The sequence below is a fragment of the Pleurodeles waltl genome, chromosome 5 (assembly GCF_031143425.1).
Source record: "Pleurodeles waltl isolate 20211129_DDA chromosome 5, aPleWal1.hap1.20221129, whole genome shotgun sequence".
Taxonomy (NCBI): Eukaryota; Metazoa; Chordata; class Amphibia; order Caudata; family Salamandridae; genus Pleurodeles; species Pleurodeles waltl.
In genome coordinates this window covers 377275323-377347411 of record NC_090444.1, presented here as the reverse complement: position 1 = coordinate 377347411, position 72089 = coordinate 377275323, and the positions used below count along the sequence as shown (strand labels likewise).

The following is a 72089-nucleotide window of genomic DNA, read 5'->3' as shown; positions in this document are numbered from 1 at the left end:
CACCATACTGCAAGGGTGTCTGTGTTGGCGGTCGGTAGCCCATTGTGTGCCAGCGCAGGAGGAAAGGTCAGGAATGCGCCATATTCCTTAAATACTGTGCATTCCTGCCATTTCCAAGTGACCCCGCAGGGCAAAGTGACTTGCTGTACTGCAGTGCGCCACTTTCTTGCAATTCTGGGCCTCTGGGCCTCTGTGCCAGGATGGAAACGCAGATTATACTTATCTGCAATCATGTAACATTAAGGGGCATATTTATACTCTGTTTGCACCGAATTAGCGTCATTTTTTTTACTCTAATTCGGTGCAAAACTAACTCCATATTTATACTTTGGTGCTAGACCTGTCTAGCGCCAAATTTATGGAGTTAAAGTCATTTTCTGGAAGTGGAGCCCTACCTTGCCTTAATGAGATGCAAGTTAGGCGTTCCCGTGCAAAAAATGACTCTATGGCCTTAACGCCGTATTTAGGGCATATTTATACTCTGCGGCATATTTATACTCTGTTTGCACCGAATTAGTGTCATTTTTTTAACTCTAATTCGGTGCAAAACTAACTCCATATTTATACTTTTTTTGCACCTCATGAGCGTCATTTTTTTATGCAAATTTGGCGCAAACTTACAAAATATTGGCCCTTTTTATTTTATACTAACTCAGTTTTGCACCAAAAAGTTTTGCACCAGCTTGCACCATTTCTGTGCACCAGCCGGGCACTATATTTATGTAATGGTGCAAGCCGGTGCAAAGGGTAGGCTAGAGTAAAAAAAAAATGACTCTAACCAGATTAGCGTCATTTTATTGTGCTAAACCTACCATGCCACATGACTCCTGCTTTAGAAAAGGCAGGAGTCACACCCACCAACCCAATGGCCAGCACAGAGGACAAGCGTCCCCTGGGCACGGCCATTGCACCCTGTGCCATGTATGGGGCCCATTTCAGGGCCCCAAATGGCACTTTCAAAAATAAAATGCAATCGTACCTGTACTTACCTGGGATGGGGTCCCCCATCCTCCGCAGTCCCTCTGGTGTGGATGGGGGTGCCCCTGGGGACTGGGGAGAGCACCTGTGGGCTTATTCCATGGTGTTCCACCATGGAAATAGGCCCACAGGTCCCCTAACTCCTGCCCTGACCCAGGCTTTAAAAAATGGGGCAAAGCAAGTTTTGCCCCATTTTTTTATCCCTCCTCCCTCCCTTGCACCATTTTTGCATGGGAGTATAAATATGGAGTTGAGGCCACACAGTCATTTTTTGCACGGGAATGCCTACCTTGCATCTCATTAAGGCAAGGTAGGTTTCCACTTCCAAAAAATGACTTTAACTCCATAAATTTGGCGCTAAGCGGGTCTAGCACCAAAGTATAAATATGGAGTTAGTTTTGCACTGAATTAGAGTAAAAAAAAGTGACGCTAATTCAGTGCAAACAGAGTATAAATATGCCCCTTAGCATCAAAAAATGACGCTAATCTGGTTAGAGTCATTTATTTTGACTCTAACCTGCCTAACGTCCTTTTTTTTTTACGCTAGCCTACCCTTCGCACCGGCTTGCACCATTCCATAAAAATGGTGCCCAGCTGGTGGTAAAAAATGGTGCAAGCCGGTGCAAAACTTTTTGGTGCAAAACTGCCTTAGTGCAGTTTTGCACCAAAAAGTATAAATAAGGCCCTAAATCCATAACACTGTCCTGACCACTATCCCCTCCCTCTTTTTTGGCTGCTCTAACAGCAAGTTAAGTGTTTATACTGCTTCGAACTCTATAGTAATTTGTTTATTGCCTGAAATCTTTGGAGCGCTTTTGCCTTGTTTACTTAGAGAGTAGCCAGTTGTAGGAAGCATGCATACTTATTTTCGTAGTTGCCGACTTGAACTAGTCAACCAAGGGTGCTGCAGGGCAGCATTTCAAGACTAGAGTTTCATTCTCTGCGCGTCTCAGAGTTAAGGGAAATTCTACATGACTGGGGCTCGGAGACCAACTATGCCTTTCCCCCATTCTTAGTGACCACCTGGGTGTTAGCACAGGCAAAAAGGCAGAGGGCGAATGCCGTTCTCACCACTCTGGGCTGGAGGGCACAAGTCTGGTTTCCATCTCTCGTGGTAGTTTCTTCTGATTCACCCATCTGACTGCCCCTCAGTCAAAGCATACTACCGGATCCCCGAGGTCAACGCCATCACCTGGTAGAGGATAGTTCTCTTAATTTGATGTTGTGGCGGATCACAGGGAACAATGATGCCTCCCAGCCCTTTAGAGACAGGCTGAAGTCCTTATCACACAAGCCTGATCAGAAAGTACAGTTCGGTAACAGAAGTGTGGATGGCATAATCGGACATCTTGGTGTGTTGAACGGGGTTAAAATCCCATAGGACTGGCATTGTCCATATGCTAAACTTTCTATTGGGAGCAGCATCCAACGGAAGAGCTTACAGGTCAGTGAAATGTATTAGATCAGCCATTCCAGCATGTCTTGTGTTGGTGGATGGCATAGCTATTAGAGAACACCCATTAGTATGTAGATTCTTTAGAAGAGCCAGACTTTCTATTTCCCTGGCACCAAAATATTCCAGTTTGTGAGACAGAAGCTGTATGCTGAACTTATTATTGGCAGCAGAATCATTTCCTATCCATGAAGAAACTGCCAAGCTTGTGATGTTTCTTTGCCTGGTGTCTTGCAAACGGGTGTCAGATATCCAAGTTTTGGTTTTCCCAGGTAAGATGTTTACTCCTCATGGAGTAACTTTTTCCATTTCGTGATGTACAAAGGGCACAACGTGATTGTCTTGTACCTGGAATTAAAGGGTACCCCCAAGCTATGTGTTGTACAATGCATAAGGCATATGAACTTTTGACTGAGGATATCAACAATGTTTGGCCCATATTTATACTTTTTGACGCAAATCAGCTAGGGCAGATTTGCGTCAAAATGTTTACTGACGGCTAATGCCATTCCAACGTGCCAGCCATATGCCTTATTTATGGAATGACGTTAGCCGGCGCTGTGGCCTGGTTAGCGTCAAAATAAATGACGGTAACCGGGCAGCGGAGGCGAAGGCGAAGGGAAGACTGGGGGTTGTGCGCCAAAGAATGGTGCAAGTCAGGTTAGAGTAAAAAATATTGGCTCTAACCTGACTTTCGCCATTTTTTGGCACACAACCCCCATGGAAATGACTCCTGTCTTAGCAAAGACAGGAGTCATGCCCCCACCGCCCAATGGCCATGCCCAGGGGATCTTTGTCCCCTGGGCATGGACATTGGGCATAGTGACATGTAAGTGGGCCCAAGTCAGGCCCCCCTATGCCACTTAAAAAAAAAAAAGTATACTTACATGCACTTATCTGCACTCATCATGGATAGGTCCCCCCATCCATGGGTGTCATCCAGTGGTGGGCAAGGGTGGCAGGGGATGTCCCCGGATACAGGGAAGGGCACCTGTGGACTGCTTTCATGGTCTCCCACCATGGAAATGAGCCCACAGGTCCCTTAACGCCTGCCCTGACCCAGGCGTTAAAAAACAGCACAAATCCAGCCAGGCGCCATGTTTTAAGGCCCGCCTTCTCCTGTGCGTCATTTTGACGCCGGAGGATGAATAAGGCGCACATGCCTTAGAGTCATTTTTTGCACGGGAAATCCTACCTTGCATGTCATTAGCGCAAGGTAGGTTTTCACGTAGAAAAAATGACTCAAACTCCATAACTTTTACGCTAGACGGGTCTAGCGCCAAAGTATAAATATGGAGTTAAGTTTGCGCCGAATTTCCGTAGAAAACAAATTACACAAATCCGGTGCTCTGGGAGCCCCTTTGGAGGACAAAATTAAGATGCAGACTGGTTGTCTGAATCAACCTTCAAATAATTCTAAGTTAAGCCAGTGGAAAATTTGGCTTTTTGTTACCGCAAGAAAGGATTTTTGCTGTTCCTAACAAGTTTGGAATAGTCTGGATAAACGGCAATCGTACTATTTTGGATCCGCTGGATCTCCTGATCTTGTGACACTCTTAACATGCAGTTTCTAGCACAATAGTTTAAAATCCTTGCTAGTATAGCGTTAGGGGGGCTCCTGGGTGCAATGGGGGTACCAAGGCCCTTTGTGCTCTCTCCACAATGAACAAATCTGAGAACCTGCGTGGTTTTAGCTCATCGCGTACCCAACCTTCCATGAAGCACTCCACAGAGTTTCCTTCCGATCTTTCCGGCATGCCGAGGAAACGGACATTGTTACAGCATGAGCGGCCTTCAGCATCCTCGGCCGGCCTGTTTAACTCAGAGAGTGTGTTTGTCATTTCTGCCATTTGACTTTTTAAGGTGGTAACTTCCCCCAGTAGTTGTGATGTTTGTTTCCGCAGTGAGCACTTTATCTGCCACTTTGCGCAGATCATTCCTTAATAGGTTTACATCAATAGACACTGAGCTGATCTGAAGTTCTAGGGCAGTCTGAGTCCCTTGAATAGCTGCCACTAGTTCCACCCTGGATGGTTCTGAGTGAGCCTCTGGTGTATTTAACTGCTTGGGTACCTCCGTCTGTCTCATCAGTCTCTGTGTGGGTTGGCAAAGCGTGGTGTATTTAGTGATAGTGTTCGAGTTGTGGGAGCGTGAAACCCTGTCCTTACCCATGGTAATCTGTGAGGCTATAGTTGGGAATTGCCCTGATCAGAATTGCCAAGGGGAATTCCAAGGGTTTGTATGACCTGTTGGTTAGTCTCCACACCACCTCAGTCCGTGGATGGAATGCAGCATGTGACCCCCAGACTCCACCGGGGGCCAGATATCCCTTAGACCCTCTATTCACAGCAACATGCAGGGGCTCAGGGAAGTGGAGGGTGCTGCAGCGTGTACAATATGTCCAGGAGCACAATAGGTCCAGTCTACAGTAAGGTGTGTGCCATCAGACGCATCCGACAGTGGCAAGGCGTGCCAGTACAAGGATTAGCAGAGTCCAGGGGCAGCCAACTGGAGATTGTGTGCAGTCACAGCATACAGGTTCTGAGGCAAAGAAGCTCCCCGGAATTCCCTCTGGGCCTGCTGCTTTACCGAGAACATTGCTTTTGATAGCGCACAGTGGCCCATAGTGGCCCATTTTTATACTTTTTGATGCAAAATTGCGCCAATGCAGTTTTGCGTCAAACATTTTACCGCCAGCTAACGGCATTTCTTTGAGCCATTCGGGCATCAAATTTATACTTTGACGTACAGCGGCGCAAACCACAGGTGTGAGTCATTTTTTTTTCATTCAAACAAATGCATCACGTCATAAAGAAAAACAACGTTAACGCGGCAAAAATGACAGTGAGCCGGTTTACGACATCGCAAACCGGATACGAGCCGTTTTTTGACGCAATAGTGTCAAAAAGCATCGCAAACACTGCAAAATGTGCTAAGGAGAGCCAAAATGGATCCTAGATGCTTGGACAGACCCCAGGAAGATGACATCAGACCAGGAACCAGCCAGGAGGACCCACACAAGACCCAGGAGAGGGAGAACAAGAAAAGAAAGTGTTGCTTCAGTGCAGAGGAGCAGGAAATTCTGGTGAAAGAGGTGATGGAACACCAGCACCAACTTTTTGTCACCTCAAAGTTGCCAATCAGTAGGAGAGAGACAATATGGCAACAAATTGTTGACAAGACAAACAGTGTGGCAGAAGTACGGAGAACAGTCATCGAGTGCAAGAAACGCTGGCATGACTGCAAGCGCAGGACAAAGGAAATGATGACCAGGCACAGGAAGGCAGCACTGCAGACTGGAAGTGGGAGTCCTGCACTGCAGGAGGCCCTGGACTACATGGAGGAGATGGTGGCAGCCGTCATCCCTGAGGAGATCGTCACAGGGATTCAAGGACAGGACAGCGCAGACTACCAGGAGACAACACAGATGCAGGGTAAGTAGCATGGGGAAATAAAAAGTACAAATGCTAACTGTAAGCAGGGGGGAACATACCTACTACACAATGCATGTAAGTCATGATATTCAGGGAGTGGAATGGTAAAGGGGCATGGCACGGGGGCATGGCCCGTTCAGAGGAAACCTGAGGCACAGTACTAAACTACACCAACAACCTTTGCATGGGGGTATGCTGCCATGCCAAGGATGTTGGAAAGGTATAGGCAGTCCAGGAGGGTAGGGTACAACGTACAACTGACCTGCTGTCACACAACAGCTGGTATTCTCCCTACATGAACTAGGGCTCAATTAACAGTCTCAGGCCATATCTGCAAGTGGAATTTAACATTGACAACAGTTGCCACTACCACCTCTGCTGTGTGTGCAGGTCAAGTAGCTAATGGCAGTAACGTCCCCATGGATCAAACACACCCAAATTAGAGGGTTCAGGATGACAACGTTATCAATCCCCTGTAATCAATAAAAATGTTCTAATCCTGTCAAATGTGATTGTCCATAGTTGCTACAAACATCAGCCATTGTCATAAACATTATGAGGTACACAGCACTAATGTCATACCCATGCAGCATATGTCAGGGTCCACCCTGTGCCTGGGTCACAGTAGCTCCAATTACACCATGCAACATCCCAAATGTCATACTGCTCAGACAACAGCATTGAGGAGGAGGACATATGTCACCGGCTAGTGAAATTCACCCTCACAGTCAGAAGAGGAAATGGAACACTGCTAGGACCATCAGTGGAATCCAATGTAGTACACATTCCCCAACATCAACATTACACACTACCAATGCATACATCTGTAGTGTACCATGCCAATGCTATACATAGTATATGATAGGTCTCAGCAACATGTAGCTGGATGTGAAATATTTGAGACTGGCTCAGTTCCAGATTGTTAAGTATGGTGCAAGTGCCATCAGAACAACCACAGCCAGTGCAAGGCCTCACCATGAGAATGGAAGTAGATGGAGGGTTGAGTAGGACAAGAAGGTGGCAATATACAATTTGGCCAGAACCAACACCTAGAGGATGTGATGCTGACAAGTCCCCAAACTGACCACAATACATGTGACATGCAGGTGGGGCATAGGCCTGGGAGAATGCTAATATTAAAGACAGGAGTAATGAACAGGAACCAAGATCACAATGTGCAACAAATAGGAAGGCAGGCACGCCACATTACAAATCCCACAACACAGACACTAATTGTACAATATCTCATTGCAGAAGACGATGGCTCTCCTGGGGATATGCCTGTCCTGGACTACCTTGATGACATGGATGACGAGCTGACAAACATCAGCCAGCAGACCCTCCAAGATGTCCTTGGGACCTTCCAGGCCCCACCTTCAGTTGCAAGGAGGAGCACAGATACAGCAGCCATCACAGAGGACCCACCCACCACCCCAATTGTACGACCTGCCAGCTACAACCCACTGAGGACTCTGACAACACTGGCACCAGCTTTGAGAGAACTGTAGTTCAGCGGGAGCTGGCCAAGGAGGTGAGGGTGGGGATGCAAAATATGGCATCCAGCCTGAAGGGGGTACGTTCGTGCATAATGTCAACTGCATAACAGGCAGCAGCCATGCAAGGGCGAACATCAATCTTGCATGAACTTGAAAAAAGTGTGAAGGAAATCAGCACAGCTGTAAGAGAGTTGACACAACACCTCCAACTACAATTAAGTAACAAAAGCAACTCTCCTACATTCATATAAATAACAATAAATATTGTTGCCAATCAGTACCAAGGCTGTCAGAGTGAGCAGTATCAAAACTGCGCTGGGACTTGGCAACTAGTATCAAGTTTGACTGAGCAGTATCAAAGTATCAAGGCTGTCCAAGCGAATAGCATCAAAACTTTGCTGGGACTTGGGCAAGCAAAAGTTGAAACTCTGCCAGGAGTTGGGCAAGCAAAAGTTGAGGACGCACTTGCTGCCGACTGAAAATACATTTTTTCATTGTGGTTCTATCCTGACCTATTGAACACTAAAAGCGTACAAAGACTCTGATGAGTATTATTTTGTTATATCATCTCAAAATTATGTGTAAAGCAGTAAACAATCACATTTTGAAAGACTAATAGAAGTAATTAATTACAACAAAATATGCATGACCTACAATTCATATAGGCTGAAAAACTATATGTTAAAGTAAATCTTCATAACGACAATTCATTTGATCGAAGATTATTTGTTTAGTGTGTTATCATTTATATGTTTTCTGAATTATATTTGTTTTATGTGTCGTCTGGTGTGTGGCTGTCCTGACGTTTTGTTGTATTTTCACTAGCAAGAATTTGTCTAATGGTAGATGTCTTTGTCATAGTACATTTATATTTTATCTTTGTCTTAATATTATAATAAAGTTGAAGTTTTTTCTATTCATTAGTATTATTTATATTTATTGTTATTTATATGAATGTAGGAGAGTTGCTTTTGTTACTTAATTGTATTTGATTCACTGGTTCTCTCTCCTCATCAATTCAGGGACCCCTTATTTGACAACACCTCCAACAACAAACTTTTCAACGCGTGCACAAATGTAATATTGACCCCCTCAGGGCCGACCTGGCTGCCTACCACAGTGATGTGGCTGCTTTTCTTAAGAACCAGCAGCTCCTCCTTGCTGCAGTACTGCCCGTAATAGCCCCACAGTTGGCAGCTACCGGGATGTCTGACTCCACGTCTTCAAACACTGAGGTGTGTGTTGCCCCTTCACAACCACCACCACCTAGGGCAGAGGAGACAACACACACATCAGAAGATGAAGATGTGGAACAGATCACCTTCACCCGTAAGAGTACCCGGTAGCACTAGTCCCTGCCACCTGGCCACTTATAAGCAAGGTCCTGTGCTTTGTAACATGCCAGTTTGCAACAGCTGCTGTCAAGCACTCTTCTCCAGCTCACTGTTTATCTTGTCACTCTGCCCTGTGATTGTCTATCACTACCTCATTGGCAAATCCTGTCCCTCTGCACTGTCTGGCACTTCACCCCAGCATGTCCAATGACATGTCCTTTTACACTTGTGTAGGATCACAATGGAAGGTGTCACACTAATGGACTCACAATCATGGACAATTTAAATATAGCACTACAGCACTTTAAAATAAATAGCACTTACACAGCCACTTTGTCTCTGTGTAATGTGACACATCAACCGTGAGGGAGATCAGTGATGTTTGCCTCATGTCAATGATTATAGAATGTCAATATAACTGCCTTGAAAGAATGTGGGCTGATAACTATGCACTGTGGCCTGGATTGTACCATCATCTGCCCTTCCTGAGGTTTAATTCTGAGAGAAATAGAAACTAAACAGTATAATGATGTGTTGGACAGAATAAGTCTTCCTCAAGGGATGTCTAAGCCAAAAATTATTGCCTTCAAATATTTCTTCAAGCCAATATTTACGTATGTGACATTTGACCGAAACTTTTCCTAACACACACCATACAGCAGGAATGGATGTGTATTAGTGTACGTACAAATAAGTAACCTGGCTGAACAATGTAACAAATTACAGGTGTGAGTTATGTATACCATACTACATGAGGTCATACCACCACTCACCTTATAAGGCTTCACTTGAACATCAGGCTGCAGGCAGACGTAACACAGTGTCCTCAATACCAAATCTGGTCCCAAAGTATGAGACATTGAAAACGTACATCAAATATTAACCACACTTTGGGATCCATAGTAACCTTGAGTGGTGGGTGCAATGGATAGCAGAATCTTAGCAAAGTAGCGCTGGTGTAGCTCCCAATGTAACAGCTCAATTGGGAATTGGTTACAGGATGGGACACAAATGCAAATACTAAAGACACACTGTTCAGCCATGGCAAGGCCCTGATCCCCAAGCATATGACACATACTGTAAAGGAGTACCTACATATTTATTTAACAGTAAAAAAGGAAGATAAAACCTGGGGAAACACCTTACCTAACCTAACCTATCCTAACTACCCATTACCCACAACAGGCCCTAACTAACCTAAGCTAAACTTACTTATCACATTTAACTAAACACTCTAAACATCAACTCCCCCCACCCCCTTATAAGACAGGACACATGGAGGACAACATATACTAACCTAAACACATACTAAACAAATATATGTATATTTGTATTTTTATATTTTATATATTTTTTTTAATTAAAACACCAAAACCCCAAAATCATCCCCCACCCACTCACATAATAAAAAAAGACATTAAAATTAACATACTCCCACCCCAACCCACTACTACTAACTAAACTAACAGCCTATTCTAACCTAACAGTAAGCCTCCTAAACCCACTAATTTAAAGAACCAGGAAAGAGGAGGGAGGGGAGGGAATCATGGCTGAGGGTATATTGTTCACAAGTTTGCCCTCCGCAGGGTCTTCTTGATGGCACGCACCCTCTTATTAACTTGTGCCACCTCCTGCTGCAGCCTGTTCATTTTCCTCAACATACGTTCAATGTCATGTTGCATCCGTTGGAAATCTGCAGGGTCAATGACTGCAGCAGAGGTGGTCTGGGTGCCAGTTGAAGATGTTTGTCCGGTTGTCGGTGCCATACTTGTAGGAGGAGGTGCAGGTGGTGCTGTCATAGGTCCGGGAGCAGTGGAGGTTGATGGTCCTGCAGTGGTGCCTGCTATGGTGGGTGCCACATGGGTGGTAGTGGTAGTGCTGGTGGTGGCAGCTGTGGTGGACACCGAAGGGCCCCCTTTGGCAAATGCCCTCCACACTCCGGAGGCTCTTTCATGCTGGCTGCTGTTAAAAAAAGATAAAAACAAACATTAGGTACTTCATTGTGTGATATAGCTACTGACGTAAATCAGACAATACATCTAATGTAGCAGAAACAGGTCATATCATCATACAGATCACAGATTGTCCCCGAGGAAGTACATGCGAACGCAGCCTACACATGTCCTATCTAACAGCACAGCAATGCTCTAAAAGATATGTAACAACTTAAATGACCTACGCATCATAGTTCAGCCATTTGTCAACTAAAAAATGCTGCAAGTCCTCTACCTGTGACAGGCCAACTAATGACTATCTTCTGGATGACAATCAAGGGCCACAAGATCTGTGATTTGTAAATGGATTTGCCAGGATGGAATGCAGTTGCTAATCATGAGTGGGTGTCCTAGTTTTGGACTATTGATTTACAGATTTACATGTCTGTGTACTAAACGTGGATCATCACTCCTAGGTGCACATTTCATAACCCTAAGCCTGTGCTTGAGGTGGGGGGATGGACAAGCAACAAATACTTTCCAACATCTAGGACACCCAGGAAGCTTTGGACAGCTGTACATGGGTTTAGGCAGTCCACCACAGGTAAGGAGGATGTTCAACTAGGATACACCCAAACCTTGGACAATCCCATCCACATTTATGTTTGGAAATGCAGACAATTGTCAACATCATTTAATACCACTAATACATGCTTTACAACAAGCAGATAGATGCAAACACACATCTGAGCATGAGCTGCATGCACACCTATGACATTGTACTCAAGTGCCACATACACGTAGCACAACATGTGTAGCTACATGCTGCTAGGAAGTCAAACATACAGTCGAACATGTTCATTAGTGAACAGGGAGGCTTGAGTTTGTGGATAAGACTTTGGCATCCCTATTCTGTGAGATTCAGGGACTGACTTGCTGACTAAATCATAAATATGGCCCTGTGCTAAATTTTCTTAATAAAAGTTTTATCAACAAATGGCCATGCCTACAGGGCTGCACTACAATGGCAAAATATGACTATACGCTAATGATTAATGAAATAAAGATTGATTAAACCCAGATCTGTGACTGGGGGTGAGTGTTTGAAAAGTTTCAACACTCCGTCCATCATTTTATTTTGTGATGTTGCCTTGTGTGCCCTAAGTAACTAGGGTATGCCCAGACGTGGGTCCCTTGCTTGCGCCGCCACTGGATTCAAGCTAGCCTGGCTGATGAAGGGTGATACCCTGAAACCGGGCCCAGGATGCTTGAATCCTGTCCAGGGAGGACCTGGCTTGGCAGTTCGGGCTGGACTGCTCCCATAGGGAGCAGGGTCAAAACTGATTTGGATATGGTTGGGTCTGAACTGGGGTGACGTGGCAAGCAAAATAACGATGGATTAAACCCAGATCTGCGACTGGGGGTGAGTGTTTGAAAAGTTTCAACACTCCGTCCATCATTTTATTTTGTGATGTTGCCTTATACGCTAATGATTGTCCAACTCAAAGATGGGAAAAAAGTGATACTCCACTCAAGTAACATATCCGATCATTTCCCAGCACATCATACCTTGCTATGTGTCCAACACACAGGAGTCAATCACACAACAGCTGCAAACACAACACAGAACAGAAATATCAACACTTACTGGAGATGTCTGGGTCCCCAAATCGAGCCACCACTCCGATTGCGTAGGGGGCAGGTCCACCTGTAAAGCATGGAAGGGAGAAATGTGCTCAATGTCTGTGCACTGTACAACACTTCCAAAAACAATTACTGTGTGAACATTAAATCTGAAAGTCCAGCTTCTCAGGCATGAGGATACTGCAACCACTGCAAACATGTACAGACCCGGTCACTCCAGTGAGTGATACACACATATCTGCACACTTGCAGTGGCCCTAACTATCATTTGGTGGAAAACATGCTTCATCAATTGTTTGCAGACTCATTTATGGACTGAACTCCTCTCATCATTTGTAGTAAAGAGAGACATGCAAAGCCACTTTCCTGGAGCACTGCAATACCAGACACTCAGGTATTGTGGCTTGGGCATCAAAGGACAATCATTTACTGTGTGACGCACCTGTGGGTTGATTTAAGGTCATGATTTGTCATGCTTTCTATTGTCCCTTACATGTAGGGCCTGTGTTGTGTCTAGGTTGCATGTGCTACATTAATAGGGTACCCTGAGCCACATATGCTCCCTATGACACAAGATGGCAGGGATCCTGTGCATTATTTGGTGACAGTTTGAGGCTAGCCATGGATTGACCAGTTTTAATATTTGGATACAACAAGGAGATATATGTTGACAGTGTATATTGTAGTCATCCATGACAGACTGCATGGGCACAGGTGTAGTCATTGCACCTGAAATGTGTCACTCATTGCCATGTTTACCCATTATGGGCTTAGGAAATCACAGATGAGCCACATTCATCATCTTACATTTACCAAGTTGGTTGATCAGCGGATATACAGCAAACTGACACTGTGATATTATTAACACATGGTTTAGCAAATTTACCACTGTGTCAATCATGATGGTGTAGGTTTCAATTTGTATGTACCTTCGGAATGACAGCAGTCACAGGAATGCTGGTCTTCTGATCTTAGTATACACCCATGTCAGTGATAGCCTCCATACTGGGAGGTTAGTTATTAAACATATGCTGCACTAGATCAGTATGGGTGTGCCAAACTAAACTAGCAAAGTATTAGTGAACTTTATATGTATGATGGAATTGGTCAGGGGTCCCTTGCACGACATCATGCACTTAATACATTGTGATCATGCATTCCCCAACGTCAGGTATCCCATGCTGATCCCATAACTTATGAGAAGTTCATGGCAATAGAGTAACACAGATGGCAAATACATTGGCTCTGTTCCAGCTATTGTGACTAAGACCAATGTAAAAAACACAGGTACAATGAACAGAGGGCCATGGACAGTTGTTACCCCTCAGTTTGTATCATTTGCTTCATTTTATGCGCCACAGCTATGGAAAGTAGCACCAAACATTTAGATATGAACCCGTGTGCATTACTTTTGGCATCCATCCATAATTTAATTGCGGCACAACCAAGTCAAACTATCAGTCTAAGATGTTACCTGAGGTCAGAAAAAACTTGTTACGTATGTGTTAGAATCCAGTTCAGACATGTACCAGAAATAATTGGGGGTCACATTAATTCTTGAAAATATCTGGATTAAAAACAGGTCTTTCCTGGTACACTCACAGACTATGCCTAAAACATATGTTAGAGTCACATTTGCATCATCTATTGACGTGAAGGCAGCACTAATTTACAGGCTCCAGTTGTGTTTTGTAACTCGGTGCAGCTGTTGCGTCAACAAATGACAGTAATGTGTAGGAATTATTGTATAACTCACGGCCACTGTATGTTTAACTTGCATTCCACATGTCCAAAAACAGTGCCTGCAGCATATGAACAAATCTGCTACTGTCACTACAGAGCATTTAAATATGCACATTACTCTGAATTGTACTCACCAAACACGGCCACCAATCACAATCCCCCGGCGGTCCAGCAGGTCTTGCTCCCTGGCAACCATGTCAGCCTAACGGTGTTTTAGCTAGTGGTCGTTGCGTTGTGTGTTGTATATTCTTTGAAGATGGTACAGGATCTTTGCCCACCAGAGCCTCCTTGCCTCTGTGTGATACCCCTGTGTCACCCCGCCACCTGCTTCCATCATCAATGGGAGGAAGGGCCATAGTTATACTTTTTTAGCGCCGCATTTGCGCCGCTTTTTGACGCAAAAACGGCGCATACTTACAAAATACAATTGTATTTTGCAAGTTTGCACCGCTTTTGCGTCAAAAAATGATGCAAATGCAGCGCTAAAAAAGTATAAATATGGGCCTAAGTGTTTTTTCACACTGCCCCAGTTTGGTCCCTTTATGCCAGAATTTTGTGGAGTCTTTAGTTGTAGTTGCTTCGTGTAAATCTGTTCATAGCTGGGTATCCCAGTTCCTGTGTGCTTTGATCTGTATCAGTTTGTATTGTTTCGTCTTTATTTTATTAGTATTGATGTCAGTGCTTTTCAGAGCCTGGTATAAATCACTTTTGCACTCCTAGTCTTTATTAAACCAGGTCCTCTACCATTTCCTAAATAGTGGCCCTCCAGAGTAATACTGATGAAAACAATCTCCGACTGCAGTAGAGTTTCTCATGAATGGTCAAGACAGGGTGAGTATTACGCCCAGTGGACAGGTTGCTATCCAGCTCCATTAGGGTAGCAGAGAGAAACTCTGTTATAACAATCCTAGTTTCTGGGTGGGATGATACTGTGACCATTTTAACGTTTGCCTTCTACTGGCCGTCCTAAGGTCCCTAGATAGTGACAATGGGACTTTATCAAAGTGGTTTAATATATCCAGAAGGGTACTGTGAATGGCACAATGATCACTGTAATTCCTTGGCATTACCTTCATGTCTGATACAAATTTGGATAAAGGCAGGGCGCTTAATACATAGTCTATTATGCTAGAGTGCCCACGACGATTTTAAGTATTTTGTGCTTGTAGATTGGACCGAGTTCGACTGTTGCATGCTGTCAGGCCATAGGTTACTGTTAAAGCTAGCAAATTGTATTATCGTATTAGTAGTCCTTCTCTCGTCTTTTTTCATTGTTTTTGGGTCCCACCATTTGGTGCCTAATCCAGTCCCTCCTGACTTCATAAGCCCTCCCTGGAAGCGCCCATGCATGTTTGCCGTCTACAGATTCTTTTTGTTTTTTTTCATATTTGCTCCTTCATCTTATGGGGAGGTGGGTGGGTTGCATGTGAATCCAGAAAATTCTTCAAGCTGCAAACCTACTTATACAGGTAAGGAGCCATTTTGTTTTGCAGCATGAATCTTCTTTAGATTCACATACTGTGCATTGATTTTATAGCATTTTGTTTTTTATCATTGCGATCTTTGGTTGAAGATGAGTTCAGACTTGTCCCACTTGAGCTTCCTTGTTCATTTGTATGGCTATGCAATAGTACTTTGCAAACCTATGCCCTCATAACCAAGTAGCTGCCATGCAAAAATCCTGAAATGGTATATTTGCCAGAAAGGCTATCGTTGCTCCTTTCTTGCGAGTAGAGTGCGCTTTAGCTTTGGTTTGCAGTTGTATTCTCGCTGTTGTGGGACACATTTGGATTGTTTGTGTGATCCATCTCGAGATGGTATTTTTTGTAACTGGTCTCTCCTTGTTACTGTCTCTGAAAGACACAGAGTTGTTTTCTCCTAATTGGTGTCATCTTCGCCATGTAGTACATTGCCACTTTTCTGCCATCTAGCATGCGTAGCGCTCTTCCCGCTTGAGTTTTCTAATTCCTAAAACGAACTTGGCCCACATTTATACTTTTTTAGCACCGCATGTGTCATTTTTTGACGCAAAATCAGCGCAAACATACAAAATGCTATTTTATTTTTTATTTTTGCACCGATTTTGCATCAAAAAAATTACACGAATGCGGCGCTAAAAAAGTATAAATATGGGCCTTGGTATTTGAATTGATTGGTTTATGGGGAAATTTGAGATGACGTTAGGTAGGGAGTGTGGGTCTGTCCTCATAACTATCCTGTCTTTGTGTATTTGCATGTACAGTTCTTGGATTGTGAGAGCTTGCAATTTACTTACTCTTCGAAGAGATGTCATTGCAATAAGGAAAGCAGTCTTCAGTGTGACCAGTATTAAAATGGCCTTGTGAAGGGGTTCAATGGGCTTCCTCATTAGTTGTGTTAACACTAAGTTAAGGTTCCTGTGTGGTTCTGGCACCCTTCTTGGTGGAGCTATCCGTTTTGCTCACTCCAGGAATCTCTTGATTACAGTGGTTTTGAAGAAACTCTTTCCTGTATGGCCTCTTGTTTAGGCCACTATCGCTGCCAAATGTACTTTCATGCTTCAATGAAGCATAAGTTATTTTGCTGTCTACTAGGTGTGTTGTGTATCATAGGAGTGTAGTGTCCTTTGTATTGTCTTGTAATAATCCAAATCTGTGGCACCACATGGAGTATAGTTCCCATTTGGCTGTGTGGCATTTTCTTTTTGTTGGCCTTCTTGCTTCTCTGAGAATTGCCATTGTGTTCTCTGGCAGACCTAGATGTCCAAACTCTATGTTCTCAGGATCCAAGCTGCTAAACTCTGGTTTTTCAGCTCTGGGTGGAGGACTCTTCCCCCTTGCATGGAGAGTAGATATTGTATCCCCAGTAACTTCTGCTTATTGTTTTGGGCTATCTCTATTAGGTTTGAGATCAAAGTTTGTCTCGCCCATTGTAGGGTGATAAGTATCAGTATCATTTGAGACTGTTTGCATTTGCTGATTACTTTGAGTAACAGTGGGATCAGGGGAAAAGCGGAAGCAAATCTCCCGGACCAGCCTATCGACAGAGCTTTCCCTCAGGAGTAGCAGTGTCTTGATCACTAGGGAGTGGTGTTGTGGGTGTCTGAACGCAAAGGATTGGCATTTTGCATTCTCTGGTGTTACAAGCCAGTCTGTTTCAGGTGTTCCCCATTGCCTGAATATCTGAGTTTTGTTCGATTGAGTTCTCACTTGTGTGAGGAGGATGCATGTCTGCTCAGCTTGTCCACTTCTACGATGTCTTTCCAGGGAAGATGCATTGTTCTTATGTTTGTCTCTGGATGGCACACCTCCAGATCTCTTGTACTAGTTTTGACAGTACAAAGGGTTTTGTATCTTGCTGTTTGTTGAGATACAACAAAGATGTTCTATTGTCCATTTGAATTAGTAATTACTTTTCCCCCAGCTGTTTCTGAAAGGCTTTTAAGGCTAGGAGCACTCTTTGTAGTTCCAGTACATTGATATGTTGTAAAGCTTCCTGATCTTTCCAAATTCCTCAGATTTTGAGTTTTTCCATATGTGACAAGTCTGGGGTAGTGGTTACAGTCAGAGTTGGAGATACGAACGGTCTCCCAGTTGCTATATTTGCCCTGTTTCACATCACCATCTCATTTTGCACTCTGTGTGACAACCACTAGATACTCCCAACTCCATGGGCTTGTGACCATTGGTTTTGTACTCATTCCTGAATTGGTCTCATATGTAGCCTTCCATATGCTAGGAGCGGTATGAAGGGGGCCATTTTTCTCTAGCATTTTCACCACAGTCCTCACTGTCAAAGGCTGACCCTTCTGGTACTGGTGAGTTTCGTTAATGAATGCTAATACTCTCTTCTCGCAAAGGTAAGCCTCTGTTGAGCTGATTTTTGTTCCCAGTAACATATTCTCTTGTTCTGGGTTGGGAGATGATTTTTCTCTGTTTGAGAACCCCAGGTTGTGTAGTGTTGATATCACTATTTTTATGTGGTCTCAGCACTTTTGTAGGGAGTTTGCTTTCACCAGCAAGTCATCTAGGTAGTGATATACATGTATTCCTTGCCTTATTAGATGTATTGCCACTGCTCATAGGCACTTTGTAAACAATTGTGCTGTTGATTTTATTGCGAAAGCCAGCACTCTGAATTGATAGTGTACTCCGTCGACCACAAATCACAAGTATGTTTTGTGTCTGTGTTTAATTGGGATGTTCAGGTATACATCCTTAGATCCATAGTTGCCATATAGTCTCCTTGCAGTAGCTGTGGTATGACATCTTGCACTGTTGACATTTTGATTTTTTTTTTTTTTTGTGTTTTTAGCTTATTTAGGATACAGAGGTGTAGTATAGGATGCAGAGATCAGTCATTCTTTGGTATTAGGAAGTATGTTGAGTAGTTTCACAGGCTGATCTCATTCTTGGGCACTCTTTCTATTGCATTCTTTTGTAGCAATTCTCTTACTTCTTGCGATAGCTGGGATTTTTCCTCTAGTGTGGACAACTTTCTTTGGTCGTCCTGCTGGTGGTTGCTTTATCAGTTCTATGCAATATCAAAATCATACGATGTCTAATATCCATTTGTCTGAAGTCACCTTCCTCCACTCCTGGTCCTTTATCCTCCCCCACCCCACAGGGGATGTGTGTGGGAGGGGGTGATGTGAATGAAGCGAGTCACTTGCTGGTGAGTGGAGCCGCTCCTTTTTTGTGGCTGCAATCTTCCTCTTGCACGTCCCTAAAAGGGTTGGCCTGGTGGTGTTTGGTATTGCCACTACTTTGTTGGTGTTTGTGCTGGCCTTGTACCCTGAAACCCTTGGCGATAGGTTGAACTTGGAAAAATTCCTCTACCTGCTGGTCTTCTGGCAGGTGTGGATCCTCTCCTTATATGCCCCCTGAATTGCAGGGCTCCCACTGACTTTGTATTGTAATTGTCCTTCTTAAGTTGTCCAAGGGTTTTATCCACTGAACTACCAAACAACCGTTTCCCATTGAATGGAGTGTTGATTATGTTTGCCTGTACTTCCGTTTTTATAGCCAGACACCCTTGGCCGTCATCTGCCTACCTACAGTGTCTGCTGTATCTAGCACATATTTTAAACCGGTATTTACTATGTTTGTCCCTTCTGTTGGCAGGGATGCTCCCTTTTGCAATGTTGTTCTAGCAGATGCTTCACCAGCTCTGTCTTTTTGTCCCAGTGCTGATAAACATATCTGTTGAGCAGGGCACGTGAATTGGCTAGTCACCATTGAGTTGCTGCTCCTCTTTCAAATTTTCTCCCCACCATGTCTATCTTCGTACTTTCTTTATATAGTGGTGGTCCAGATGCTGTTGGTACTTTAGCCTTCTTTCTGGCTGTGGCAGCAAAGACGGGGTCTGCTGATATGGTTCCTCTTACGTATGGAAGGTCTTTTGAGGAGTGCTTGCATTTTTCTTTAGTGTTGCTGCCCTCCAAGTTGCAGGTTCCTTAAAGGCTTCTCTTCCCTGATCCAGTATGCTTGGCAGCACTGGTAGGTATTGGCTCTTACTTTGGGAAGGTAACAGTGTCTCTACTCGAAAACATGACTGATTTCTCAGTTTTACCGCATATTTGTCTGCCACCCTCTTTATGAACTGACTGTACATTGCAATGTCGTCTGGAGGCGATGGCCTCAATGGACACGTGTGTATCCCTTCCCCGGGGAATCCGTTTTGATATCCTGCTACCAAGTATCCATATATTCATGTTCCCCGTTTTCTGGAACATGCCCAGGGTCTCAAGTTCATCCTCTTCGAAGAAGGATTCTTGTTCCTCCTCCTCTTCCTAAGGCTCTGGTGTCACTGGGGACTCCAGCTCTTCGGTGTCTTTGTCCAGTTGTGTTTTTCCCGTCAATGTTTTAATTGGAATGCTAAATTCTTAAAGAAATTCGCTAAACTCCTTTTTCTTTTGTACTATCGCGGCCAGTTAGACCTTGAGATGCATCTTCTTCTGCTCAATTTCAGCAGCTCACCCTTCTACAGCCAGAATAGGGGGTCGATTTCCTCTTTGACATTGAGACTTCCTTCATTAGGCTATCCCCGGACTTTGATCATCTTTTGCATCTGAGACCTGACTTCAATAGTCTTTTTATAGTGGAGTCTATTCGGATGTCCAACTGCCTTCAGTGTCCTTACTGTTAAGACCAGAGGAGTTCTTTCGGCCTCTACTTGCCTTCGGTCAGCAAGATTTCAACACAGAGGCAGCCCTCTGTGACGGAGTCTGTTGCTTGAGACTCTTCCCCCAATTTCCAGTGTTACCTGGGAACGTTTCTCTTTGTGTTTGTGTTGCTTCTTCTCAATAGCGAGGACCCTTACTTTGCTGTCTGAGCCTTCACCCTCAGCTACTTTGGCGATGTTGTTCTCCTCCTCCTCGCTCGACAACCACAGGTCTCGCAGCAATAGTTTATATGCCCCTGTATGGTATAGTGTGTTTGCCTTATTTTTTCTTGCCTTGAAGATCTTTGGCTTGAAGTCTGTGCTGGCCTCACAGTTGCTGCTCGTGGTCCATCAGAGGGCAAAAGTTGCACACTTGCCGCGTGTCCTTTTGTGCAAATTTATGGTGATGCCTCAGACAACTGGAAAAGTGTCTTCTTTAAGAGAGAACTACTACTAATACAAGGGAGAATTCAGGAACCAACCACTAGATGGTGGAATAATGCACTCTGCAAAACTAGAATAACTTTCCTTCCACAACCCTAAGGCTACAGTCTGCATAATTTACATAATATATCTATAATAAATGTATAGCATCAGTATAGTCAATTTCCCATTTACACAAATACAGAAAGACAATACAGCAACGCAGTGTTGTGCAGATAGTTGTGTGATCGGCTGTCAGCAGTGAGCTCGTGCTGCCCTTGGGGCAGCGCTTTCAAGAGAAATATAGAGCAGCCGTTTAAAAGCTGCTCTGTGCTCCTCTGTGCAGGTGGCACCCTGCCTGCCCTTTTAAGGCGGATTAGAGATCCCCTTGCTGGTGGGTGTTATGACTGCACCCGCCTGCAAGGGGATATTTGAGGGGTTCATGGGACTTTTCTCACTCCCCCTCAGAGGAGTGCCTTTAGACAACCTTTTTGCTGCACTCTTTCAGTGCACCTTCTAAAGGCATGTTTCCCTCTGCGCCCACTTCGGTAATACAGCACGAGCACAGAGGCAAAGTGATTCCCTTATTTGCATGGGGCCACACCCCCATGTAAATGAGAGAACGCCCTCTGATGATAGCGCTGGTGCTATATGTGCGCCAGGGATATTGGTATTACAGAAGGGGCTGCATAAACATCTGCAACCCCTTCTGTAATACCAAGGTGCCGCACAGGCCGTGCAAAGCAGGCGCAATTGCCTGTTGCGCCCTCAGGGCACTTTATGTAATGGCCCCTGGTCTCAGGAACTAGAGGGAGGGGCTTGCCGTAAAAATTAGCATCCTACCCATTTAAGGAAACTTGGGAGGATAAAAATGTTAAACTTAAATCTAGGGTTCATTTTGACTTTCTTGGTCACGGTTTTGAGGTCTTTTTACTTTTTTCTATTAAAATCAACCAAAGAGGGTAAGATGATGCACTACTGTTACTCGAAATAGTTTCTCACAGAAACTTTTAGAATACACGTTTGCATTACATTGCATCATAAACTCGGTGAAGACAGCTAATTCGTTCAAAATACATGAGAAGCCAGTTCTGTGTATCTTTCTAAACTCCAGTGGTCTTTTGAGCTCTGTTGAGATTCTAAGGAAACTGATATTATGTTGGCGCAGGGCAGGGAATAAACCGAATGTGCCAAGCCAATGGGTACTGCAAAAAGATTTAGTAAGGCATTGTGTCAACACTGGTCTTATAAACAGACAACACCACAAAAAAAATTTATCCAAATCAAAAATGAATCGGGGCGGTCAATCCCTTAGTAAACGGTGGGAAAAAGACAACTAAAGGTAAGTTGGTACGTTGTGCCTTGATTAACATGGATTGCAAGTTTTTTTCCAGTGAGCATCTCCCAGAAGCAGTTTTTAACACAGTCTAAGCTCTGGGTAGTCACCCTATACAGAAAGAAGAGTTACAACAGTAAAATAAATTAATAAAAAAACATATGTACTTTGCCTGATGCTTGAAAAGAGGCATGAGCGTGCGTTCTGTTGCTCTTATTTTTTTTCTTTCTATAAACCAGTTACAGATATCACTTAATGTTTTATATTAGCTCTTTACCTTATTTCCAAAAGAATTCTTGTCCTCAACAAATTTTAGAGTCCTTTAAACCTAAAGTTAAGATCACCCTGAAAGAACAGCTCTCTTCAAGCAAGTAAGGACATATTCAGAGAACCTGCACAACCTGCTGCAAAGAAACCTGAACAGATAACGAGCCGTTGCAAATAAATCCCACACAGACCATGTTCTTTCAGGTTTTCATACAAAAAAATTTAATAAATATTACTTTTCAAAATTTATTGCCAGTAACACATCAAAGATGCATTTTCAGGTTCATATATAACACTAATATCACAATACAAGATATCTTCGGGATCTCAATGGCTTACCAAAGAGATTACTATGTTTATCAGCCTATCCGGTTTACCTTGGACATGGTAATAGCACTTTGATTTCATCACTTGTTAAGGCAGGCAGTGGAGTCTATAGCAAATCTACACCGTGATCTCACTGGACATACTACTGTTCAAGTATTCAACAACTAGCTTATTAGAATACTACCTAAATGCAGTAGATTACAATACAAAAATCAAATCTACAAGTGGTTCAGTATTACGTTTCCATGGTGAAATTTTTTTTACAAAAGAAGATTGCTGGCTTCCAACTTTATGCGCTAGTTTGATTTTGTTACATGCAACCACTCACATCTTCTACATAGTTCAAATTCGGTTTGTTCCCTTAAGCTGCTCTGCAGCAGACCTGACAGTTGCTCCTTAATCATTAAATCTAAAGCAGCAGCAAAAAAAAAAAAAAAAAAAAAAAAGCCTAGTCTAAATTTCTAAACTGCCTCAGTCAATACTTACAAATAATCAAGTGATACTAGAGAAGGTGGTTCAAACGTTTGACATTGTACAAAAACTGCATCGGGGCATTAAATCCCGACTATTGTTAAAAAATAAACTATTTTTTTTAGAACACCTCAGTTTTGGCATATAGGCAACATGTAACAAGAAAAATTCAAAAAATAAAGGAGCCATGAGCTTTACAAAGCTATCAAAAACCTTCAACTCTAAACACGTACGTATAAATAAAAAGGAATGATATTTAAGGCTCTTGATTATTAAGTTAATAAATCAAATATACACAGTGATTAATAAAAAAAATATTTACATATCTATACAACCCTAGTTTGACACAACTCTTTAAATTCTTCATTTTACCAGCAACTGCCGACAGAGTTCCCCACCCCTTCCCGACCAGAACACAAATACAATAAAAAAATAAATAATAAACATAATTTTGATAGTTGCTGTGGTTCTAAGCTGCAAAGGCACTTTCAAATACAGAACTAGTTGTACTCAACATAAAACCAATATACAGAAGAAGAGGAAAACAAAAGACATTCAATAAATATAAATAAAATACATTTTCTAAGGCTATATATAGAACTCAGAAGTCCAGGCAGAATGCTTAAGCATGTGGAGGAGGAAACAAGGATGGCGCCAAACCCTTGAGACAGATCCATGATGTGTCTATCAGCTGTCGCCGACTGTACATTAGAACAGTTTTGACTAGTTTTGCATAGGTGTGAGATGCAGCACTTGGTATTTCAGCCAACCACAGCAACTATCTTTGCCAGTGTAAGCCAGCTTGTCAAAACTTAAATTAACAGAGGATTCTAAGTACACAATAGCCTTAGACTCAGAAAATTACACAACAGTTAAGAACTAGGAGCTCCAAGCCTTGACAATGAAGGCACAGTTGTCTGCTATACAATATACTCCATCCGACTTAAGCTCTGTGCAGTTTCTAAGTCTCTGTTGTCCTGTTTACTTGTCCAGTTTGGGTGTTTTGAGGGAGAGCCATTGGGAGGCTTCTCCTCTCTGTCTACTAGTGTGTAGGCTGGCTGTTTGACATATCGTGTCTTCTGCTGGTGCTTATCCATGTCGTCTTCCTCGACTTCAGAATTGTGTGTCCTTATTTTGGCAATTTTGGAGTTTTTGTTTTCATAGTCTTTTATGGGTACGCTGTTGGCCCCATGTTTCTCAATTGGGTTCTTTATTTGATTCAGTTGTTCCCGCACATTATTAGTGGTGTTATCTTCTGCAGCGGTGTGAGGATGGCTGCTCTGCTTTCTGCGTTTTCGCATGCACCAGTAAAACGCAGTTACTAGGCAACAGATCCAGGCAACGGTCAAGATGGAGCTCAGCAAAGGCACCAAGAAATCTGCAAGAAACAAGATAAGTAATACATTTGTGAAGTTACGAAAATAAAGATTACAAAATGATGGTTTCTAGTGCAAATTTTTAGGGGGAAAATGTGGATCTTCAGCGCAAAACTGAATACTAGGTGTCAATGCATCATATTATATGCATCAGTTTGCAGTCTCTTGAGGCATTACCTCCATTTTGCTTTTCGAGTATGGTACAAATTCGGACATGCCTTTTGTTTTTAACATGTGCAATTAAGAATAGGACTACTTTTACACAGTATCTAAAGTGACAAAAATAAGAGTTGTTTTCTGCATCAACTACATTCTGGGTACAACAGGACACACCAAGGGGTTAGAAACTACACAACAGTGGTGCAATGCCCTGCAACAGAAAGAGATTGGGCTTGACTGAACAGCAGAAAAACTGATTTATGGGGTAACAAAATAACGGCCAGCTCCTTTCGGAATCCTGGTCTATGCAAGTAACTGTAGTCAAGCAGACATTTTACAAGTACATTGCATTGAAGCATGTCCACTTTCTGTTTCGAAAGGAACAGAACAGTGCGAGGGCAACTTCATGGTTCTGCCTTCGCCTATTTAGTAATTTCTAGTTAATTACTAAGACAACGTATTCAGTGTACAACATAAGACCCTACTCAATAGATCTGTTTACTTAAAATACTAATGTCAACACTATACAGGTTAAACTATTGGCGAGATTATGTGGACTCCTACATATACATCACTGCAGGAAAACTGCATTGCTTATCATCAGCAAATCGTTCTACAGCCAACTAAAAAATTAGTTAGTTCACCACATAATACAAACAACTGTGCCACCTAATCGTCAGGTAACCAAAGGTATCTCTACTCTTCGGTACACAGAAGTCAGTTCGTGCTCCAGCGGGTGAACAAGTACCACGCCTCCAAGTTAATATTTCTTTGGGGTCATTATTGCTACCACACCAATAACCACTTAACGATTTGTGGACTAGGAAATATTGAGGCTCACCAGTCTTGCTCTTCGTGTGCCGCCTTTGTACAGTGACTTCAGCCACAGCTGCAATAAAGGTGTTGTTTCCATCGCGCCTGCTAACAAGATCAATTATTCGGTCCGTGATATCTTTAATGGTATTTCCTTCTTCGCCACTGTCCTCGGCAGACTTAAGGAGAAAAAAAACATGTGCAATTTTAAATAACTTAATACACGTCCAGGGTTTTAAAAAAATGCCAGTGTTAATACTTTCAGGGCACTACCAACAATCTAGAACTTGTAACCACAGTCGATAACGTCCATGCTGGAGAAAAAGCGAGTTATACCAGGGCACTGTGCGAATAGACATTAACCCTCATTGGTTGGGTGCACAGCCACTATGGTATGAACCCATGTCAATTACCTCTGTGCTGAACTCTCAAATGTTCTGCCTATATAGCAAGCTTGTGCCATTACTTCCAATGGAGACCTTGCTAGTAGCTTATAAAAATGCTGGACCACGACACCAAAACATGCTTGCAATAAAGTACTTACAATGGCAACATGAATTTCATTGCTTGCGAAGGGCGATGGTTCACAGGTAATGTAGATGGAATATTCAGCCGACGCATTCTTAAAAATGCCAAGATTCCTCAGTTCATTGCAAATACGGTCTGTAGTGAAACCCTGCAAGTACACAAATCATGATTAAGAGGGTTGTAAGAAACATTCCAGAAGTCCGCGACCGAAGTACCATGTACATTTTACAGCAAAGCACAGGACCAAATTACACTGACCATGCATACACCACATTAGGCAACATTCTATCTCTGCATAGAATTATTCTCATAGATTCTCCCACGGTAGAGGTCTCGATTCACAGTCACCCTAAATAAAATCATCACGCTAGGGCACAAAGTTCTAAGGTAACATTGCAGTTAACACACTGAAAAAGAGGGTATAGACAACCAGATGTGTTGCAAAGAGTTACGGCCTCCATCACCAGACAGAGGGGTACCTACAGCACACGGGAAGTGCGCAAAATCCAATACCAAACTTAGCTGTGTACGACGGCCATAAAGAGACACGGGCCAGATGCAAACAGTTCAGAACTGCAACCAGGAAAATACAGGAACACTTGGGGTATTAAATAAACCTCCCCTTTAAGGGCGACAGACTATTACAATATCTCCAAGGCCAAAGGGGAACGCTCCCAAATTTTGAAGAAGCAAAGCAAATGAAAATGGAAGGCTTGGAAAGAGAAGGAAATTCAGTGCTCATTTTGGTTTCCACTAGATGGACAACAGCACAATCGGGAGGTTTTGAAGCCGCCATTCAACGGGTCCGTTTTGTGAGGTCACAACTGCAGCACGAAGTTTACCAGCCGGAGGAACCTATGACTAATCTTATTACTGGAATGTTCAATTTTTAACTAAGTTGACTAGTCTGGAAGCTTTCAATTGAAAATAGTTTCCCGGCGAAACCAAACATTCGAAAGAAATTAGTAAATCCTTCACAGGGTTCTTTTCAGAATTAAACTAGGATGCCTAATGGAGCCAAGATCTAATCAGGACTCTACTCCCATCTCCCTTTAAACAAAAGCCATTGGCCTGCAGGACGAGACTGGCGGTCGGCTGCAGTTCCACTGCCTCGGTCCTGTGCTACTCTTGGCCCCTGGAGGCTGGAAGCTTTACAAGCTGATCTCATAATCACGCCATTTCCTGAACTGGGTCAGCCTCTCTGTTCTCTCGAGACCTGCTTAAATCCCTGGGCTCAGACTGTGAAAACACAGCTTCGAAAAGAACGGTGCTACCCATTCTAGATTTTAAAGGGCTTTTTTTTATTTTTTAACATAGACACTTACTGGCGTCATCATGTCTTTGTTGAACGCAAAAGTGATGTTCGCGCAGCTGCTGTCCTGGTAGTTGGAGTTGCACTTTGTTTTCACTGGGGGTTGATTCGACGGCCAGCATTCACCGACTCCATTGCAGGGCGGAACAAAGCAATGGTCCTCCTTGATGGGCACACAGGTCTGTCCAGCTGGGCACTCGTTGTGGCCTTTGACGTTTACTTGACAGGGCAGAGGGCCACACCACACCTGTAAGGGAAAGAAACCCTCTGTAAGTGCTTTGTTACGGGATTCGAGGCTGCTGCACAGTTTTCCCCATCCTAATATTTTTGCTGGTTATGTATCCAGGACTATTAGAAATATGTGGTAGGGTAGACTACGATAGGAGTCAAGAAAAAATACATTATGTGGCATAAAGCAGAACCTTTTTGTAGAAGCATTATTTCATAATGCAACTAACCTACAAATAATATCTGAAAGGTGACCAGTTAGTCTTTGCAAAGGGCCCACAAATGTGCAACAGCAAGTGTGGCAGCGCTTTTAGTAAATTTTGACCCTTTTGCACTAGAACATTTTTTTTCTTGAGATATGCAAATTCTACCGCAGACGACATGTGGCAGATCTTCAATTCCATGGAAAGAACATGGCGCAGAATCCCACAATCCCACTGGACATGATAATATCCATGGGACAATTGATCAAAATATATGGTACACACTCTGCTGTAAGCTTCAGGGCGACCCTTTATTTAAACTTAGCTATAACAAGCATGGTGGCAACATAGAAAACATCCTGCACTCGCAAGTTGCCAAGAGCAGGCCCGTGGTCTGTAGGGCTGTGCAAAAGCAACATTTATTCAATATCCAGTAATCATCAAATTGCCCGACTTCCTCTGAAGATAATCCTGCACCAGCCCTCTTCCCCCTTTCAACCCCCTGTCCAATTCAATACTTCAAACAGCAACCCCAACCTAAAACCTCTTCCTAACACTTAACGCTCAGTCATTTTGTGTTCTGTAAGAGTGGTGCTTGGAGGCATCCGAGTTTGTGAATTTCATTTTTTGAATGAGAGATGATTCCCCCTATCACCCCTCCCCCCCCCGCCACCATTATCTTGCTGCTCAAACACAGATTCTCAAAGTCGTACATCAGACAACAAGGGAAGCCTGGTTCACCAATCTGGAATTAACTGCACCTAACAATGTTTTGACCAACTAAAAGATCCAAGTTTCTGAACACAAAAAATAAATAAAAAAATAAGGACCAAAAAACGACACTTTCTCCTTTAACTGACTCATATCCGTCCCTTATGCATTAACTATTGTATATCCGAACTTAGAAAACTGCTCCATTAACGCAAACAGGTTTGATTCAAATTACAGTATTGCATCAGCAAGATGTCTTCTGAAGGTGCAAGTAGACTGGAATAAGGTTCTGAAAAGACAAGCCGAGGCTAGAGAAACTTAAAAATGCCTGCAACCAACCCCGGGGCCCTCCCCCAACCCTCCCCTCGCTGTTTCCAATAGCCAACTGAAAAAGTAGGTCTGCACCAGCAGGCCACAAAAATGAAAGCCCGGAAGATCTAAAACAAAGTGCAATTTTTGTCCGCTGGTAGGAGCCGCTATATCATGGAAAAGGCAAGGGTGACATCTTGATCAAAACATTCTCAATTAAGACCAATGGTTTGTATTGAAAATGTTTTCATGAGCTTGTTTGTTGAGGACTCGACACTGGTTGGCCAATGGTAATCATCCTTGGAGTAAAGTTTCCTTCCTACCAACTTTAAATGGAGGGCAGAATAGTTAAGTCCTCACGGGAGGGGCTGGAAATATAAACAGAGTATGGATGCTGTCTGAGGAACAGAGGGCTCAAGTAAACAAGATACAGTCATTTTCAGCACAACACAGTAATTAGGAGAAGCCATGATTTCATTTGTTTTTTAAATGGGGGGGGGGGGGGGGAAGCCCGGCACGAAAAAACGGTTAAAGGAGTTAGTGAAGACGTATTTATGCGCTATACTTCAGGGTTACCTATGTTTGGAGGACGAACACATTCAAAAAGCAACAAGGTTTCAAGGGCACAAAGAAATACATTTTCTTATCTATTCTCTTTGGATGCAAGATTCATCATCAATGAATCAAAGCTGGAAGAGGACACAATGTAGATGCCATCAGGATGCAGCAGTAACATGATTTCTCTACAGAGTCTCTGCCCCGGATCTGACTTTGGGGTTAACAATGAGCTGCTACTTTGCGTTGGTGATACCAGCCTGGCCACCAAGATGGAAGAAACATGAAAGAACTAGCTTTGCACTACGTTCAGGAGTTATCTTTAATCACTCGCAGAATCTGCCATCATCAGCAAAGCATTAGCACGTTCACTCCTGGATACTCTGTGCCCCAGAGCTTTACAACTATGATCAAATATTTCATGGCACTTATGACTCCTATTATGGCTATTAATGCCAAAAAAGCAAATTTGGGGGCATTACATAAGAATTGTTCACAGTGCAATAAATACAACAAAGATTACGTTGCTGCAGAGCAATTCAAACATTCCTAATGGGGCCATTAACAGGTCTAGGAGTGGGATAACTGCGCTCACCTTTGAGCAGGTAACTCTTCCATTCAAACACTGGCAGGTATTACAGTTATCATCCCACTTGGCTCCGTCTGGCATCACTTGTCCATTTGTAATGCAAGGTCTTCCAGTCACTGAAAAAGGCAAACCATTTATTTTTTAGGTCTATCAAGTTTCACAAGTGTGAAGAAATGTTACAACAGACAAGTGAACAATCAAAGTACCTTCTTGGCATCTTGGTCCACTGCGCCCTGGCGGGCAGTGGCAACGATAACTGTTGATTTCATCCACACATGTAGCGTCAAAAGCGCAGGGTGATGACTGGCACTCGTTGATATCTGCAGAGAGAAAAGCATCTTGTTATCTCACTCATTCTCTTTGGCCAATGTGGCATCTGGGAGATGTGTGGAAGGAGGTTGTGGGTAATAATTAGCTGGCTTTGGGTTGAAGGGGCTGTTGCTTCCACACAAACACATTTAACTTAATGGATGTGGCGTAGGCCAATGAAATATCAGAATATTTGAATTGATTAGCTGCCGGACGTTTCCTTAAACCATGACTAAGATTAACCACACTTACCTGTATGTAGGTACTGGAAGTTGAAGAGCGCAAATCTAGCTGGGATGTAATGGGCAGGGTACATAGTTTTAGGGTGGACAAAGGACGATGAGGTACTCAGTAGCGAGGAACCTTCTCCAAGGTCAGTCAATCGGACAAACAGAGGCAGAAGGTTCCTAGTGGCAGATGAAATCTTCCTGGAAAGAATGTGTTTTGAAAGGCAAGAAGGGAAGCATCTAGTCTGATCTTAGGTGGGATGCTGCTACAGATCCACCAACGTTTCAAAGCGCGTTATCCTTTCCACAGGCGCATGATGACAGGGGCCACCCACAACATCCTCATAACGGTCAGTGGAAGGACTGTCAAGGAAGGTCAATGGAACAATTGCTTAGAAAGGAATGGCCTAGGATCAATGAAGTTAACCATGCGCACGAGCATTAAAAATATGGGCCAATGACAACGCTGATTTTTAACTGAAAACTAGAAACATTATCAGGTGCGTGGGCACGAGTGGCAAGGGTTCTGAGCCATGAGAAAAACGAAGATGGGAGCGAAACAGGCTAAAAGGGATTGTGTGGGGTAGTTTCATGTCAAAGCAGGGTGGTACTCTGGGGGCAACTGTTGTCGCAGCATGCACGAAACCATAGCAATATAAAGAAATGATGTCAGGAAATACAGAAAAAGCTCCCGGACGTAAATTCAAAATGTGTAACCCAAACTTCATTAACAAAACAGACAAGAAAAACGGTACTAATCAAATTTATAATGCCTTCCACCCTACTACCAGCATAAGCCCATATGTAAACGTGGGAGCACATATTGTGCAATAATTACTCCAGGTGTAACAGTAAGATCATTTATATTGATTATTTGTAAAGTTGTAGGTTACATAAGACATTTCTGAATTGTGCACAATAATCACTAATGGAGCGAGGCCAGTATTCAGTCACTGACAAACGAGAGGAGGTGTATGTGGCAGACCGTATGCAAGTTTAGGTGCTGGCCTACTAAATCCGGTTCTAATTGACCGAAAGGTTTAAGAAGGGTCGATTCTTGCAGCAATACTCACTAATTCTGCAGTCGGGTCCCGCAAAGCCTGCAGCACATTCACATCTGTACCAATTGTCGCCGTCCACGCAGGTTCCACTATTATAACTATATTAGCAAGACACAAAAAGCGGCGGTTACTATTTAACCCACTAAAACAACTATGAGCAAGAACTAAATAAGCAGGAAACAATGTACATAAAAAAAGAATTGTAGAAAAGCTACTTACCATGGATGAGGACTGCAGTCATTGGTATCTGAAAAAGTAAGCGAAGACCCCGTTAGCAATATTCCATCAGCAAGGAGTTGGGTGCGTTGCAATATGCTCTACACAGTACGATGTTAAATGAGTACATTGTTACCTTAACATTTCCTATGCAAGATTCCCCCTGTGGGGACATTGAATTACTGTATGTGAATCTATGAAAGAGTCAATGCCGGAGAAAAACGATCTGCTCAGACATGAGTGCCTGGCAATTCTAGTTTGGTTGCTCTCTGGATTGCCTAACACTCAGAACCCTACTCATTCCTTGGCTTCATAACTCGTACTTTGATACTGTCTTTGCTTCCTGTGTCGTTTTCTTTCCAATTATAGCCTCCCCAACCTCACTAAAGAGTGTTCCATATACAGTGAAGGGAAACAACGCACGCAGCAGTATCCCTTGCTGGGACTTTGAACAGGTACCAATATTTTAGTGTTCACAGAATAAAAACTACTTTTTTTCCAGAGAACATGATTGGATTTTAAGTCTTCCTGAAGTATAAAGAAATTCTACAAAACTGCTGCATCACGCATTTAAGCTTTCAAAGAACAAATCGTCCAAGTACTAAATACAGTAAGGCAAAATAAATAAAAAAAGATCTGTGAATTAAGACACTCCTGACATCACTGTCAGGGAAAGTAACCTAGTGGGCTGCCAACTGCCCTGGGAAGGTGGGACGCGAACTGGATTGGTGGGGTAAATGTGTGTTCAATAACGAAAGTAGACAGATGAAGTGGAATAGAAAATGGGGCCAGGGAAGCAGAGCAATGCAATTTTCCCTCGTGCATCGATAAGAAGAGTAGTACTGGGAGCAGCTCTGCAAGCTTCCTTAGAGACCGCCGCTACAGATTGCGCTGTAGTTTTTGGAAAAGTATCCCCACATAAGAAAATTACACAGCAGCAGCCCAAGCTTCTTTTACACAAAGAAGGATGTTTACTTTCTTTGATGTCATTGGGACCACTTGATAATGTAATTTGTATTTGTTTCGCTTCATAATTTAAAAAATAAAATAAAAAAAATCAGTTTATCTGCCCATTAAGAGTCAAAAACTGCAATCTGGACTTCTATAATAAAGTTGACTAAATATGCTCAACTGCATCAGCTCTCTGGTGAACTCCTTCACTTCCTAAAAATTCCTATGCCTTCAAGGTTGCGAAACTAAAACAGGTACCTTTTCTCAACTTCAGGCAAGGTCCCCACTTGGACAGACTTCTAGTGAATGCCTTACCTAAGGCCGCACACCGACAAAGCTATCAGTGCTGTTGCAGTACAGTGTGTGCCACTTGCCTGGCTAGTTAGTGCCCTAAGTAGACAGCCCAGCCTTTTTTCTTACTCCAAGCTTTAATTCCAGCTGAAAAACAGCAGTGGACATCTGGCAAAGACGAGTCTGCACCCAGCCCTGTGCTATCCTTTGCCTCGCTAGGGTCCAAGCCCCCAATGTGTTTTTCTGCTGACATCTCTATTGTCAACAGCCTAGTTCGACATCGCCGCCCACAATAAGTCCAGTTCCAGCCACTAGGTCAAGCAAGACTAGTGCGGTTCTTCTTTTAAGTTTTGCTGGAGCGCTAGGTCATCAGTTAAATACTGGTTTACTAAGTCATTTTACCATCTCACCAGGACAGAAACCCCTGCGCCAAAGGCTGACAGACCTTGGACGTGAGATGATTCAGGAGCTGTAAATCATTCAGTCATCACAAACTGTTATTATGTTCCTTAGTCTTCAGTAGCCTGTTGCATGAAGCAGCACATAATGGAAGATATGCACAGGTTTCAAAATGAATGAAAAGGTATCTCTGGTCGAACTTCAAAGCAACAGATACACTCCCAGGAGAGGAGAACCTTCTTAAGATGCGTCAGGAATAAACTGAGTGGAAGCAGACAGGCTGCTATGAGAAAAAAAAGGTATAGGGAGCAGCAAGCACATCTGCCGGCACTTCTCATCTGTCACTTTCTCATGCCCAGGTCAGCAACGTAGCAAAAAAAGTTATTAAAACCCAATATTTAGGTAAAGCAGCAGGCTACATCAAACAGTTCCGCCTTCTGGTTTTAATTTTAAATCGCAGGCGAGTTGCAGACAAGCCAGTAATGTCCAAATCAGGCAATGTTTCAATGCTCCACTAAAGAGAAAAAAGCAACTTGATACGTACTCTGTGTGCAAGTTGGTCCCTCCCAGCCTTCTTTACAAACGCAAGTGAAGGTGTCACCGCTGACTACACAGGTGCCGCCATTATGACAGGGATTCGGCAAACAGCTACTGTTTCTTGCTGTAGAAAGTGGAGAAACTTTATGTTAGCCCACACCACTGAGAAATGCGGTCATCTGAAGGTCACAAGGGTGAAGCTCCGGAAGACACTCTCATTCTTCCATCTTTCCAAAAGGGCGGTAAATTATAAGTTAACTCATAAAAATATCTGCTTTTTACAATGGTTAAACCTGGCTGGCGTGCTTTGTGAAGTGCTTATATGATAACAGGTGCGTGTCCAGCAATTAATTTTAACCTCGCCGACGATAGATGCGTAACTTACCAATATTGCAGGTGGCTCCTTCCCATCCTCCTGAACACATACACTTGAACACATCCCCTTCATCGTAACAAGTCCCTCCGTTGTTACAGGTGGCTTCATCGCACTGGCTGTCGCCTGTGTGGAGAGAAGTACATACCTTGGTGATATGTTCCATGAAATTAAATCCCTTGTCACATTTATAGACAATGGATCGGATTTGTTATTTAAATAAAAACAAAATACTTACGGGAGTGGCAGGTTTTTCCTTTCCACCCATTCCTGCATTCGCAGAAGAAATCGTTGACCAAGTCTCGACACGTTCCTCTATTGTGGCAAGGATTTTTACTACAGTCATTGATGTCTAGAACAGAAAGAAAAAAAAATTGCTGAAGAGAAATCAAATTAAAATCTAATATTTTTCTATGGCACTTTCCTTATGTGCTCCCGCCCTTGGAAAAAAACACCAAGACAAAACATGAGTACATAGCTTCTCTGCTTACCAAAAATGTATTTCAATAAGGACGAACATGAACCCCCCCACCAAAAAAACAATAATTTCGAAAATGTTTATTTCCATGAGGTGCCGCCTCCAACATTCCCACCCGACGGTAACAGGTACCAAAACAAGCATCAAGAGATGAATTCAGGGAAACTTGCTTCAATGTAGCAAGTCGAGCAAACAACTTTCTCTGTCCTCAACAAACCTGTCTGACTAAAGGCAAGCTAGCCAAGCCCAACCCTCAGCCCTGCAGCAGAATGCCTGGCAGATTACTCACTGGTCTCACAGAACGTTCCTTCCCATCCGTCACTGCAAATGCACTTGTAGGAGTTTACGCCATCAATGCATGTCCCGCCATTCACACAAGGGTTGCTTTCGCAGTCATTGATATCTGCAACAAAAGGCAAGGGTACACAATTCAGGTAAGGCAATGGTGCAAGGGCTACGGCTAATCAGAGGAGCCACCATACTAGGAGGACTAACAGACGGCAGAACACATATTCCCTTTATAAAATTAAAAGAAACTTTGATATAGCATTCTAAAATGAATAGTTTCAGATGGAAGGCGACAGGCCTTTTGCATACACAGTGATATCAACTATAGTGCCCTTCCAATTTCAAAACTAAAACACGGATAAGCCTTGATGCGATGACTGTGGAGCACACACCACCATTGTTAAAGTCATCCCCTTCACCCACTGGAGGCACAAAATACTAACACCAGGGGACGCTGGTTGAAAATCGTTAGACCACTGTCTGCGCTGTTTGCAAAGGCTCGCACTCTCAGCCCAGACCTCGTTTTCTTGTAATCTACAATATAGTTAACTGGTCAATGAGCTCTTTGACCCAGTTAGTCTAGCCACAGACAGCACTAGATACAGATCATACAAGCAGCACAATTTGTGATTTCTTACTTTCATGACAGTAGGTGCCGGTGAAGCCCTGGTTACATTCGCAGGAAAATTTGCCTCCGGACTGACTCTTGCACTTCCCATTGGGTCCACAGACATTTGAAGAAATGTAGCGAACGCCTTCCGGGGTGTTGTTAGAAGCCATTGCAACCGTACAGCTATCAATTACTGTAGACACAAGAAATAGCTCTGTAAAGTCTTCCACATATACAACTCCGGAAAATCAGAATCGGCAGTTTTTAGCATTTATGTAGTCATTGAAGTCTACAGTGCATAGTCCAAATGGCAGTAAATAGGTACTTTGATGTATTTTCGACCAAAGGCCTATTATTAATTAACATAGACTATATTAAAACACGTACAGCAATAACCTGCCAAACCCAGATTGTGCTTCAACAGGTACAGAAAAGCACCAAGTGGTTTTGATTTTTTGAGACCAACAGTTCACCTTTTTGTGATATTCAATATTATATGGAATTAAAACCGTGCATTTTTTATTTAAAGAAAAAAAAACAAAAAAACACAACACGACAACTCCCTGCCCCAAACAAGAGGCCTACTAATACCAATGATTTCTCATATTTGAAGTATCAGGTTAATTTGTGTGTTAGGAGAGACATAGAAGAGGCCTTCAAATTCCCTAATGGAATAAACGGGCACAAGTGGAGTGGATAGATGGACAACGAGAGCTGGGGACTGTGGGGTGTTGGTGTAAAGTCCCAGGACCAACATTACAACATATTTCTTTGAAGACCTGGTACTGACCACCACCTCTGGACTAAAACTGTAAATAAAAACAAATGATGGACAGAACGGGCAATATGCGCAAGGAAGATGCTGGCACCAGTCCATTAAGAATGCCATTAATAGGAATAGTGGAAGTTCTTGGTAGGCCTTGTCCTCTTCTAAACTACTGTTCTTGCCAAACTTGGCTGTTACCTGGAGCGCATTCAGCTGGTCTTTTTAGACACAGGTACACTCTGCATGCAGAGAATGGACGTCTCGTGTGCAGAATGACCATACCTATGTTTTATAAATCAGAGTGATGCTGGCTTAACCAAAAGAACTGAAGGCACTCCTTAGGACATTGGGCGGGTGGGTGGTAAAAAACTGCATGTTACAGGACTTAAACTAATGAACCAACTGGCAGGTTCTTATGTAAATATCTCAGTCAGATGTTCCTAGGGCGAGAGGGGCTGCAAACGTTCTAAGGTACAAGCACACACGTCCACAAAATACAACTAGGCCCGGGCAAAATTTCATTTACACTGGTGTAATCTAGCACATTTTCATTTGTTATGCAAAATAATGCCAGGTGGACCAGTTATGACACGGTCATGGAATACTTTTAGTGTGGGAGCACAGACCAGACTGCAAGTGGCCGTTATTAGTAGTGCATGTTTGTTTTCAGATTTGGTTTTAAGCGCAAAAAGCGTTTGCACGTGAGCACGCATTTCGTGCTTAAAATATAGCACTTAAAGCCTGTTTTACATTTCAGATAGCCGAGCATTTTTTTAAGGACTTCACAGAATTAAGCAAAAGCAGATGAAGGGATTGTCACACACTACTACGTATAACCCAAGCCATGTACCTTCACAGGGAGTAGTCCGGCAGTGATCTTTCAAGTGTGAACAATTCTTCCCCTCATAATCCTCATGGCAGCTACAGAAGTAATCAGTGGCAAGATTAAAGCACTGGGCTCCGTTCTGGCAAGGGTTGGGCTCACAGTAATCTATGTCCAACTGTAAATGCAATAGAGAAAAAAAACACACACAGGAAAGTGAAACAAAGGGTGTATTGTTGTGCTTCTAACTGTTACAGGCAGCTGACACTGGAATCTGACCTTTTATCAGGCAGCTTCATTAACTGCACATAATGTACACTACACTTGCACTATCGCAGCAAAGGAAAGAACAGACAACAGCAGAAAATAACAAACAGGAACAGCCATACAAAAAAATATTCTCTAGCCAGCTTTGTATAAGAAATGTGACTATGGTACCCTCGCTTCGCAGGAGGTGTTCTGTGCACATATCATTAGGGATAGAAATGGCAGAAATAAAAGGATGTGCTGGAAGGAACCCTGGCTATGTGGAGCTGGTCCTTCACCGAGGCTCACCTGACAGAGGTTTCCCGAGAAGCCAGCAGGACACAGGCACTGGAATCCGTTGATTTCATCCCGACAGTCCCCCCCATTCAAGCAGGGGCTGCTCGCACATTCATTGAGGTCTTTCTCGCAGTTCTCGCCTGTGTAGCCGGCAGGGCAGACACAGCGGTAACTGTTAACCAAATCCTGGAGGGAGAAAAGGTAACAAAAACAGAAAGAACCCACAACATTAGTCCAATCTTCGACCCGAACATGTCTTGCATTGCAGCGAATTGCATCCTTTTAACATTTCCTGGCGCGTCGCAACATGTGCCAAGTGTTTTTCGCTGTCAGCCTGCACAACGCCATTTTCATTTTCTGGATGCAAGAAATCATGCGTCTAAAGTCAAGGCTAAACAAACATCAGCCCACATGCTTGGGGAAGCAGCCGAGGCTTGCCAAATTATGTTCATATTGCTAAAGTGGGGAGCCCTTTACCCCAAAGAGTCATCCAATCCAATCACTATATTGAAGTGCGGGAATGGGGTGCTGGGCCAGTGAAGTGGTATTTATCAACTCAAACTCTACAGCATAAATTAGTGTCCTCAAAGCAGGACTTAAAAACGATGCCAGAGGATGGGTAAAATGATTCTACTGGCTGGGAATCACTAAGAGGGAGCACGCAAAGCACTAGATACTTGAGGCGAAGCCTACACTGAATGGCAGACTCAACTATCGCGATATGCAGAAGGATATGAAGAGAAAAGCTGAGGCATAACAACTTACCTGGCAGGTTCCTCCATTCTGACACTGGTCCTTGCAATCGTCCTCATCTGCACAGAAACACAATGCACTGGTTAGCATACCTGCTGCAGAGAAAGTCAAAGTACATTCCACATGCACACAAACAATGCAAACGTCTGTATGGTTCTCGCGAGATAAAGCTTTTGTCAAATTTCCTGCATGCTTTCCTCCAGATAAGGTTATTATAATGGGTGGGAACCCCAGGCCATTCTTCCAGTAGGCTCCGCGCAACTTCACATCATTGTTTCGGTTATGTTATCGGAATATGGCAGCGCTACGGACTAATGAGTCTGATAAAAGCGTATATTTTCATTCCAGACCGACTACTCCCTTTCTAAAAACACAAGCCGCTGAGATTTCCCCTTCTGCACCGGACACTCCGTTTAACTCAAAAATAGCCTGTCAAAGGCCTGGGATACAAGCTCCAAGCAGGAGAGGGGCGAAATGTGCTTACTTATTTCACAGTTCTGGCCGACCCAGCCATCGACGCAGTCACAATAGTAGCTGCCAATCAAGTTCTTACAGGATTTAGAGTTGGCGTTCACGCAAGGTTTCCCTTCACACTCATTTGCATCTAAAAGGAGAGAAAGACAGAACAATACTCAGGACCAAAGGACAGCCAAGCCAAGTAAAAACCATCACTACTTTTTTTTTTTTTAAGTCCTCTAAAACAAAAGACCATTTTTTGGTAAAAAAAAAAAGACAAAGGCATTCATACACATTTGTGAAATCTCTTTGCTGCCCTCAGTGCATGGCTGGCGTCTGTGCAGGATGACACATCACACGCATGTACGTACAGCAGAGATGCCTAACCACTCACTGGGAATAAGTTAGCCATTCGGCGAGGGCACTGCTCTGGGGGGGGGGGGGGGCGGTCAGCTGGAGGGGAGAGCTGGGCAGGAAGAATGCAAGTGCCCATTCTTCATGAGATCAGTTATCTCAGTCCAGCTGTGAACTCCTTGGTCTGGAGGAGTTGACACGGCTGAAAAGATACAGTCACTTTCCCACAGGGCCCATCAGAGGGGAACACAGGCTTAAGCCAAGACTGATGGGTCTTTATCTCTGCCCGGAGTTCTGTTACTTTCTATAATCTGCACAGTCAGTGAAAACCTCTCCTGCAATCCCACAGGGATGCGCCAACCAGGAAATGTTCTGAACAATATGACACAGTCGTGTGTCTCCTAACGCTGATCCAGCTGGCAAGGTCAACTATTCACCAGCGAGAAAAGCCGTGCAAGCTTCATGTGCCAAAGCAAACGCATGTGCATTTACCTATCTGGCATGTTTTGCCAGTCCACTGGTGTGGGCATATACATTTAAATCCATCAACAAGATCCTGGCAAGTTCCGCCGTGACCGCAGGGGTTTGGAGAGCAATCGTCAACGTCTGCAAACAAAACAAAACAAAAAAAAAAAAAAAAAATGTAAATGCATAATGCTTAATAATATGCAAAAGTCGTAAGGAGACATCAAGGACGCAGTCACGAGAGGAGTAAAGGTACACCGATTTTTTTTTTTTGGATGGGGGGGGCAGGGAGAAACAGCCTACCTTACATGTAAGCAAGAGCCAAAATACTTCAGTTTCCCCAGTTAACTGGGACTAGTAACAATACTTTTACGGAAGTGTACTTACTGACAGTGCAGGTTGGACCAGACCAGCCAGGAGCACACTTGCATTCGAAGCCCATCGAGGTTTCTGAGCAACTACCGCTGTTGGAGCAAGGATCCGACAGGCACGCGTGCTCAGCTGTGGTTTAAAAAAAATACACAGAGATAAAGTGGCACAATTAAAACAAGCAAACACGTTACAAACAACAACTTGTTTTCAAAGTCGATTCTGCGGTTTACTTTGTGCAACTTGGGGTGTCGCTGACAAAAATAAATCATTTGACTTCATCCTTATGGCCAAATCTAAGAAAAACGTGGGCGGAAGTTATTTTAACTAACACGATCACGCCACTGCGAAAGCGCACATTGAACAGTGAAGTGACCAGCACGGCACACATAACATACAGGCAAAACATACAAACTCTAAGGAGGGAAACAATATAATGGCGACAGAGGGAGGGGTTATGACAAACGCTTTAATTATCTACTGTTTAAAGCTCTACAGTTGGGCGGGCTGCACGGGTCCCCCTACTGCTGAGTGAAGCCTACAAAAGCCATCCTTCTACCGGTGGCCAAGACGCACATCGGTCACCTGCCACTTTCACCTGCAGTCGGTGATGCAGGCAGGAAATGATAGTTCACGCTAGGCCACGCTGATCACCACGCATGACTTCTATCTTCTGGAGATCATGCAGATTCTGCAACCCCCCCCCCCCCCCCCACCAGACACAACCCAGACACTCCTTAATCTCCAATAGGCTGGGCCCCTCGCCCCACATGATGAACAAACGTTCTCCGAAAACAATTACAAGCATTTAGAGGCGTTACGCGTTTGCATTACGCCTCATCTCATTATGTCCTCGCTCACACCGAGGTAGAAAGCGGCATTAGGTTGCCTGTTTTGGAAGGCGGCATTGCCAGCTGGTGTACTTTTATGCTGGGAGGGGGTGGTTTGCAGGTTTCAGGCTTGAACAGCAATAAGTATCTGTTTCAAAGCACTTACCGATTTCACAGTTGAGCCCAGAGTACCCCTCGGGGCAGGAACACTGATACTTGTCAGGCCCGGTGTTGCTGCAAGTGCCTCCATTTAGACAGGGCTGGTGTGTTCCACAGTAGTTAAGATCTGTCAAATGGGAGACCTGTGTTAATGAACTGTCAAACTCCTCTATTCGAAGAAGAATCTCATAGCACACGGAAGTGTAGAAGCCGAGAGTGGATATATGCACCCTACAGCTAAGGGTGCCCGATTACTTACACACACATCTAACCAGACAGATGGGACCACGAAGAGCAGCTCACCTTTGTCACACAACTGGCCACCCCAGTTAGTTTCACAGAGGCACTGCCAAGGTTCAACACAAGTGCCATGGACACATCCTGGGTGTGGGATGCATTTATCACAGTACTGGCCCTGCCACCCATACTGGCACCTGTGAACATAAGCACAAATTGAATTAACATAATTAAAAAAATAAAGAAAAAGGTTACAAAAAAAACCAACAAGATTGTGGCAAAAAAGGGCGCTTTCTGAAATACAAGTTATTGGGGTATTCTCAAAGTGAGGGAACATCAGTCTGCTTAGGTCTCAGATCCAACCCAATGTTCATTAAAACAACTATCCTAGGACAGCCTCTCAGGAACACCAGAGTGATACACTTACAGCCTCAACGGGAGAAAAAAAAAAAACACAGAATGAATGGTTGTACCCTGAAAGGCAACCCCAAAATACTGTCAGAGGTGACAAAATGCAGAAGTATGCACTAAAATGTTCTAGGGTGGCCTGCTGGCGAGGACAACAAATCTGTAAACGGATACCAAATTGCAGCGCCACAGAAAACAATACGATATTACACTTAGTTGTAGACACAAGAGTAAAGCTAGGCCAAACAAATGGTCGGTACCATGGCCAAAACACACCTATACTGGGTGACAGTAAAAATGTGTGAAGTTATACTGATCCACAACTCTATGTCCCGTCTCAGAGAACAATTTGTCTGACCTGCACGCTGAAGAAGCCCCTCGCAGGCAAAAGAGACCCTAAATAAGCCTTGATTATATCACCTATGATAAAATCCTTCTTTTTAATTGATGAAAAAACAGAATTCATACATTTTCCGTTCTCTTTGGTACGGAAAGGGTCGGCGCAGAGAAGGTGATCCAGGCTGTGGCTGGATAGCCAGGACCGCTGTCTGCCAGTTAGACTGGAAACCAGGCCTATCAGAAGCTTATGTGGGGTCCGGGCCCAAAAGTCATGCTGGGGTCCTCTTTTGTGCATGAGAGGCTCTTTCAAAATAAAAACTATGAGCTTGTACATAGTCTGTAGGATTACCAGAATATGCCGGCACCTAGGGAATTCTGGTGTTGCCCACATTATCATGATATGCACACACACTGAACAGAGGCAGCACGGGGCCCTCCAATGAGTAGGGCCTGGAGCAAACATCCCCAGTTCCTCCTACCTACCGATGGCCCTAATGGAAACAGCACTTACCCAAGCAAATTGTATTAAATATAACCTTCCATTTAGTCATACTGCATTTATTTCTGCCATGTAAACGTTTGCAAACCAAGCACACAAGAGAACTGACGCCTAGAGAAATTTAATGATTTGTCCATAATCAATTCACGTGTTGAATCAAGGGCAACATTTCTGGTCTCCTGGTCAGACGTCACCAATTAAGCGCTTAACCGCGCTCCTCCCTTCCTCTGCAATGCAGCAGAGGTTTGCTGTGCATCAAAAGAATGGCGTCTGTAGCCCAACGCTAGAAACACTTTCCGATTCTTTGGTGCAAAGGCCGGTTCATTTTTTTAACGTCCAGGGTCAAAAAAGCCAGCCAATGGGTGCGCTCCTTTCCAGTTTCCCCTCCCACCCTGACCTGGGAGCAGACTGAAGGATGCCTAGGCACATGTGTCAGAGCCAGAGCGCTATACCACCCCCTCCCATGCAGCCCCGAGCACTACGGATGAACCCCTTGCACGGCAGCCTGCGAAGCTTCGGGGTTTAAAAAGCTTCACCGAGACCGAGCGGCTAATCCCCGTCATGAGAAAACATACAGGCTCCAAAGCTAATCACCCTCTGCCGGAGGTGAGAGGCACCCCTCACCCCTCCTTCCGCTCCCTCGGGATAAAAAAAAAAAAACGCTTCCTCATTAGCTTACAAAGTGGGGGCAGGGGTATTGTTATCTCCTGGAGACGTTTCCTCAAGGATTATTATTTTTTTTTTTTGTACATTCATTGTGCTTTGGGGTGCTTTCTCCCCCACTGCACTTTATTCGTTGCAGGGATGGGGTTGAGGCAGAGGAGAGCAGGGATGGCCCGTGTAACCACCGATTTAAAAAATGAATTTGAGAATACTAAATTGGACTTCGGGATAATGAATGTTCTCTGCGGGGCACTATCGACGCCACCCACAAATGCACAAATATTCTCTAATGATATCACTTGCGCACAGTGTATTTTGTGCCTAGATGAAGAACCGAGCACGCGGTTTGATAGCGTGCGATCAACGGGCAGATTAAAACGTCAGAGCCCTGCAACAGAAGTCAGACCAGCCGCCGGGTACCTCCACGAGCGCAGCGACTAGAAACTCCCCTAAGACAGCCAGTCACGGAGCTATGCGGATGTAACGCGTCCAATTAACTTTCTCGTGAGAAACGGGAGCTTGCAGAAAGCGAAATTGGTATTGTTGGCAAGGGCGATTCAAGAAAATTCATGCAAGGGACCATGGAATAAACGCATTCTACCTCTCGAACAAGAATTTCAATTATGATTTTTCCTGTTTACCAAAAAAGTATAGGATGAAAAGATTAGAAATAAAGTTCATTATTGAAGTTTTGGCACTGCAGACGCTGCGAGACATCTCCGAGTTTATCAGAAAAGGGTTGTTTCAAGTATGTAAATGAGGCGTGGGAAAGTTGCACCTTAAGCAAACAAGAGCAGCAGTGCATGTCTGGGCAGTTAGTGGGAGGTGAGCTTTGGAAAGAGAAAGGGCCTCAAAATCTGGAGACAAAGGCGGCTGTCCGAGCTGGGAGCCCCCACCCCTCCCACCAAGGGCGTTCTTTGTGACCACTGGTGGCACACACTATTGTTTGCTTATCAGCCGAGGGGCAGCATCTGGCTCAGTCCAGTTGTGCGACCCATGGTCGGCACTGGGCCCAGGCGGGGAGCTCACTCGCTGAGGGAAGGGCACCAAAAGACTAAGCCCCACACACCACCACTAGTGGATATTTCTCTAATTAACGTCCATCCTCTGTCTCAAGTGGAGTACTTTATTTACTTCCGAGTTAAGGGCAATGAAAATTCCTTGTTTCTCATTATTAACTGACAGATTTAATCCCCGTTGCCTCTAACTCGCTTCTCCATTTAGGGAGATACACGGAGTACGATCCGTTACCTCAATCCCTCACTTTGGTATCTGTTAATCACCCTAACGTGCTATGACCCACTATTGTCATGTACATTTCTATTCGAAATGTGATTGCTGCTAAAAAATAAAATAAATCCTGAGCCATTCCATCAACAACACCGAGGTACGACTAACCATGGGATATAAGAGAGAAAAAACAGGCACAAACAACATTCCCATAACATGGTCATCTCGTCACGAGCACATCAGAGCACAGCAGGCGCGAGTAAAGCACACAACAGAAGGCGTGTAAACGTGCAGTGGCCACAGGAGGCTTTGGAGGAACCTGCAGCCGTCCTCCACCATTCACAGAGGTATCCTAGGTGGCCGGCGAGGCTAGAGTTTCTTGCAAATTACCGCACAAGTGCCGTAAAGTAGCCCCCATTTCAAGCCAGCACTTAAAAAAAACCTTTAGAGGAACAGATACCTGGAAGAACATAGGGTGATACACACTTAATGAACGTCGCATGGCTGCATTATCTGGTAAAGTGGGAGAATGCACAGGTCTGCGTCTCACTGCCCTTGAGCCAGAATGGACCCAACATCAAAGCTCTGCGGCCAGAGTCTGCATTCATCAGTGTCTCCCGACGAGATTCCTTCCCAGCTATTAACCTCTCAGCACTCAGAGCCTGGCTCCCAACAGCAAAGAAACCAAGAGCTTTAACTAATCCCGCTGCAAAGAATGCTTCACTTCTGCCCACGGAGCGGACAGAGGGGGTGAGGGGAGAAACACTGCCGTACGCAAGAGAACTGCTAACGTGGTCCTCATCAGCACCACCCGAACTGACCTGCATCCTGGTTACCGGCAAGAGTTTTATATCAACTTACATACATTTCTTCAATATGATCAATCAGAGCTTACAGGAGAAGACAAAGGGACACTCAATGTAACCATGATCATAGGCACACTGAAAGATGGGCGACCTTTTGGCACCAGATAAAGAAGTGGTTGAGTTTTTACCTGCATTCTCCTGGAACTTTGCAAGTGCCATGCTTCAGACTGCAGCCCTGGCGGCAGATAGCTGTGAAGAAAAGAGCACACAGGGATGAATCAGCCAGCAGGGCCCTAAGCAAGTTCAAGCCAAGAGGAATGCCTTTCATCTGTACCCTGCCTCTTGTATCTGTCAAACATGAAAATATTACAAGTGCTTCAGATCAGGTCTACTGCAGACCCAGCGCTGACCAGTGTGGCCTGTGGCATCTATTGCCACCGGTATTTCCTTGTTTAAAGTCCCTGGATCACCAATGGTAGTTTGCCTCAAAGTTTAACACGGGGGTGGCCTTATAGGACGGGCAGGTCAAGATCCACACCAGATTTTAGGAATACCGACTGTGTAATGTATTTCCCTCTAAGTGTATTCTATAATTTACTGAAAAGCTGGCACAAATCTAGCCATCCTTACCTTAAAGTGGTTAACTATGGTTTTAAGTATACATTCAAAGTTGTGCAACTCACCACCCAAGAAACCACTTGTTCAATCAAATCTGTGCCTCTATTCCAAAGGGAAAAATCTCAGAACTACGTGATAGAAATAAATTACACAATCTCTGGACAGGAGAGATGGGAGGGGCTCCACAGGAGGTGAGGTGGTACCATTTTGGAAATCTGTAAGGGAAACAGTATGTTCGTAATGAAAGAGACTGGCATAACATTGTGACTATCTGCTGGATGGGACTTCTGCAGAAGCTAAAAAGAACACAGAACTGAAGCCATTATGCTTCTCTGTTTTTGCTTCAGTCCCACTCTGGGTGAACATGGGTTTTGAGCCATTCAGAACATCTTCTTCCTACACTGCTTTTAAACTTGGTGTCAAGGGTGTTAATGATCAGATGACCTCAATGCAATGGAAAAACTCTCTAAAGCTCCTCTTCCTTGCCAATACTTATGCAAATTGTAATGCTAGCCCCCAGAAAATTGCTGTTCAACAACAGTGTCATCAATAACGATCACTATCCTTTGAAAGTAACATTGTGCTGTTGCAGAACACTTTTCCCGGACAAACACTAAATTAAGTATGAGCCACCTCCTTGAGAAACTGCAGCACAAGGTTTATAAAAAGGTCACACAGTTGTATATCTGTTGGCCCTTAGGCTACATTAAAAAAAAAAAGAACAGCATGGGAACTCTGTACAAGCCTACAGACACATTTAAATAACAGGTTCTATGCAAACTGAGACTGTAACTAATCGAGTTATAACCAAGAAGACCAGGTAGGAACACACCATTCTTGCATTCTGGTCCCATCCATCCTTCTAAGCACGTTTTGTTGCCATTTTGATCGCAGTTGTAGTGTCCAAAGAAGTCATCTCTTGGTCGGCATAACTTGTTGCAGCCAAAGCCATAATAGTACTCATCACAAACTACTCTAATCTGGTACTCGAAGTGCGACATGCCGGCGTTGTGCTTCAGTGTTTGCCACTGTCGGCTAGGGTTGATCATACCAGAGTGTGTCGCCTTCTCTATAATGTCACCAGGATCTGCAATGCAAAGAAACAGTACATCAAGAATAAATACGTATGGAAGAGAAGGTCTCAAACCCTTCCAACTTACACAGAAGACCCTACATCAAAGCAAATCTCTCTACAAAGAAAATCCATAGGCCTACTCTAATATTAAGTGGTAAATGCTACAGAAGGACATTAATTACTCAAGTGAGGGCAAGTTTAGAAAAACATACCTAGTAATCAAAAAAACCTCATGATTTACATCACTTCAAAATAAAATGGTTAGATTTTGTTTGAAGAGAGGGAATGAAAAAAAAGTTAAAAGCAGACGCAATGGTTTAACCTGTGTGCAAGGCGCTCCTATAAGCAGGTATAAAAGCCGCAAGACTAGCTGTTTTGCGGGGAAGCCAATGATTTGCCAAAACATTGACATAAATGACTTCACTCAAATTTGGCAGGGGGACAGCATGCAAATTAACAACCACTTGAGATGTTGGGCTTCATTCCTTAATGGATTTTCACGGTTGGCTCACAGGGATTTGTGTACACAGCACAAATTACTTTATACCTGTGGGACAAATTTGCCTTTCCTCTTTGCTCTCCCTCTTGAATGCATCTGACAAGAAGTTAAGAATTTGTGCTCGACATCAAGCGGGGTTCGGGATTATGGAAGTAAAAATGTCCTGCTTTTTTCAAACCCTGCATCTGTTTCAAATAATATTTCGCATGAAGCCGGAACATAGTACATCTCTGTGGTATTTCACTCTGAAGTCCAGGTCTTGTGACCGCAGCGATCTGACACCATCTTACGACCTGCTGTTGGCAGGACTGTGACTGCAGCCTTTAGATTCTTCATATAGCAAGCAAATGCCCTTGCACACAGCAAAAGGCAGGCAGCTAGACCAACAGCAACACAAAGGCCCCTTTTCATTAAGTGCACAGGAGACCGCTTCCAGAGCTGCTAAAACACTTGTATGTACCATCAACAAACATGCATGGGCATCGGCCACTGCCTTGTAACGTGGCAAAAGGCAGCATTGAAACAGCTTCAAATCACACCAAAAAATAGGCAACCGCAAAGCCAATAGATCTGTGTTGGCTGACAGCCACCTGGCTTTGAAAGTGTTTTTTTTTTTTAAATCAGAACTTTTGTAAAAAGTTGTTGGAGAACGCTGCTGCACCCACGCTAATATAAAAACAAATGCCTACAAGCCAAAAATGTTTTGTCTCAAAAAGCACACACTGCTATTATGTGCTCCTTGTAAAAGGGCACGATGACAATTCTCAGTGAAATTTTAAGCAGTAGCTTAGGTGGGTTTACCAACTGCCCAATGTATATATCTACCACTAGAGCATACATCAATCTTGGCTAACATCAGACCGATGAAGCATCATGCAATCTTCACTGACAAGCACTGAGAAAAGTGTCCGACAGCGCAGTTACCCCTGCATGACGTGCGTACTCAAAGTGCACAACGGACAGCAAAGTGCAACCTTCCAACTCAGAACTAAACAAATCAGACCCACGAGCAACGCCAGGCGCATTCAGGCATTACGTCATCGTGGTTGCACCCAATGAACAACCCACACCACTAGATGGGAAAATGTGCAGATTGGCTGCCTTACAGGGTCACATGGCGCTGCGTGTCGCATGCCAAATTCCTCGCCTTGTATTCAATCAAGACCAAGTGCAAATACCTACATGACCAGAATGTGGGATGAAACCCATTCCACTGATTAGAAAAGACAGCCGGATTGTGAAGTAAACGTCCCTTTAATTGCCATTTTTTAAAACACCAGAAATCATAATATTGCCCCGGAATGGCTTACAATTAAGAGTAGAGATTTACACAAACAGTTTTAATGTGACAGGAAAGAATGGGATATATGTCTTAGTCCTAACATCACAAAATGCTCCTTTGAACACACGTTGCAACAATACAGCTGTTTACTTAACTTCTGATGCGGGCACAACATGACCCAGCCAGCACCTGGCAGGAGCCATCATCCATATGAAAACATTTTCATAAACCCAGCGAGGCCAGTTCCTCGGTGCCCCAGACCGACCCACTCCCCCTTCTTGCCCACCTGTCAGCACACGACCCCTGAACCAGGAGAGAGGCCAGACCCCAGAACAGTAACAGCCCAGCGCCCAGCAGCAGCAGGCCACCCGGGCGCCGTTAATAAGCACCGAGGGCGGACTCAGGAAGCCCGCAGGAATCGAGAAAATGACCTTCATAATTGCACCGACAGCTCGTTTAAACTCCGCTGACCTGAAACCTTGACAAGTTGGAAGAGTCATTATCCATTTAGAAACCCATGAAGTCGGCTGCTGAGTTGGTTTACATTTTAGAGAAATTCCCACGATACGGTAGTTCTTGCCAGTCGAATACCAAGCCGCTGAAAAAAGCGATTGGGCCTTTGCGATAAGAGAAGAGCCTGGTGCGCACAGCTGCTTAGTTTATTGGAGTTTACCACACAGCCCACGAGTTCCATCGCGCCCCAACCCATCTAGAAACTGAACACTTCAGGCTTCCACCCGGAACCTAGTGCAGCTCTGGCTGGCACACTTAAAAAGGGAAATTGGAGCGCTTCGTGGCACTTGTTTTAAGACACTGCGCTACGAAAGTGAGTGGTCACTACCAGTTGCAGTAATAGCACAAAGGGAAACAAAGAATGTTTCCCCCCAAACGGCATTTAATACAAACATGACTCGTACCTAGCTATTTCTGTTTAGCCTCACAAGGTGGCAATTACTAATAAACATGCACATGAATGCACAGGGCACCTGGTAACTGCTGGACACTAATCCAAGTATTAGATCAGAGGCTTCCCACATTAGTTCGCAAACCATGGAGTCCCACCAGGTTTTCAGGCTGGCCACGGTGAGCACATTTGTATACAATGTATCAACAGGGAATCATTTAAATAGTTAGGGTTCAGCCTGAAAATCCGAATCAATGCTGTTATTAAGCAGTTCCACTACTATAGTGTACAACTGTTCCTACTTCTAAACACACACCCCCCCTTAAAAATGGTTTGTAATAATGTGGGAAAACGCAAAGCAAATCGGCTAGCCTGGCCTACACAATCCGGCCTGTTGGACGCAGGCCAAGCGCAAAACAGTTTCACAGAGTGCTATAATTAGCGCAGCAATGTCTTATACTTACCGTTCGTGTCATTATTGTAATCCCATGCTTCCACCAGCAACGTGTAGGAGCGCTGCAAAAACAGAAAAAATACAAAACTCAGCAAGTTTTCCCAAACTACCTAAGAAAATGCCCAACAAGTGCTAAACTAAGGTGACTGCATTGTTTCACATTACAAGCAGCATTTGGTTTACATACAGAAGTCGGTCACCTTGTCTGAAGTCGCATCTATTTCCATCGCCGCGGGAAACAGATTAGAATCGCGGCCAAAGCAATCCTCTTGAAACCCCTTAAAGTACCTTATCCCGGGGGGATTAGCAGAAACCTTTCACCTCGAGGTGCGCATCTCAGTCCCCACTAAGGCATCCTATGTTTTTAACCACCAAGTGCCCGTGCACCCACCCACACATGTATGTCTGTGACCATACACAGCTGAAAACACACTTTATTTTGTCCCGAAAATTTCAGATGCATCAGTCAACTCGTTAAGTGTCGGGAGCGAAGGGGTGCTACTAAATTCTCAGCTGAGCATCCTCGGGGACTTTTTTTTTTCAGCACCTCTTTGAACGCTTTGTCCATGCGCGAGCCCTTCCCTGCTCCCACAAGTATCAGGTAACGCAGGGAAGAAGGGATGAATCTCACTTTGGTGGGGGAGAGGAGAGAACGCTCCCTTGGTTTAAAACAAAGCCAGCTCGGCCTAGCCATTCGGAAAAACCAGGGCCCATCGCCGCGGCACATTTACAGAGGCTTTAATCTGCCAATGGGATCTGAACATTCCATTAATAACCAAAGGCATCCCTTTGCTCACACAGGCTCACTTATGCTGGAAACTCGCCAGCGCCTATCTCCAGCTCCCTTTAATCTCCTATCGCGAGACAGGAACGAATAAAAAGCGCGCTTCGCCCACTTATTGTGGAATTCTATAGCTCTGCCAGGTCTCGCTCTAATGTGCCCGACGACAAGACGGTCGCTTGGCACACGGGAGCTCTGTGGACCTGTGCTTTAATTCACCTGTTTGGAGAACCTGCCCCTGGCCGGCCCTTATTTTAGGGAGGTGGGGTTAGGCGGGGTGAGGGTGGGAAAAACAGCCCCGAGCTTCACAGTCACAAGGTATGTTCTGGGGCGTTATTTGCAAACACCGACTCTCAGATATCGAGCCATTTGTCAAATTCACGGGGCAGGTAAATATTACGTTCCAGAAGCAAACATTCAGACAGAAAAGCAAACACCTGCGAGGTGTAGCCATAAAGCTAACTTCAAAAGGCAAGGCAATCTCGCTTCTCACGACGTGACAGAGCTTGTAGGCTGTGGAGGAAAAGTTACCCGGTGACAGGCACGGTCTTGGAATGCGGCCTAAATATGTTTCATATTCAGCGCCGAACAGGATTCCATCTCGTTCACTGATAACTGTGGGAAAATGCTCAGAAGAGAAGCAAAGCTGGGCAAGCTCGGGCATGCAGCCCAGCTCCTATTCATAGGCATGCAGCTAAGACCTGTTATTATTGTCATTATCAAAATGCCCGCGTGAGGAGCATGTCCGCTACTGGGATTTCCTACAAAAACGCGAGATTTGGCGCTAACGCCCTCCCCCCAGCGTGGCACTGACAAAACATGGTGTTGATTTAAGGATTTCTAAACCCAACCTAAGGAAAGGCGCCTAAGCTGTTTGAAGTGTACACTTCACTGGGTCACATTCCCACGCAGGCTTAAGCGTCGAAAACCTAATTCAAAGAGTGTGCTGCGAAACCGCTAGACTTTCTACAATGAGCCCAATCGTGGGTCCCGTTACAACTAGGAAAGATAATGACTCGCCCATGTTGCAAAGGGACCCAAGAGGCGCAGTAGACGGGCCTTTCACAATACCTGATAAATACAATTCCTTATTTATAAGTTCTTCAAAATGTGCCCGTACGTAATTGATTGACTATTTCATAAGGTCAATACATTCAAATATGACTGGGTTCACGGAATTCTCTACTTTAGCACCCTATTGCTCTCACTGTGGTCGGAATGCGGCACTTACTGAGCGTCAGAGTTCTACCCCCGGAATGGTTGTGGCCTTGAAGATCCTTGTACCCTACTCAGTAACATGGGTCTGGAATGGAGTTCGTGCAGCCTCAAGCTCCTCTAGGAGCACAAGTCAAAGTTTCCATGTGAGAATGTAGGGTAGCGCACTTAGGAGTGGGATCCAGCTTTGTTACTATGATTCAGCAGTGCTTGTTTCAACACACTTTCCACTGTGGTGGTCAACTCTGCTGCAGGGGTGCATGTTTCACCACACGTTCCACTGTGCTGGTCAACTCCATTACAGCAATGCATGTTTCACACTTCCCACAGTGCTCCACCAACTCTGCGGCAGCAATGCATGTTTCACACGGTGCTCCACCAACTCTGCGGCAGCAATGCATGTTTCACACTTCACACGGTGCTCCACCAACTCTGCTGCAGCAATGCATGTTTCACACTTCCCACAGTGCTCCACCAACTCTGCGGCAGCAATGCATATTTCACACTTCACACGGTGCTCCACCAACTCTGCTGCAGCAATGCATGTTTCACACTTCACACAGTGCTCCACCAGCTCTGCGGCAGCAATGCATGTTTCACACCACTTCCCACTATACTGATCAACTGTACTGCGGCAGTGCATGTCTCACCACAGTGTCTGCAAACTCTGCACCAGCAGTGCATGTTTCACACGGTGCTCCACCAACTCTGCGGCAGCAATGCAGGTTTCACACTTCACACGGTGCTCCACCAACTCTGCTGCAGCAATGCATGTTTCACACTTCCCACAGTGCTCCACCAACTCTGCGGCAGCAATGCATATTTCACACTTCACACGGTGCTCCACCAACTCTGCTGCAGCAATGCATGTTTCACACTTCGCACAGTGCTCCACCAGCTCTGCGGCAGCAATGCATGTTTCACACCACTTCCCACTATACTGATCAACTGTACTGCGGCAGTGCATGTCTCACCACAGTGTCTGCAAACTCTGCACCAGCAGTGCATGTTTCACACTTCCCACAGTGCTCCACCAACTCTGCGGCAGCAATGCATGTTTCACACGGTGCTCCACCAACTCTGCGGCAGCAATGCATGTTTCACACTTCACATGGTGCTCCACCAACTCTGCTGCAGCAATGCATGTTTCACACTTCCCACAGTGCTCCACCAACTCTGCGGAAGCAATGCATGTTTCACATGGTGCTCCACCAACTCTGCGGCAGCAATGCATGTTTCACACTTCACACGGTGCTCCACCAACTCTGCGGAAGCAATGCATGTTTCACACGGTGCTCCACCAACTCTGCGGCAGCAATGCATGTTTCACACTTCCCACAGTGCTCCACCAACTCTGCGGCAGCAATGCATGTTTCACACGGTGCTCCACCAACTCTGCGGAAGCAATGCATGTTTCACACTTTCCACAGTGCTCCACCAACTCTGCGGCAGCAATGCATATTTCACACTTCACACGGTGCTCCACCAACTCTGCTGCAGCAATGCATGTTTCACACTTCACACAGTGCTCCACCAGCTCTGCGGCAGCAATGCATGTTTCACACCACTTCCCACTATGCTGATCAACTGTACTGTGGCAGTGCATGTCTCACCACAGTGTCTGCAAACTCTGCACCAGCAGTGCATGTTTCACACTTCCCACAGTGCTCCACCAACTCTGCGGCAGCAATGCATGTTTCACACGGTGCTCCACCAACTCTGCAGCAGCAATGCATGTTTCACACTTCCCACAGTGCTCCACCAACTCTGCGGCAGCAATGCATGTTTCACACTTCCCACAGTGCTCCACCAACAGGGCAGATTAGGATCAACACCTTTGTCTCTTTCTGTGACTATCAAAACGAGCAATCAATGGTAACTACAGCTTTAGTAAAGTAACTCGCAAAGTTTGGTAAATAGGCCGAGGACTCCAACACTTTACACACAACACACTTCCAGGTGATGGGTAATTGAGGAAATACCAATTGTTTCTGGGCTGTACAGTACAGTGCTCTTTGCTGAATGGCTCCACCCCCAGCTTCCTCTTGGCAGTAGTGGGACTTGAGCCGACAGGAAATGGCGACTACTTACACCACACCACACCTCCTAACCATTTAATGAACACTGGCAAAGACCATAAAGCCCTGACCACAGGTAACAATTCTACTGCAAACAGTACTGCACAACATCCGCAGGCCCAACCGTGGAGACAGGTCACAGGTCAGCCGCTGGAAAAGGGGCTCAGAGAGGGCACCAGTGATCATATGGTCATTTCTCTCCAACCTTTTATAGCTAATGTGCTAACACCTGTGCAATACAAAACACGAACGATACCCAACCTCGTCACAGAGAAAAAGAGGTAATCCGGGAGGCAGTGCCCAACAGCTTGGGAGAATGGGAGAAGAAAGGAAACAAACGCTGCACTAGTTTGAATGAAGGGAGGAAATTAAGTGAGGGTGGATGGGAAAGGAGGGAAAACAAATGAAAAGAACACAAACATTCTCAAAACAGACAAAGCATACAATAAGACACTCAACTGAAAGGAATCAGTGAAAGGTTAGGGGAAAAGAGGACCAAGAAAAAAAAAAATCCACATTCATATTTGAATTACAAATGAACCTATAGATACATACAAATGAGGCATTTTATAATTTTCTACTATACAAGTCCACTGCCCCCGTGGGGTTGAAATAGGAGTGAACTGAAAAGACATACTAAAAGTCAGAAATTAAGTTCAGAATGCCTTTTTCCACAACAACTATAGTATTTTTCCAATCCCAGGTAAAGGGCATGCCAACGACTGAGTTTACAAACGCCGAACACAAACAGCCAATCCTGAAGTAATCTACAAAGCACACTGCAGCAAAGCCTAGAGTGTGACCATGGGATGTGCTGCTCCTTTTCAGACTTTTACCAGCCAAGCGTTGGAAACTACAACAGCCTCGAGTACTCCAGTACAGTGGTTTACGCCACTTACGAAACCGTGCCCCCCACAGCACCAACCTTTGCACACCCGCAAAGATATGGTTTTTCACATGTCCAGAGGCGACCTTTGTACATCTTTAGAAACCTGCTGACACACTGCAGCTCACACACCTTGCTTAATCAAAAGAAAGTACACTGATACCGATAAGTGGTGAATTATTAAGGCACACCCCAGCAGCCAACGGCTGGTTGGTTCAGAAGCGATAACGTGCTCCTCGAAAACACCTGGGGTTTGATGGGGGAGGTGTGGCACACACTGACCGTCCACCAGTAGTCCTACGTTCAGGTGAAGCTATGTTAAGGTAAGTAAAGGGGAACCAGAGCGACCAGCAGCTGCGTAAAGCCCGATCGAGCCGCCTACTCGCCTCATCAGCTCTTTTCTGCCTCGGAACAATGTTTTTTACTTTCACAGCTTGTGCAAGAGGGCAGGAGCCCTCAGTGACTCACTGTAGATTAGTCTAGAATGGGCATTTACTGTAGAATTAATTGCACCTATCACAATTTCCAGGGATGACGAAAAAAAACTTTATGGGGACTTGCCACTTGTAAAAACATACTTGTAACTGAGGTGTAGCATTTTAATAAGGTATATAACCAGAAGGAGGAAATAGAGAGAGCATGTGAAGCGTTTTCTCAAATTGTGAGAATAGCAGCTTCCACTGCAGCACTAGACTTTCTACAACTTGTGCAAGTGGGGCAGGTACCAAAAAGCAGGGTTGGCTCATCGGGTTGCTCGCTCAGTCAACTAGATGACTGACCCAAACATGTTGGCTGTGAAGTATATTGTCCATGTATGCAGCGAGCACGGGGTCCAGTCAAAACAAATCAGTCGTTTCATACTTCCTCTCTTAAAGGCCTCATTGTTTTCCGCACAGGGAGGGATTCGGAATTTGAGTACCCTGCCAAAATTTCTTGTAAAATACAATACCCTGCCCGCCACTCGGTCATAAATGTAGAAATGTAATGTGTGCACGCCATAGGTTTCCTGTTAAAAGCTCTCCTGATGGCTGGGGTCGCGGGCTGTGTGTGTGTGCTCCGCAGCAGCAGGGCACACCTGTGACTGAGAGAAGAAAGCGGGCACATGTCAGAGGTGGGCCTGGTCCCTTGCCAAGCCAATGGCACCTTTGAGAATTCCACCGCCATATGTGCTCAGCAAACAGGGGCTGCCCTTCAGTAAGCTGAGCACCTCTTACGTGCCTTAACATTTAATACTAGGAGGTAAATATCTTGGTTGGGATGAGTGCGCTAAACACCCCCTTGGACGCAAAAGCAAACTTAGTTATATTAGCAGATGCCCGGGGAGGCTTCCTCTGCCCAGGCTAGTCCGCCTGCCACAATACAGATGCCCTCTAATGCCAAACGATGAAGGAGGTAAAAAGTGCCTCTATCCTATGTGTACGCGCATCCACCCTGGCAACCCCGCTGGAATAAAGGGTGTCCTGTGGATACACAATGTGCTGAAGTTGCCATTGTGTGGAGCAGCCATGGGCTGTCTGGGAGCGAGGCTCTGCCGAGTCTACCGCTGCTTCCTGTTGCTTGTCCTGTACTAGCGGTATTTTTGGATGGGCCCCATTATGTTCCGTAATCCTCCCTGCAGCCAGAATGGCCGCACTATTGTTCACGGTTAATATTAGCCGCCATTGAATCCGTCTGGGTGGCCAGGCGACAATCCATCATAATCGCGAAACCAAGCCATTGATTGGGGGAGGAAAAAGGAAAGAAATTTCAGGCTCACGTGTAGCATCGCAATTTTAAGATGATCGATCTATTTTTAAACATCAATTCGCAATAAGGGCTTTTATAATAACTTTTTTTTAGCTCACGACTTAAGGTAACAGCACCTACCCAAAGCCGCAACTTCTCAAGGCGCTCTAAAACAGTTAAATCAAGAGCCCTCTCGTGGTAGTGGTGTGCGCATTACAAGTCTGTCAGGGCTGTCATGAACCTGGCCTACCTATTTTAAGCATCCGGCTGATAATTAAATGCACCGGTTACTAAGGGTGGCAAGGTTAATAGATAGAATACCACAGAGCCAGCCAAGCACAACAGTCAGGTTCACAGAGCAAGTCCGAACAAGGGCCCTTTCTACTCGCTGTGAGCCGGAGAAAGGAAGAACAGTCACGTTCAGCCAAAGCACTGGGCTTTCTATGTCGGACTAGGCCCTATCGTTAATCATAGCACTTCGCTTTCCACGCCGGACTAGGCCCCATGTCCAATGTGACCACTCAAAAGAACCGCTCTTTCCACACTGGACCAGACCCCATCTCCAAGTCAAAGCACTGCGCTTTCTACGTTGGACCAGGCCATGCCCCCAATGTGACCAGTCATAGCACTGCGCTTTGCACGTCGGACCAGGCCCGATCTCCAAACAAAGCACTGCAATTTCCATGCCGGACCAGGCCCCATCTCCAACGTGACTAGTCGAAGCACTACACTTTCCAAGTCGCGCCAGGCCCTATCTCCAATCATAGCACTGCGCTTTCTACATCGGACCAGTCATAGCACTGCGCTTTCTACGCCGGACCAGGCCCCATGTCAAATGTGACCAGTCAAAGAACCATGCTTTCCACACTGGACCAGACCCCCATCTCCAATCAAAGCACTGCGTTGCCCACGTCGGACCAGGCCCTATTCGAATGCGACCGGTCAAAGCAATGCACTTTCTATGTTGGACCAGGCTCCATCTCCAATGCGACCACTCCCAGCACATCACTTTGCACGCCGGACCAGGCCTCATCTCCAATGTGACCAATCACAGCACTGCCCTTCCCACACTGGACCAGACCCCTCACCAATCAAAGCACTGAGCTTTCCATGCTGGACCAGGCCCCATCTCCAATATGCATTCACAGCACCGTGCTTTCTACGTCAGACCAGGCTCAAAGTCCAATGCGACAGGCCAAAAGCAGTGCTCTTTTCATGCTGCACCAGACCCAATCTCTAATCCGACTAGTCAAAGCACTGCACTTTCCATGCAGGACCAGGTCCCATCTCCAATACGACCTGTCAAAGCATTGCGCGTTCCATGCTGGACCAGATCGCCTGTCCAATGAGACCAGTCAAATGCAATGATCTTTTCATGCCGGACCAGGTCCCATCTCAAATGAGACCAGTCAAAGCTGACCCCTCCTCCCCATTTCCAATGCCACCAGTCAGTACATGGCCATGCTTCATTTCCACAATCATACCCAACAACTCAAACTCTCCACTTATGCTAACCCTAGGCTTTCACGGACCACACCAGAAAAGTTTTGTTTATGTTGGAACACACAGGGGTCCTGTGCCCCGTGAGCGGCTATGGTCAATGGTGACATTCCCGCTTGGTAAGAGTGTCCACCTTCCATGCATTCAAAGGTGGTCTGTACTGGCCCACAACAGATCGTCGTTTGGGCCAAAAGCACTGTCTGGGCTGACAGGATGTCAATGTCACACTCAACTGGAAACACTGAAACCATATCAACTTGTATGAACCCAGTTAAATTACACCAATATACTTGTTTTTATGTTCTTCACGATAATCGAATAAACATTAGAACATCTATGTAGGATTTATTTTTTTAACCATACCCTTAAACTTGGGAATTTCTCCCCGCTTTAGGAGCAAAGAAGAGTCAGGTGGAATGTCTAATTTATTTAAAAAACTGCAACATTTTCCACAAATGTAGTTCAAAAAGCTGACAGACGCATTTGCATTTTGGTTCCAGTTTTCAGGTCTTTTAAGGTCAAGCTGAGAATACCCGTTATGTGCCTTTGACCACGAGTGACATATTCACACCGCCATTACCGACACATTGAGTAAAGAGCTGTCTAACGGCCCCAGACAAATACCTACTATCATCACAAGCCTGTACCTACAGCAGAGAGGGGTTTTCTGGGATCACTGACGCAGCATGAGGTAGTGGTGGTCTAGAGGTTATGTTGCCGGCCTTGGGATGGATTTACAGACCCAACCCTCTTTCTTTCGTGCGCATGGGAGTGTGGAAAAGAAGCCATGTGTTGCAGCAGGCCTCCCCTCCACACCATGCCAGAGCTCTTGTGGAGTAAGCATGGACTGCTATGTAACACGTCCAGTCTGGTAGTAACTATGATGGTCGAAATACCACAGATGCCAACGCTCTTGTGGTGGCAGAAGGTACCATTTATCAGCTCTGAGACTAATGACAGCAACCAAGATACTTCCTTACCATACAGCCTCCAGGCCCACATATTTTTGAAGAAGTGAAGGAAAGAGAGAAACAAAAACTACTGTCTTTTTTTAAATCTATTTTTGCAAGACACTCGTTCACACTTTAGGAAACAAACCCTGCAAACCACACGAGATCCAGCATTCATCTACATGCAAGTAATTGAGTACGTGATAGCAGAAGATTTGCATGAAACGCCCGCCATACAAGCAGGAAGAAGGGGGACAAAACAACAAGGTACTAGAGCCTCTAAAAATAAAGGCTGGCTGGTCATTGCCGAAAAGTAGCTCGACGCCTCCCTACACTCAAATTTGGGCGAAAATGTACAGATACGTTAGCCTCTTGTTAACATTTATTTGAGAAACTGGGTGGGGAGGGGCGGACTGCCAGAAGGCATTTTCTTGAGGAAGGCCCTGAACATTATTTTATGTTTATCTTTTAGGAAGCACTCACAGTCTTGGTGCCATCATCACTTTTCAAAGAAACCTCCTTTATGGGCAGGTACACCACACTGGTGTTACTGGATTGAAAAATGGGACATAGCTCCTCTAAAGGGCTGTAGGTGCATCACTGTTGGCATATTTTTTGCTAACCAAGCACTGATGCCCACTGACCACAAGCACAACATGTGCTCCAACCACCATAAGAAACAAGTGTATATCATACAAGGCTCCTTATGGAAACATTACACTCAAAGTCTACAACAGTATACTGTAAAATGTATACCAATCACAAAGGAAATTCGGGTGGCAAAGTCTGAATAGGTTCATAACAGTACAAAATGGCGCTGGGGGTGCATTTTTATAATGGTTCATCGGGGACCCCTGCTACAACACACACCACTTGTGAACAGTGTTTTAAGACATGGGGGCACAAGTACAATGGTGCCAAGTCAATCCACAGGTCCAAAATCAAGTCAAGAAGAGGTTCTGCTTATCTCATAACACACTGGCTACGCAGAGGTCAGGCACGGGTCTCAGTTCAAACCCAATGGGAATGTTCGGAAGCGTGACTCAACCAGTTGAAGTGCCAGCAATTGTGTGTACTCGACTCTAAAACAAATCTCAAGCATTGCACTGTCTCTTTAAAAAGTGCGAAAAACATGTCAATCACTAACCATAGGGAAAAGTGCAACCCTTCCCTGGACCTGTATCACGGCAGAGACAGGTTCGCCGACGAGACACGCCCAGGTTTATCACGGTGTCAAAGGCTGTGCAATCCAAGACACTTGACAACACAAACTGCCCCCACCATATGTTTTGGAAACAAACCACTAGACTTTGCACACTTCATAACAATCTTTCTGCACTGAATGCTGGGGCTTGGAAACAAAGCAGCACCCTCCTCAAAAAGGCCACATTAAGCCTTGAAGAACATTAGGAGCCGGCCTTGATAAAAGCGGTTAGCAGCCTGCTCTTTCCTAGGCCCCGGGCTACAGCGCCTACACTTACTGCAAAGCTGTTTACTTAAACATGTAGGAACGTTTGCACATAACAGAGCGCGTGCATTTGACGTTGGCAAGCTGGGAAATTGTCGAAGGGCCGCCGAGCGCGAGCGCCTGTGTGAAACGCAGAAACTGCCTGGGCCGCGCGCGTGGCCTGCCTGGCCCCACAGCAGCGCACAACGGGAAACCTTCCTCCACAACCTGAGACACGAGCTCGAAGTACTTGGAGTTCGTATCAGGGAAGGGGCACACTTCACACACCAACAACAAATGCGAAGCAGTGCATGCACCACAAAGGAGAAGGCACTAGCCATCTCTTTACAGGGGCCAACCTAATTAATTCATTTCTTAACGTATTGATGTGCTTCAGATTGGGATGGAACAACTGCCGCGGTAACCTAAGGACCTGGAAGATTAGTTTGGCTTGCTTATAAGAAAGTAAGGCGGTCAGGGTAAAAGTAAAAACACCATGGCCATCTTGGATCCACACTAGAGTGCCTAGAGACTGTATTCTGAGGGCAGCGCTGTATATACATGTTGTCAGAGTTCGTAGCGAGAGCAGACCGCAGACCGCTGCCCAATTACCCCAATGACAGGTAATGAAACAGGTCTCACCTAACTAACTGGCAGCGATTTTAAGATGGTAATCCAAACTAACTGGCAGCGATTTTAAGATGGTTAACTAAATGTGGATTTGGGTGAAGATCAGTTTTCAAGGTCCCGTAAGTAATAGTCATCTGAACAAGTGACCACTCAACTTCACTATTATGCTGACCAAGGAACAAATTGGACTTTCAAGGAATAGAGGTGATCTATCCATCTGAGCAGTGTGTGCGCGCTTTACAGTGGATTATCACAAAGTCAGCGACTGAACCCAGTAAACGTATTTATTATTTAGCTTGTTTCATTTAAGCATGAGACTACAAAACGTAGAATGATGCCAGACTAAAGCTACAAGTGGCTCAACCACCAGGAGAGGTTTTCGTTAGAATGACTACGAGGGGGCATAGTGATGTATTTAAATAGGGCATATTGTGTCAGAACACATGATCACCCATTGAGGTTGAAATGAAAGAGGTTCAATTACTGTTAATGTTTTTATCTCGCCATGTATCTATTACATAACAACCAACATTCAGGGACCATAAATAAAGTTGGAGCAATGGACGTTGTGCCTTATTAAAATACATTTAAACATACATCCTATCCGTCTTTACGTTTCACATCTTCAAACCTAACAGGGTCAGGTACAGAGGGATTACTTTTACGGTGGTCACCCATAATACTAATAAAAAGACACATACTTAATGTGACATCAAGAGAACTCATAAAAAAATGTTAATTTTAAGATGCCATCGTAGGCAACCGTAGGTAGTTGAAGTTAGTATAATACATCCTAGATGCCTTTGCTGAAGAACCTAACCACTGTAGCAAGCTTCAGAGTTTACAGCATTCCTTCACACTGGATGCAGGTGCAGCTTTCAGGGGTCCCTCTTTCCTCCAGGCTGGTCCTTGGCTAGTGTCCTAGCAACTTATTCAGACCTCCAAATCACTTGGATGAATTTACAGCCCGTCTCCATTGCCATTACTCACATCAGTACCACATGGCCTATGGACCATCATCCCTCCAAACACAATTCCAACAGAACTGCGGAGCACGCATTTAGCAATCACCACACTGCCCACCAAAAAAAAGAAACTTGACGCTGCATTATACTGATTCGCTGAAACGTGAAAACAAAAACCGGCGAGATCTTGTTAAACCCTTTTACAGAGGGCACAAGGGTGAGACAGCTATGGAAGAGGGGCGAGCGATCGAGATGTCACAAAGTAGTCAGGGCAACTGGGCCTTCAATGCAACCAATTCCAAAGCAAGAACGCTTAAGGAAATCTCTTAAAACCAACAGCTTATACATATTCATGTACCTCTGAACTAAAAGATGTGCAGGAGAAATTCTATCAGTCTTACATTTAATTTTAAATGCAAAGACACACAACAAGCACAGACATGGCCCATACGCAAGGATAAAGTAGACCTTACAATGTCTCTATCTGAAACTTTTGCTATTGAGACCCACAAACAAACAATTTTCCTACTGAAATCCATTGATACAATGGCCAGGAGTACAAAGCAGTCGACCCAAACCATCTTCCCAAATAATATGCATTCCATCACCAAATACCTTAAAACGTGTTGGCCCATATGCCATGTTGCTGCCATGCCCCCTCTCTATGGAGTAAATCCACATGTAATAGCATCCTATCTGCAAAACAAAGCTCTGAATTTTCCCAGGTCCGTGACCGAATCCAATTAATTACAGTTTTTCCTAAGCATTCTGGGATTTGCAGTCCATTAATCGCATTATATTTTCAAGACTCAATTCAAGAATCCGAAGAAAACCCCTGGATTGCCTGAGCTGCTCCTGTATGAAGTGTGGAAAGTGGAGGGCCCCTGGCCATACACATTTATCCTGGTCCTTCTACAAGTGGAAGACACCATTTTAAATTAGCCTAGGCCATAACCAAGAAAAGAGTCAAACAAAACTCCTATTTTAGTTTTCAACTGACATGTTCGCTGTTTTGTGCACCAATTTTGAGCTGTTCTGTGGTCTTTCAGCTTGTGGTTCGCAACCCTGAAAACTCTGCCTGAATTTTTTTTTGCGGGCAATACCACAATGAATTACCACGATCAAACACTATTTTTTCTTCACGTACTTGGAAACAAAAGCTATGAGTTTGGTCTAGTTCATGAAAGACTGAGCCAACAGCACGGCTAAATATCAAAAGCCCAAATTAACACGAAAGGGGGCTTGCAGAGTACTCCAAAAAATGACCACAGACAAAAAAAGCACAACATTTGTCTTCCACGAAAGAAATCCAGCCCTTTGTGGGGACCAAGTCCCTCCTCGGTTCATTTTTTTTTTTTTTTTTTTTTTTAACAGTTAGAAGACATACAGACATCCTTCTCGACTCTGCCCTTCAGAAAAGTCAAACGCTGCACAGCAGAGGAACTTCAGGCGCTGGCAGCACATCAAATACCTCAGATTTTTATAAAAACCTTAATCCCTTTGATGGCATATTTGATATCAATTTCTATCTTCTTCTGAGAGAACACAGCTTTTATGTATCCGACAGAATAGTTTTGCAAACTGTGCTCGCATTGTCCTTCCTCTGGTTATCTCTCACGGAAAATGAAAGTTTACTTCCTAATCTGCATGCAGTTCAGGAAATCGGCCGAGGTGCTTAAGGTGCAGGCGGCAGACCCCATTTTCAAATGCACATTTCTTCCTGCATTCCTTTTTATGGGCGTTATCCGATACACGTGTAAATTAAATCCCTTGGCTGCAAACTTGAAATATTGTGGGAAAGACACTCCTGTAACAAGCATCTGGTTTGTTATTGCCAGCAATGGTGTTTTGCCAATAAAAAAAAAATGAAGGAGCGACAATGCGGTGGAAAGAGGGTGCTGGCATAGGCCCAACGTCTAATGTTTCTAGATTCCCAAAGGAAGCAATAGCTAGTTATGGTTGGTTATGTATTATCCCTGTTCTCAACAGCTGTTAGCGTGGCAGCACTGGTAGGCAGTATGGATCAACTGCAGTTACACCATGTTAGGGCAGTTAGGTGGATTATTCCGACATATTAATTCTATTATTAAAACTTAATTGTATTAATTGTTGCGGCCAAAGACAAGAGAGCAGCGATAATCCTTTTAACATCCTAAGGTAATAGGGCTCGCTCTCTCGTGGTAAGTTTTATTACATATTGCAGAAAGTGTCGCTGAATGATGGCTACTTAAATAATACAAAAAAAGTATACTCGATGTACTGGTTAATCCACAGCACTCTGATGCCAAGTTGTGAAATGTGTGCTCATAGCAATTATTCAAGGTTGTGGCCTGTAGAGGCCCCAGGGGCTCTTGTGTTCCATGGTAGGTTGCACTCGCTCAGTGATTTGCAGGGAATCCTAAGCAGTCATTGCTGCCAGTGACACCGGGTTAACACCGGCCATATCTGGGAGGTTTCGCTGGGTGGTCTTGGTTCCTGTCTTACTGCAGGGATCAAACCATGTGAAAACAGCTACATGAGTCCCCCTTCTAGCTTACAGAAGCAAGGCAGTATCATAGGCTTCCTTTAGGAAAAAGTGACACACCTAGAGAAATTAGTAAGACTTTATCTGTAATGTCATCCTATTGAAAAGTTGCAACCTAGCAACAGCCAATTGTTTCCAGTCAGCCTCAAAAACTCTGCTTCGAGAAGTACTTCAGATCAAAGATAGGAAGTGATGCTTCAGAAAGTCTGTCCTTTCAGGACATAAATGTGGGGTGAGATACAGAGTTTTTTTTGATTATTTACCAAGAAAATTAAACGACAGTAGTCGCAATGTGACAAATGCTTTTTCATGCAGCCATGGAGTTCTGTAGTAAACAACTATATAAAATATTTATACTTCGGTGCAGCTCCACTGTAGGGGTGCACAATACTAAAATGTCCCCTCAACGTTTCCATCTGTACCTGTCCCAAGACTAAAAACCGTCACTCAACTCAATTGTCACACGTGAATCACTTCCAAACTTTAGTCCACTCCGGACAGGTATTATGAGCTCGCAGAACACAAAGCAAATTAATCAGACTAACAGCTTTCAAGAAAAAGTACCACCAAACAGTTCACTTCATGAGAAACACGTCATGGCAATGTGAGCATTTGTTAAGGACGAATATTTTCAGACATTCTGCCATGGGCACACGGCTTGCCATACCAGTAGTTTTTTTTTTTTTTAACTGCGAAATTGGCCTTCAAACATGCCAAAAAAACTTTTTTTTCAGATACTTATGAAACTATTTGCTAATATCTCTAACCACGATGAAGGTTATGTTCTGTACACGACTGAAACGGTATTCTAGCCAAGGCCTAAGCCCCTCCTAGTAGAACACTGCAAACAACCCAGGTTATGATGGCCAATGTATTTCTAGAAGCATACAGCCACATGTTCATTTTTGAATAATGATGATGTATAGTTATAAAACACAAATGTTGGAAAGAAGCAGGTGGATGGAAGGGACATGCAAGTCAGGTGCTGGGTGAGACTCAAGGCTCCTTAGTCTCCACGACAGGTTCATCAGGTGCTAGTGTGTGGTATGCAGAGGGAGGTGTGATGGTCGGCTATGCTATTCAGGAAGGGAAGAGGCTCTACACTGACTGGGCTCTCGAGCTTAGGGCCCTTGGCACTTAGTCCCTTGAGCAGGAAAGCTCGATGTGTGGAAATTAGAGCGTGTTTTCTCCACAAATGAGTAATGTTTTGGCTCATGGGGTAAGTGTGTCAGGGAAGCATTCAGACCGTACTCTATTCTAAGGTTAAAGGTGCCATGTACACGGCCTTGGGTCTGTAGGCACGTCAGGTAGGCACTGGCAGACTTCAGCACAAGTTTTTAAGTGAATGAGGCCCTGTGGGTCTGGGTCTGGTTCTCTTTGGCAAAGTTCCCCTGTGTGTCAGTGTACCCTAGAAGGGGAGTAGGCCGCAGGTCATAAGCAGGCCCCCAAAAGGTTACTAAGGACTCGTGCACCTTTCAAAAGCAGGGGTCATTTGCTAGGTGACTGGGGCCATGTGTCAGGCTCAGCAGGGCTCGACTGAAAAAGCCATGCAAGTCAGGTCTTAGTCTTCGGCTATTCGTGTGATATATCCGCTGTACCACTAGGGGGCGCGCTAACTACGGCGCTGAGACTCCCAGACCTCGCTCCCGGCAGCGCCTTACGCGTGCTGATTCCCAGGTCAGTGAGCTGGACGTGCTCCCGGGGAGCGATGAGACATAGGCAACCTCCCCGAGGATGGAGGCCCAGAGTGGGGAATCTCAGGGTGGGAAGCCGGCCTCAGTACCAGGCCAGACGGACCCACAATATGTATGTATTGTGCAAACGAAACAACAAAAACTCACACACGCACAAATAAATAAAAAAAAACAATTTACAGCAATCCTTGGGTTAAAATTCATCCATGAAGAGACACTCCGGAACTCACCGGCCAGGCGAAGGTGAAGGGCAGAACCAGACGGCTGGTGGCGGAGGCGCGTCCTGAGCGCAGACTTAACGTGTTGCCGCCGAGGACGGGGGTGGCGCTGCCGCCGAAGCTGCAGGGTCCAGCGGCTGAGCCCGACACCCGGGCCTGGTATTCCTTCAAGCACACCTTGAAGTAGGTGTCGCATTCGTCGCGGGTGCAGCGCAGGTCGGCAGGGTTGCGGGTCCCGTCGCAGCAGTTGCCGTTCTGTAGCTCCCCCCGGGGGTTGTGCATGGACAGGATCTCCAGCTCGAACTGCCCGGAGCACAGGCACACCTGCACCGGGAGAGAGCTGGGGTTAGAGCGTGTACACAGTGCGTAACTCACACGGCACAAAACACGAGCACTTAACATCCCAAATAAAAAGCAAGCACAGAGAGAAAACACGAGGACTCAACCCAAAAAAGCCAGCACATACATAGTGGGGACATGCACCCGGGGCATGACAGCATGCCCTCAGCGAACAGTACCACACGGAGACAGTTACACCTCGTGGGGAAGGAAGACTAAGCGTGTGCGCGGAAAATAACACCATACACTGCAAACTTTAACACAAGTGTGCACTCCTTGGACGACAGGTTACATCATGTTCAGAGAACACGACATAATGCACTGGGATACAGCAGGACATGGGACATGGCACACTGCAATACCACCACCAGACTAGTGTACCGAACATGAGAGGAAGGGGGGGGATCACTAATATAAACCCACGAAGGGAGCCACTGCACCCACTGGGTAAGTTAAAGCATGTGCAGTGAATACAACACCACTTAGTGCTAGCTTTACCACTGTGTGTGGAATGAGGGTGTGTAGAATATATACAACGCAGGGACACCTCTCCATGGCCGTGGCAAGCACGGAAATGCACAAGCAGTATTGCACAGGAGTGGAGAAAGGTAAAAGCTCGAGCACATACAAGGAAGGCAATATGTACAAAATATAGTAGCCTAAGCACAAGGGCAGGGCAGCATATATGTTTGCAGTCAATGGTGGAAGGGAGAGGGTTAGAGCACGTGTAGCACGACACTGTCACATTCCATAACATAGGGATGTCTGCAGCCGGGGGGCGGCGGTAGGCCGCGCTGACAGACACCTGCAGCCAGGGAACTTGGGTGGGAAGAGGGATTACAAGGCTTGAGAATCCTACCCATTAAGAAAGCTGCGGTTCGAGCTATATGCGACCAGAACCCCAAAACATGTGCCAAGCACTCGACATACTGAGCGGTTGGCATGGTGTACGCGCAATAGAAGTGAACACTTGGTAACAATGCACAAAATTCCGATGGGAAACCATCCATGAACGCAGAGTGCAACACGCAACTGGGTCCAGAACTCCGTCCTGTCGGGTTAACACCCTGATACAGAACTCTGTTGCACAAACTTCAATAATGTAAACATCTTTACAAGGCTCGCCTTTCTTTCTAGTTATACCCCCCATTTAACAGTCTGGGGGAAGGGGCAGCCCTGAGGAAAAATTAAACCACATTTCCACAGACTCCTAAGATTATATAACGAGACCACTCTCCCCGGGTTTAACTGGAAATGCTTCCCACTAGGCACACACGGAGCAGCCCCTCTTAGGGAGGGCGGGTGTGATCGTTACACTGGAGTCTCCGGGGAGGGAGGTGGTGTGTCATCCAGGCCCAAGGCATTAGTGCCACGATTAACACACATTGGTCTGATCGACTCGGAAACACACGCTATCCCTCTCCCATGTAGAAGGGAGACTGGTTTCACAGCTAAAGCCGTTTGCATTTCTCAACTTTTTTCCCCCCACTAACTCCCTACTAAAACAGTGCAAAAATAGCAAATCCACCCCTTATTTTTGTTTTGCAGACTCGCCCTCCTAGGTGCTTCCAAGTGTGAGCCAGGCTCAGCGCACCCGCACAGAACTGACACAAAACGTGCAGCAGCACCGCTGGTCCATTCTGTAACGCGTTTTTACTGCTTGGTCCTCCTTAAAATAAATCACTTCTTTTGCTGCATTCCAACACAAACGGGGCCACTCTGGTACAAACTGCTCCTCTTTCCAACTTTCTAAGCTGAGACAGTGCGAAGTGCACGAAGTTTCCATGTTGACGGCAGAGCTGAGGCTCAGCTCGCAGATACCCCATATGCATCGCAGGTTCAGTGCAGCGTGCGTGCACGGGTGGCACATGCAAACACGAAAAAAAAAAATCAAATCAAATAAAACCATCAAGCATCCCGGTGGGTGTCCGTGGTGGGCCCTGGAGGCGGCGGTCCTGCACGTACCTTGAGGCGCAAGCAGAGCAGCAGGGCCAGCAGCCTCCTGCAGCCGGAGGCGGTGGCGGGTGTAGGCATGGTCCGTGCTTCGCTTCCCCGGGGCGTGCAGTCTTTCTGTGCGGTTCTGGTGCTGCTGTTGCTGCCCCCGGGGTGTGCGCTTTAGTGCTGCTGGGCGCCTCGGGCCGCGCTCATATACCGGCCCGATTGCAGCATGCACGAGTGGAGGACAGACGGCGCCCTCCGAAGGGGGGCAGGCGGAGGTGGGGGCTCCTCAATAGCGCTCTTTTGTGCCCCGGGTCTCGGTTATTATTCAAAGTCCTTTTTGTGCCTCCCCTCCTTTTCTTCCCCTGTCTGTTCTTTTCTTCGCGGGCAGCGGGCTCTGCGAGGAGGCGGAGGAGGAGAGAGGCAAGAAAGCGCTGGGTGATCCTGGGGGCGCAGCCACAATGCGAGAGGCCGGGAGAGCAGTGCAGACTCAGAGGCAGCCTCATCCCGGGCGGGGCCGGGCGCATGCGTCTGCTCCATATGCATGAGGCGGAGGGTGGCGGGCGGGGAACGCCCTCACCGCCGGGCCCAGGCCTTCCTCTCGCAGCTAGGCCCCCTCCCCTCCGGCAGCCCGCCTCTCACGCCCTCCCAGCCGGGAACACAAAAAACGCTGGGAGCCAAGGTGCCTGAGACAGGTAGCGAGGGGGCAAAGTTTAATAGCGAGAGGGGGATCAGATGGGACCCGGGCACGCCTATCCCGCGGGAAACAAAAAAGCAAGCTGTTGGGAGGCGGCGTGCTTTTGATAATATACTCCAGACGGTGTGGTGTTTGTGTGCTGGATTCCTGGACGCGCTCTCGGCGGCCGCAGCTGCATTTATTTTGCGTAGATGCAACATTCCCCATTCGTATATCTAACACCTGTTTGTCTTTAGTTGCCAAGTGTTCTGATTTTCGAAGGACGGCCTTTCTTTAAACGTCACCAAAATGCCCCTGCTGCCTTTGGGTTTAATTAAATCACATATCGGGCCATAGGGCGACCAGGAGGGTGCTGCGCTGGCTGCGGGAGTATGCGCAAACTCCCGAGTCACGTCTGCATTATTGTTGGATTTACCATATTATTTTGAAGGCTGGCAACATCAGTACCAACGACCAGTGACGTAACGAACCTAGAGGGCCCCCCCATGCAAAGAATGTCTAAGTGCTCCCCCTTCGGTCTCACTCAGGCCAGGCGCTCTGCTAAGGGTCCCCCTTGAAGCTCGTGGCCCTTTGTTACGCCGCTGCCATCGACTTGGGCAATAGTTAACAGCTGTTATCGACAACAGCACGAAGACTTCTTAAGACTGGCAGCATGCCTTGGATATATTTTTGAAAGAGGTTGTTTTGAAACCAGTGTTCAGCTGCATTTCAGGCTCTCCAGTCACAGTGTTTTGCCCCAGAGAGGCACGATTTCAGAACAATCCATACATAAAACCAACAAATGCGGAGAGTAATGTCATTGTGCAGTGCAGATAATGGATGAGGACTCACTCTGACTCTTTCCTTAAAATAAGCCAGGCTGGGAATATGTTAGAAGCAACAGAGCAAACAATGGCAATATACTCTGTCATGTGACATAGTGAACGGGCATCGTGGTAGGTTCCTATTTCTTTGTTCTGGAACAGGGAAAAGAGCCACATCCGTCCTAGACTCGATGCTGTTGTGTAAAAAAGCATGAAATGTAATAGGAATCTAACCCCCATTGCGCACGCAAAGAGTTGAGAAAGATGTACAACCCATTTTCATCTGTAAAATCTGGTTGGTTAGGTCTCTAGACTACATTTTACATATAACATGCTTTATTTCTGAATGTAACACACCTGATTATTCCATTTGACTTTGAGTCCAATGCTCAAAATACTTTGCAGTCAGAGGGCTTACACTGCTATTTATGAGGGAAATTTCATTCACCAACAGGCTAACAGCTAAAGTGCTCTCAGCATTAATTTGGCTAGGGTTCTGCCATAGATGATTTAGGCCTAGTTCACTGAGGTCTGCTTACATGTGCCCTCTTGCTGTGGCCTTTAATGCTCATTAAAGTGAATACCTCAATTGAAAATTCTAGATATAATGTTGCCAAATGTTCTCTAATCGAGATAATTTAGTATAGGACTTGACTAAGAGCAGCTATGTAAGCTTTCAAAATGGCAGGTACTAGTTGACCACCTGTTGTTTTGCAAATATGAGTACAGCATTGCGGCATGCCTTAAACTTTTTTTTTTGAATAAATCTTTTTATCAAACAACGAAACAGCCATTGTACAATATAGCACATGGCAATAAAAGTCCCATCATTGATCTATTACTCAGAAACCAATCATAGCAACTCTCAGATTTCAAGGGTCTAAGATGTCGGGCGAACACCCCTGTCACATAGTCAGGCACTGCTCACTCTCGCGCTCCTGATTACCCGCACCTAGGCCACCACAGGTCACACTGTACATCTGTAAGCTCCCCATCCTCCCCAGATTTTCTCCCACTTCTTGGGGCAGCCCCTGCTCTCATAGATTACTTTTTCTGCGCTGCAGCACTTGTTCAGAACCGTCTCCCACCCATGGGGAGACTCAGCACCCCACGCCCGCGCTATGTTGCGTTTGGCTACCATTGCAGCTATGGTCACCCACAATGCTTGGTGTTTTGGCCAGTGTTCCTCCCCCGCCACATTAAGTAGAAGCAGCTTAGGGTCCAACGGAAACTCTCTCCCCAACACCCGGGCTGCTACCCCGGTAATCCTTTCCCAATATGTCTGTATGACCGGGCATGTTCATAGTATATGATAGAAGGTACCCTCCAACCCGCATTGCCGCAGGCACTGCGAGGTCTGCACCATGGCCATCCTGTGCAATACCACCCTGGTATAATATGCCCTGTGTAGGATCCGTAACTGAATCAGTCTGAGTCATGCTTTGATCGCCGCAACCCTAGGACCCCGCCTCCCCTCAGTCCTCGCCATTCAGTGCTCCCAAGTCCGCCCCATTTGGTGCGCAGGGCAGTCATCGGATTCGGGGAATTATTCAGCAAATTTTTGTACAATAGGGAGATGGCCTTTGCCACCAGAGGCTCAGTCAAAAGGCGGTCCGCCAGAGGGGCTTCTTCAGGCAATTGCTCATGTTCCGGGACATTATTG

General features: G+C 45.1%; 1 protein-coding gene across 1 annotated transcript; it reads right to left on the bottom strand.

The window, feature by feature from the left end:
- Positions 1–22378: 22378 nt before the first annotated feature.
- On the bottom strand, positions 22379–69472 carry JAG1 (jagged canonical Notch ligand 1). Its single transcript, XM_069234114.1, has 26 exons — positions 68954–69472; positions 66662–66973; positions 50047–50098; positions 46655–46909; positions 45393–45453; positions 41326–41456; positions 41030–41149; positions 40052–40165; positions 39692–39805; positions 38874–38993; positions 38402–38448; positions 37649–37822; positions 37121–37271; positions 35533–35697; positions 34896–35009; positions 34367–34480; positions 34141–34254; positions 33763–33879; positions 31581–31608; positions 31374–31459; positions 29971–30084; positions 29771–29880; positions 27183–27416; positions 25874–26005; positions 25358–25508; positions 22379–24359 (listed from the first exon to the last, which is right to left on the bottom strand). Exons 1-26 carry the CDS (start codon positions 69020–69022, stop codon positions 23902–23904), a joined length of 3657 nt encoding a protein of 1218 aa, XP_069090215.1. The 5' UTR covers positions 69023–69472; the 3' UTR covers positions 22379–23901.
- Positions 69473–72089: the final 2617 nt, after the last annotated feature.

What these genes read in the sequence shown, in the direction of transcription:
- JAG1 (XM_069234114.1), bottom strand. Translation starts at nt 69,022, where the DNA reads ATGCCTACACCCGCCACCGCCTCCGGCTGCAGGAGGCTGCTGGCCCTG. An exon ending in GGGACCAGAATGCAAGAATG is followed by an intron (nt 45,454 to 46,654) that starts GTGTGTTCCTAC and finishes TTTTCTTCACAG; the next exon opens with CTATCTGCCGCCAGGGCTGC. An exon ending in AGGAACGTTCTGTGAGACCA is followed by an intron (nt 34,481 to 34,895) that starts GTGAGTAATCTG and finishes TTTCTGTTCTAG; the next exon opens with ACATCAATGACTGTAGTAAA.